The sequence below is a fragment of the Helianthus annuus genome, chromosome 12 (assembly GCF_002127325.2).
Source record: "Helianthus annuus cultivar XRQ/B chromosome 12, HanXRQr2.0-SUNRISE, whole genome shotgun sequence".
NCBI classification, from domain to species: Eukaryota; Viridiplantae; Streptophyta; class Magnoliopsida; order Asterales; family Asteraceae; genus Helianthus; species Helianthus annuus.
Genome location: NC_035444.2, coordinates 91,724,726 through 91,796,814, shown reverse-complemented (window position 1 = coordinate 91,796,814; position 72,089 = coordinate 91,724,726). Strand labels below are relative to the sequence as shown.

At 36.6% G+C, this 72,089-nt stretch overlaps 1 protein-coding gene and 1 long non-coding RNA gene across 2 annotated transcripts; one reads left to right on the top strand and one right to left on the bottom strand.

The window, feature by feature from the left end:
* The first annotated feature begins 5,598 nt into the window (after nucleotides 1-5,598).
* Nucleotides 5,599-6,084, top strand: LOC110893173. The gene has a single exon (XM_022140292.1). The coding sequence runs from the start codon at nucleotides 5,599-5,601 to the stop codon at nucleotides 6,082-6,084; it is 486 nt and encodes a 161-aa protein (XP_021995984.1).
* Nucleotides 6,085-33,746: 27,662 nt separating this feature from the next.
* On the bottom strand, nucleotides 33,747-38,479 carry LOC110896906. Its single transcript, XR_002568270.2, has 4 exons — nucleotides 38,273-38,479; nucleotides 37,682-37,707; nucleotides 33,958-34,010; nucleotides 33,747-33,760 (listed from the first exon to the last, which is right to left on the bottom strand). It is a non-coding gene; the product is annotated as an uncharacterized LOC110896906 (long non-coding RNA).
* Between the last annotated feature and the right edge of the window lie 33,610 nt (nucleotides 38,480-72,089).

Here is a 72,089-nt window from a genome sequence, read left to right as displayed (position 1 = left end):
TCTCCGTTGTTCCCTGGGGTGACCACTTGAGTGATGCGGGTGATGCTCCTGCGCGGGCCCCCAGTATTGGTTCCGTCGACTTCACCAATTTCTTCGATTTGCTGGGCTTGGAAGTTTTGGATTCCTTCACCCAACGCCGCGTTAGAGTTGGCTCCGAAGCCAAACTCTGGAATGGTTCCTTGACCAGCCATGGTCGAAGGAAGAAAAGATGTCAAAGGCTCAAATAAAAGAAGATGAAGGTGGTTATAGGAAAAAACCGGTGGGCGCCAATGAAGAAACACTGAACTGATTAAGGATATTAATCGGTTTGGTTTATGTTCCTATCATAGTGGTTAATCTTCTAACGAATATTTGAGCTCCGACTTGATGTATAATCCTGCAAAACAGAACACCGTTACTCGTTAAGAGGGGAATGTGGGGGTTTCCCTCTTAACCAGGCTCCGGCTTGAGAATAAGCGACTGCTTTGAGAGGATAATTAAGTGCTAAGAGTGAGAGTAGAGGGAATAGAATGTTTAACCTGTGGAATGAGGTCTCTATTTATAGCCGGAGAGGTGTAAGAGGATATGGGCCGATGGGCCTTGGGTCGGAAATGGACAACATAACGGATATGCTCTTTTCCTTGCTGGTGTCGACCGTTTAGTGGCTTCTAGACGTTCTTTGGTGCTGGCGCACCTTGATTGGAGCCACGTGTCATTGTTGTCGGCCTTGCTGTTCTTCTGCCATCAGCAGACAAGTGGAGATCGTGGGACAGTTGTCTCCGTCCTTTGATTGGTGCCACGTAGGCGTCCTTATGTACTTCTCGTCAGGCGATCGTGGCGCACGATTGACCAAAGCCTGCTGGACGCTCATTGGCTCCTTTCACTGCCACTTGTACCTTGTGTACCACCGGAGGTAGCCTTGCGCTCCCCTCCTGTGTGGTTCTTGTTGGGCATCTAACTAACCCGCGCGGGGGTTAGTATGTCCATGTGTTCCATTATTTTATGCTAAGTGCTAATATCTGAGCTTCTTGTGGGCTACGCCTCGCGCGGCGCAAATCGGAAAGTGGTGTAGGTCGCGCGAGGCTCTCAGTAAGAAGTTTATTAAAATAAGGAGTATGGTCTCACGCGCAACCTCAACTGAGGTTTGCGCGGCTTTTTGGGACCATACCCCTTCAGTATTTAAATGTAAAAAGTTGTTAAAAACATGATTCGCACCAGGTTTGTTTAAATAGATTAAGCCCAATACAATCAACTACACTACATAAAAGTCTTCATCATTATTAACAATGTCACATGACTTTTAACTTGTACCAGGTAAGCAACAAGAAAGTCGTCATCTTTGACAAAATTAGAAGAAAAAAAAACTTCGAAAATGACTACCTTAATGTTCGTACCTGGTTAATAGAAGTTATTTTTTAAAAGGTACAAATTTTCTTTTTCATTTTTATTATGGTATAACAATTATTTTCAAATTATACTATTAAAGTTAAAGGTTAATGACCATTCTATGGATAATACAACTAAAAGGTATGACTTGTCTAACACAAGATTTGTAATTATTACTTTCTTTAGTATTAGTATATAGAAGTGTGAGTAGATTCGATCTTGTTAGTAATTATTACTTTCTTTAGTATATATAGAAGTGTGAGTAGATTCGATCTTGTTAATTAGAACAGATTTTAAAACTATGTCTTAATTAAAAAAAGGGGGTATCTAGTAGCAATTCTAAAATGAAATGGGTGTTTTGGGAGGGGGTCTCTTGGCCTAAGACACAAGGGGGGTTGGGTATTAACAGACTCAAAGAGGTTAATGAGGCTCTTCTTATTAAATGGGGCTGGAGATACAGAGCCAAAAACCATAAGCTTTGGTGTAAAGTGGTGGATGCATGTCATGGTAAAAACAATCAAAGGAACTTCCTTCCGCTTAATGGTAACATAGTGGGGTGTTGGAAAAATATGGTAAAATTGATTTCCAAAATTAAATTAAATGGGAATGGGTTAAATCGGATTATCAAGGGTAAGGTTGGGAATGGGAATGTTATCCGTTTTTTGGATTGACACTTGGGTGGGTGATCTTCCTTTCTCGGAAAGTTGGCCTCATCTATTTGGCTTGGAGATGTTTAAAATGTGCAGGGTCGCAGAGAGAATAGTTGCAGGTCAAAGAAATAGTATTTTAACTTGGCAGTGGTCTAGACAGTCTGCGTCAGAGGAGGAGATTAAGGAATGGAAGGAATGTGACGGGACTCTTAGCTATGTGAGACTTTCCAACGACAAGGATGATTGGCTATGGATTATTGATAGTAAGAAGGGTTTTTCGGTGAAGTCGGTAAAAAAGGCTATGATTACAGATAGAGGTACTAGTCATCTTCCAAATTTTGCTTGGTGTAAATGGGTGCATATCAAATGCAACATTATGGCTTGGAGAGGCAATATGGATAGGCTCCCTACGAGAGTCAACTTAAGAAGAAGGAATGTGGACATTACCTCAGTCATGTGTCCGTTATGCAGCGATTCCGAGGAAACGGTGGAGCATTTGTTCACAGCTTGCCCGGTGGCTTTCCGAGTATGGTCGGCGTTCAGCGTATGGTGCAACGTCCCGCCTTTATTCTTTTTTTAGTTCAAAGAGATTCTAGACATTAACAAATGTATCAAGATCGGTAAGAAGGCGGAAATGGTGACTTATGGGTTGGCTACTATCGCCTGCTGGTGCATATGGAAAGAAAGGAACGAGGTGGTTTTTAACCAGAAAGTTGGTAGTCCGCATGATATCATCGGGGAGATAAAATCTAGAGGTTATGCTTGGTTTAAAAGTAGATATCCATGTAATTATATCATATGGACGGAATGGTGTAAATACCCTTTCTATATGTTGTAATTTTTGTTTGCCCTTTGCCCGTTTGGGTCGGGGGTGCTGTTGTTTGTTTGACCTTTTGCCCGGTTGGGTTGGAGGTGTTTTAATGAAGTTTTCTTTTAAAAAAAATTAAAAAAGGAGTAAACCGCTATTTTAGTCCCTGAGGTTTGATCACTTTTGTCATTTTAGTACAAAACTCAAACCTTTTAAATCTGAGTCCCAGTGGTTTCACTTTTATTGTCATTTTGGTCCAAAAAATAAAATCAGCTGATATTTGTCTAATAAAATCCTGTTATTTTGTTTTTTTCCTCAGGGGGCAAAATGGCCAAGTATCAGCTGATTTCATTAATTTAATTAATAATATGTTATAATAAAATTATGTTAACCGTTTTTCCCCTGAGTAAAAGGACAAAATAACATGATTTTATTAGCCAAATATCAGCTAATTTCATTTTTGGACAAAAATGGCAATAAAAATGAAATCTTAGGGACCCAGATTTAAAAGGTTTGAGTATTAGACTAAAGTGGCAAAAGTGACCAAACCTCAGAGAACAAAATAGTAGTTTACTCTAAAAAATGTGTCATTTGTGATTAAAAAAAAGAGAGTTAGCATATGTTTCTTGGATCTCGTAAAAACAATCTATGTTCATTGTTCAATCCATGATCCGATAGTGCGTTGACATGTCTAGAGCACATTTCTTTACAAAATTCTCGCCATTGTTAGTTAAAATATGTTTCTTGGATTTTGAAAAAAAAAGTTTAAACACCGAGCTAAACACTCTTTGAAAGATCCTCAAAATTAATCTTTTCATGAATATCGTTTAGTCTAGTTAAATTATGTGTAGTGGCACGTGGACTGGCGAGCCCATTGCCATGTAAGCCTATCAGAGTGCCAAGCACAACCTTGCATGAACGTTATGGGGTGTCAAGAGCGGGGAGCATCAGCATGGTAATGGTTGTGAATGAAAATGTGATCGTTAGGGATGAAATTCGATGCACTAGCCGTTCAAATAATAACAAAATTTTATTTTAAATATAAACACACACACTTATATATAGATATACACACACAACATAACTTTTCTGATTTTATCCATAGTTCTCTTATTCTTCTCCCCAAAACTCTTCTAGTTCTCTCCTTGTAAAAAAAATGGATTTCCACCCAACTATTTATCAGGTTCAAGACTTGGAAGATGAGTTGATCATTTCTGTGGTTCGAGCAGGGTCAAACTTTTAGTTGAGCATGCCGAAAGCTCACAACCACTTACACAACAGGCTCCACTTGAACTGGATCGTGAAACTACTCATAATCGTTTGGTAAATGATATTTTTTTTGTTAATCCGTTGTATGCTCTTAATTCTTTTTGGCGTCGTTTCCACATGAATTGCCAACTATTTACGAGTTCTTGGCGAATTAGAGTGCGAGTCACCAACTATGATTCACAGGTTAACAAAAGTGTACGACCATAATTCGTAGCGTACAACACTTTGCATGATTCGTGGGATGAGTCTTTGAAGTCGTCAGAAAAATCGTCGTGATATATGTTAGATATGAGATGTCCGATGATCGATTAGTTGACGTTGCTAATGAGGTACGATCCAAAGAGTTACACTTTGGATGACAAACGGGTATATAATGTTTAACTGTTTAATATTATGTTTACGAATTGCGGTATAACGAAATGCAGAATTAAATATTTGGTGAAATATCTAATATAAATTATTTAATTAATTATTCATTAAATAGTTGAGAAGTAATTAATGGAAAATGGTGGTATATTATTTAATAGTTGAATAATATTAACTATATTTATGAGATAAATATAAGTGGTTTAGTGTTTCTATATAACTACAACTAGAAGATTGACTCGCGTGCGTTGCGCCGCGGCCAACGAAATTGACATGTTGTTTATCAGATTCACATTTACAATGTGTTAAAGATGTTGTCGGTTAAGTCTGTATTACTATCTCATACAAATAAGTAATTCACCAAATAATCTCAATACAATTAATGGTATCATAATTACTATGTTACATGACTTGTATCCATATAAATAATCTATCGTATTAAGCTCCCCGTGTTGTGCCGGGGGTGTAAAATCGTGACAAATAGCACCAATGTCACACTATAGCCAACGACCACCAACATTGAAGTTGCGGCGTCTTAACATGGAAAAATTAGACCGACATATAAAAACAGAAAATAATAACTAACTCGATTTAGGACTCGCACGTTGTGACGAACTTATTAAACGGGAAAAAAATAGATGACGTAAACACACTAAACCACACACATACGTTGCCACATGTTAACTCGCAAAATTTAGAACAAAGCGTATAACAAAACTTAAAATCGTTGAACCACACACACATATTATGTTATGCTAAGTCACAAAACTTATATCTAAACATAAAACGAAAAATTTTGCAATATATGAAAAACATAGGGGATCAAAGTTGAAAGTAAAAAGGTTGTGAGGTTAAATTGGAAAAACTAAAAACTTTTGGGTTAAAACTAATAGTATCTGGTATATTTGGCAATTGATTTACTCATTATTGTAAAGATTATAGGAGATTTACTTTGTAATTATTTTGTATTATAAATCATCAAGAGATCAATGAGAAGGATCAACTTTGAGAAAACTTCTTACATGGTATCAGAGCCTTTTTCGATCCCCTTCCCCCTAAACCCTATTACTGCCGTCGGCGGCTTCTTGTCGACCATCGGCTTCTCCCCCCTTCTGCTATTACTTCCTCCCCTCCTCACCTATGGAGTCCAAACTTCATCCGGCTCTCACCGTCTCTAACATCAAAACACATGTTCCAATTCTTTTGGAGAAAGATTCAACACACTATACCACCTGGAAAACTCTATTCAAGGTGCACTGTCAGATTTACGAAGTGCTCGACCACTTGTCTCCCAAACAGCCCGCTCCAAAAACTGCAGCCGAACCTTCTGATGCAGCCGCTTCCGCCAAGGATGAAGTCGCCGCCCGTGCGGCTGAAACTTTATGGACACAGCTAGACGTTGTGGTTCTCCAGTGGATCTACGCCACCATCTCTGCGCCTCTTCTTCACATAATCTTACAACCAGGTCAGACCGCTCATGATGCTTGGTCAGCCGTTGAACACGAATTTAATGATAACAAAAATACTCGAGCCATCTTTCTCGGCCAAGAGTTTGCTAACCTGTCACTTGAAAATTTCTCCAACATGGCTGATTATTGTCAGCATGCGAAGCACCTTGCCGAATAACTCAAGAGTGTCGGGTCTCCGGTTGATGACCGGATGTTGGTAATCAAGGTCCTTACCGGTCTTACTAAGCAATACGATAGCATCTCCACTGTACTTCAAAACCATGACCCTTTACCGGACTTCAACGAAGTTCGGTCAAGATTGAACATGGAGGAACAAAAGAAGAAACGGCAGGCAACTCGGGGCTCTCAAGCCGCCGCCACTGCCCGGGCCGCAACCACCGCCAATACGTCTAACGGCTCCTCTCAGCAACAGCCTACATTTTTTCAGCCGTCCGATAGAGGGCGCGGTCGGAACCGCGGCGGACGTGGCCGCGGACGCGGTAGGTCCTTCTCGGGTCGTGGTGGCAACCGGTACTCCAATCAACATCAAAACCCGGCCCACCCCTACATCGTTTTTCAGAGTAATTGGACCGCCTCCCAGTGGGCCAGTCTGCTCAACTCCAACAACTCGGCCCAACCACCCTGTCCGTACCCGTCAAGGCCCAATCCTCCATCTTCTCAAGGCATCTTGGGCCCCAGACCGGATCAAGCTCATCAAACTAGCTACTCTCCCACTGACATCGAACAGGCCCTCCACTCATTGGCGCTTAATCAGTCTGACCATGGGGTAATGGATACTGGAGCTACTTCTCACTCGGCTAACGAGCATGGTATGTACTCCCCGTCTGATTTTAATAGGTGCACTAATAAAAATATAATTGTTGGTAATGGCATGACTATCCCTGTTTTGGCACAAGGCAACCAGGTCCTACCCCCTCCCTATCCACCCCTTAAACTTAACAATGTCTTATTTGCACCCAACTTAATCAAAAATCTTATTTCTGTTCGTCGCCTTACCACCGATAATTTAGTTTCTGTTGAATTTGATCCGTTTGGTTTTCTTGTGAAGGATCTCAAAACTCGGGCACCTATCCTACGATGCAATAGCACAGGCGATCTTTATCCTTTGACTGCACCTCTCCCACTTCAATCTACCTCACCTTCTGTTTTTGCTGCTGTGTCTCAAGATCGCTGGCATCAACGCTTGGGCCATCCTGGCAAACAATTGTTACAGTCCTTGAAACTATCTTCTTTTGTTGATTTTGGAAAATTTAATAACACACTTTGTCAATCTTGCGTTTTTGGTAAAAGTGTTAAATTGCCATTTTATGACTCTGTTAATTGTACTCATTCTACTTTTGACATTGTTCACAGTGACCTATGGACCTCACGTGTACTTAGCACGGGTGGTCACAAATATTACATCCTCTTCTTGGATGATTTTACCAACTTCTTGTGGACTTTTCCCATTGCAACTAAGTCCCAAGTGTTCCACACATTCACCACCCTCCACAATTTAATTAACACCCAATTTGAACGTAAAATCAAACAGTTCCAATGTGACAATGGCAAAGAATATGCAAACCAAAACTTTTACAATTTTTTCAATCATAATGGCATGCAGTTCCATTTTTCTTGCCCCTACACATCTTCACAAAACGGTAAAGCGGAACGCAAAATCCGCACCATTAATAACATGGTTCGTTCGCTTCTAGCCCAAGCTTCCCTTCCCCCTAATATGTGGCATCATGCTCTCGAAACTGCCACCTATCTTTTAAACATTCTACCAAGCAAAACTCACCATTTTAAATCCCCCACCACCTTGCTTTATAATTGCATACCGGAATACGATCATCTTCGTGTTTTCGGCTGCTTGTGTTACCCCCTAACCCCTTCCACATCCATACACAAACTTGATTACCGGTCACACCCTTGTGTTTTCCTTGGTTATCCTTCCAATCATCGTGGTTACAAGTGTCTCGACTTGACCTCTCACCAACTAATTATTTCTCGCCACGTTCACTTTGAAGAGTCTATCTTTCCTTACACTATACAATCCCCCTCTAAGCCGCCCTCTTACGACTTTCTAAACCCGGCCATTAACCCCTTAGTGTGGGAATATTTACAAAATGCCCACCAATCCATCAACCCTAGCCCAACCACTCTCCCACCCACTGATGTCTCGCTTATTTTACCCACTGGCCCACCCTCCACTTCTCACCCCTCCTCCCCAGCCCAACCATCGGCCCACTGTCCGCCTACTACCTCTACCCGAACCCACCCTATCGGCCCACCTACCTCAAATACCCAAGCCCACCCTACCGGCCCACCTACGTCACCCACCCAACACCAATCTTCAGCCACTTCCGCTGAACTCACCGCCTCATCCCCACACCTAAGCCCAACCCACCCCGTCTCCATCCAAGCCCACACAAACCCGCTAACCTCACCCGTCCAACAAACTCAACCCACTCAAGCCCAAACCGCTCCTGATCAGCCTATTTCCACCCCTCCTATCACTCGCACAATTCATACCCGCTCTATGAGTGGTATTATCAAACCCAAACAAATTTTCACTCTTCACACATCCAATATTGTACCCGTCCCCAAGAGTCCTCAGGTTGCCTTGTCCTCTCCAGAGTGGTATAATGCCATGTCCAATGAATTTAGTGCACTTCTTAAAAACAAGACCTGGGAGATTGTACCCAGAAAACCTGACATGAACATTATACGCAGCTTGTGGTTATTTAAACATAAATTTTGGTCTGAAGGTACTTTGGAACGGTACAAAGCTCGTTTGGTTTGTGATGGTCGTAAGCAGCAGATAGGGGTTGACTGTGGTGATACGTTTATCCCCGTAGTTAAACCCTCTACTATTCGGTTGGTCCTTTCACTTGCGTTGTCCAAGTCATGGAAAATACATCAGTTGGATGTCACTAATGCCTTTTTGCATGGCAATTTAGACGAAACAGTTTATATGCATCAACCCATGGGGTTTCGGCATCGTGATTTTCCTGACCATGTTTGTCTGCTACGGAAATCCTTATATGGTCTCAAACAGGCTCCACGAGCATGGTACCAGCGGTTCACCGATTTTGTCACTTTACAGGGGTTTCGTCAAAGCAAATATGACAACTCTCTTTTTATTTATCATCATGGGCATGAGATCGCTTATCTTCTCATTTATGTGGATGACATTATTCTTACCACGTCCTCCGAGGATCTTCGCATGCGGTTGCTTCACAAGTTGTCCGGTGAATTTGCTATGAAAGATTTGGGGCCACTTTCTTATTTCTTGGGTATACAGGTAACTCGGACAGGTGATACTATGTTTTTATCTCAGCAAGCTTATGTTCGTGACATTCTCCATCGGGCGTCTATGGACAACTGCAAACCAGTTGCTACTCCTGTTGATATGCAATCAAACCTGTCTGCTGACCACGACCCGCTTCATGATGATCCTTCAACATTTCGCAGTCTTGCTGGTGCGTTACAGTATCTGACTTTTACTCGACCAGACATATCTTATGTTGTTCAGCAGATTTGCATGCATATGCACGCACCTCAGATTGATCATTCGAACACCTTGAAACGCATCCTTCGATATCTTCAGGGCACGGCAGATTTTGGTCTTTATCTTGGACCCACTTCCACTATACGGTTGATTGCTTACACTGACGCGGACTGGGCTGGATGCCCTGATACTCGCCAGTCTACGTCCGGATACTGTGTTTATTTCGGTGATAATCTTATTTCCTGGTCTTCCAAGCGCCAGTCCACTATTTCTCGCTCAAGTGCGGAAGCGGAATATCGAGGTGTTGCTAATGTAGTCGCGGATATTTGTTGGTTGCGTAATCTTCTTCTCGAGCTTCATCATCCTCTTACACGTGCTACGTTGGTTTATTGTGATAATGTCAGTGCAGTCTATCTCTCCGGTAATCCGGTACAACATCAGCGCACTAAGCACATTGAGCTCGACATTCACTTTGTTCGTGAACAAGTTCAACGCGGTCACATTCGTGTCTTGCATGTTCCTTCTCGTCATCAGATTGCCGATATTTTTACCAAGGGGCTCCCGCGTCTTTTATTTGATGACTTTCGTTCCAGTCTCAACATCGGTCCTTCCGATGCTTCAACTGCGGGGGTGTAATAGTATCTTGTATATTTGGCAATTGATTTACTCAGTATTGTAAAGATTATAGGAGATTTAATTTGTAATTATTTTGTATTATAAATCATCAAGAGATCAATGAGAAGGATCAACTTTGAGAAAACTTCTTACAAAAACTACAAAATCAAATAGTTTTGGGTTTAAAGTGAAACATCAATTTTTTTTTTTTTTTTGAAAAACCCCCAAAACATGGGGTACAACACCACTAAGCATCATGTACAACACAACTATGCATAAAAAAACTCATTAAGCATCATGTATAAACCCACTATACACAACCATCTTTCAAATTAATAGTACATAAATAGTTGGAACCTATAGGGTAGTATAAATACAATGGTTTTGGGTGGAATTAAGTTTCACCAAAATTTGTGAGATAAATTAAAACCCACAACCACTGACATCACCACTGCCGGCTTGCCACATTTTCCAGTCGACTAGTCCTGGCCGAAAACGCCACATCGTCACCTCGCCAACTTCGACTGGCCACCGTCGCACCGCACCCCCATCCGACGCTCCCCGGTTCACGTGAAACGCATTTTTCTAACCACTGTTCCGATGGGACCATCACCGTGAGCTGGCGGCAGTTCGTCGACTTTCTTTTCGTGTCGTTTAGCCTCGGGTTTCATGGGGTTTGTTCAAGAGTTAATTCAAGTATTCCAGGTTTCGTGCAAGGGCGGACCTAATGTAGGTTTGGGTGTAGCACGTGCTACGGCTCAACTTTTTTCCCGTAGTGTAAAATTTTATTTTTTTTCAATTTTTATACTAAGGACACCCCTCAACAAGTACTAGGACACCCCTGAAAAAAAAATTTACAAACTGAAATCAAGCCCAAATAATACTGATTATATTAACCCAAAAAAACAAATGATAGCCCAATAGTAATTAGCCCAAATAACCAAATAATAACCCAATAGTGTATTAGATTGTTGTGCTAATTGTGATTGTGAGTTGTGAGTATTCTTTATTTCTTTTCTTCTTGAGTTCTTGTATCTAAAAACTAGCCCAATCTAATATCTAAAAACTTATTGTCAATATTAATTCATAAAGCCTAGCCCAAATGTGATATGCTCAATATTGATTCGTTAACCTAAATACTAATAACTTAAAAAAAACTACTTTATAAAATTTAATTCGGTAAGACCACCCGTAGTGGGGCATTATTTTTGAAAAAAAATCCAAAAAAAAACGCCCCCCTCCCCATTATATAGGGCGTTATGGGGCAGTTTTTTTGAAAAAAATTTGCTTGGCGCTTTTAAAACCACGCCTAAAAGAGATTGTGATGGGTTGACTGGCCAATGAGAAACTAGCTTGGTTTTTTTTTTATTTTTTTTTATAAAAAAACGCCTAAAAGGGATTATTAGGCATTATTCCCACTACGCCACTTTTGCAATAACGCCCCATGCTGACTGGACTGCCACGTGTCGGATAATGCCCCATGGTGGAGGCATTATTTTTCTTAACCACTACACATGGTCTAAGGCCTAAGGGGAGGGGGGGGGGTGGTTCACTAGTGATAGAATTTATCACTCACAAGCACCAATCAAGTTCCGCCATGTCATCGACCATTTTTCCATCACTCACAACCTTTTTAGTGGGGGTGGTCATCACTCATCACCACACCCAACAATTTCCCCCCAACCAACAAATACCCTCACAAATAAAACCATCACGGCGTGGAAAAATTCACGAAATCATGTTTTCGTTATACTATAACGCGTTATAGTTTCTTGTGGGGGTGGGAAAATGGAAGTTTAACGCGTGATGATTTGTTCCGGTGATAAAATAACGTGGGTGCCCCGTGTGCTCTAAGGGCCTTTTTTTTTCTCACCCAGGGCACTTGAATTTTCAGGATCGGCCCCGCCCCGTAATGCAGGTAAAAAAAATTCTGTTCTATAAATGTATCGTAAAAAAATTTGGGATACCCCTGAATATTTCTTCTAGTTCCGCCACTGGTTTCGTGTACGCCTCAACTAGGTTACTTCAGTTGAAGTTATCAATACGTTTCATAGGTTACTTCTGATTTCATTTCATACAGAGACAAAACTTAAAAATTTAACACAGTTCCTTCAAAATAAGATATGAGTCCCCTGTATAAAATTTGACATATGAAGACTGTAGAAAAAAAAAAGTGCGGAATATCTAAGATAACAAAAAAATCAGAATGAAGAAGAATAAACTCACATAATTAACACACATAGTTCAAATAACCATCAATAAAACCCTTAGCTGGAGACTTAGAAGTTGGAATCGTCGGATAGTCGCTCCGATAATCCGTTTTCAAGTTTGCAAATGCCTAAAAAGAGGCTCCACATAGCAGTCGTTATAAGCTATCACAAGATTCCAGTTGCGATCTAGGGTTTTGAAAGTCGATTGTCATTGAAATCGGTCAGAGGCGGTGGATTCAGTGGCGATTGGAGCTCTTCACGTCAACGATGATGATGATATCTTTAGATGATGATGAACTATTTAAAGAAGAGTGGATATCGGCTGCATTTCTCCATACACCGTTTGGATCTCCAAAGAAGGAGCGTGCAAAAAGAACCAGGGTTTAATTGGGGGAGAAGTTTGGTCCAATGAAAAAGTTGCAGGGATGTTAATTACTCTCGGTTATAGTTTTATAGCAGGAATTATTTTTTTTTTTATTTTTTTTTTCATTTATTTATTTTTTTTTAAATTTGAAAACATATGACATATGACATCAGCCTTAATCCTCATTTATTAGATAAAAAGATTAGAATGACATTGTGTTTGATAACGAAAATAAATACTACGATTGCCATTAATAAAATTGTGAGGTGAAGGAGAGGCATGGTGGTAAGCTATCTCCAATTTATCCAAGAGGTGAAAGGTTCGTTCAAATCCTGCACATTGTAGGTTGTAATGTATTTATACTATAAAATCTAGAGTCAGACATTGAATTAATACGTTGAATTTACATTTTATGACTAATTCAAAAAATAGCTACTAATGATTTGAATCAATGATTGCATATATTTGAACCATGTCATATCATCAATAACAAATACTAATCATAACAAAACAAAATTAACACGAAAGTTTACGTTTCATAAGAAGTATCAAGATGACCCAAGAAATAAAAGATTGTAAATTAAAATTCTATTTAACAATCATGACAAATGTAGAATCAACATAACTTTCCATTATTGTTTAAGAAATGCTGAAACGTGCACTTCAAGGGGAAACTAATATATTCGTTTAAATTTCATGTTGATTAGTTTTTTATTAAAAAGATGAAGATAGATAAATGTACATATTTATAAGATATTAAAATAATAGAATAAAATAAATAATGGAAAGCATGGTGCAAAAGTCGCTAGGTGGTTTCTAGTCGGATTTGAACGTACTCAGGAGGTACTCAGCTTAGGCGAAAAGTACTTGTGAAGTAGTTGTTCTTGACAAAGAGTATTCGTGTCTCGACAGCCTACCTTGTAGCGAGTACTCAGTTTTCGAAACATTATTTTACAACCATGATGGAAAGTATGTAATTCGAGTTTTCATTTATTTAATAGTTAATTCAAGTTTTCATCATGCTTGGTAATTAATTTGATTGTTTCAGATATAATTTGTACATTACAAATTTGCAACATATTTGTGTTTCTTCTGGTTGTACATCACACAATAGAGCTTTAGTGTGCTTCTTAGGTCTGTACTATTAGCTTTGCAAGTTGTTTTTATTTAGAGGTACTTAAGGGTTATTTACTACGTTATGTGGCTTCACTTCGAAGCATCCTCTCCCTCTCTCTCTCTCTTTACCACCGACTAGGCTCCGCCGTCTGGGCTTCCATCCGCAGTCTCTGTGTTTTTTCATGATAGATTCTTAGTTCTGATGTGTTGGATTCTTTTTTCTTTTAGCGTAACGCCATCATTAAAGACGATGGCTTAGGCGCCGACCTTTCTGTTTGGATTTTTAACTTGGGTTTCTGTGTTCACATGAAGGATTTATTGGTGCATATGTTTTTTATGTTAATCGGGGTCTCATTATCATACGTCTGATGTTATTGTTCATCTTAGGTTTTGATTTACATTTGTTATCGGATATTTGGATGAGACCTTTCGTGTAAGACCCTGACTAATAATATATATATATATAATTTCCAACTATTTATGCTAATAACATTTTCCAGGATATGAGTATTAAAAACTTGGATTATCAAAAGACGACATATTTTTTTACAAATCAAAAGTGATCATAATTGTTGCTAAAGTTAAAAAAACAAAAGCATTTTATCCTTGAGAGGTGTTCGGTTCTTCTTGTAACTTGACCATCATCTGTCACTTACATTGAACATTACCAATAACACGTTAATCATTCAAAGTATTAGTAAATACAATGATTAAACGTATTCACAAAAAACGTGTAACGAAACAACTAAAACAAAAATATTTTTTGCTTGTTTTACACACTGTCGCGCGACAAGTAACGCTGCACCCGTCGCATGTCGCGAGGGGTGCAGTTTGACCAGACAATTTGACAAAGCTCCCTCGCGTCGTGCGAAGGGGGCCTAATGATTCTGTCACGTGACGCGACAAGGGCAGTTTTATAGAAAGTTTGCCAGGGGCATTTTTCTTAGCCATGACCAATTTCGCCATTTTCATCAAATTTTCACCCAGATCAGTTCCAAACCCAGTTTAATCACTTGGAATTCATTTCTTATCATATTTAAACTATGACCCACCACCCGGACTCATTAATCTTGACTTCATAACATCCGGTTTGGGTTTATGTTCGTTTGACCCGTTATGAGATTTAAGCACCTAGGCTTAGATCATCCGCATTTCCTTATTTACCCAACCATGATCAAGATCATAGTCATTAGCTTGGACAACACCTCAGCTTCTACAACCCCATTGGATGTTTATACCTCGATTTTATTTGTTCGTTTACTAGTTCATGGCCTCAATGGACCATGAACGACCCATTTGGTTTGCTCTTGTGATTACTATCACTTATGAGCGACGGTTATCACTTATAATCATTTTCACCATGGTCCTTGACCATGTTTATTCGTGTTGGGCATCACTTCCGTCTATGTGACTCCAATGGTCATTTATACGGTAGTTTTACATGCCCTCTATGTATTCGTTTTAAAACTTATTTTCTTTCCTTTGTCACCTGCATAAAGTACGACTCTCCATTCAATTTGTTAAATGACTTTCTTACCAACAACACAATTGACTAATTAAAATAAGTAATGTAACGTCTAGCTACGTACCTTAAAGCTTTGAGTCGCGTGTCACTTCTAGCTTGGTCACCCGAATCATCCCTCAAGTTGCCTATAATATACAACCCGGCTAATCATTAGAACACCATTGTGTTAACCGGTCCATCATACTTGTTATCAACCATTCAAAGGGTTTCTTTTGATAATCCTTATTATGACATATGGCAATTAGTTTTCATTTAGGCATTTAATCAAACACCTTAAGGGCATGGTTTCTAAGCTACCCTATTAGCTCAAATTATCAACCTCCTACCAATCCATTTCAACCCAATACAACCATAACTTCTCTAATAATCAATTTACATGCAAAAGTTAGTTTATCAAATCTTATACATCAAACTATTTCACATGTGGTCAAACCTTCTCCTTTTTAACTATAAACCGCAGTAAATATCAAGAGGACTTTGGAAAGGGTTAGGCTTGGGCTATAGGTATGTGGTTTTTGGGTTAGTAGTTAGCGAAATGACGAAAAGCGTAAAAACGTCGGTTGTCGTAAAATTTTTTTTTGTTTTTGTGACATTTATTCAAACTAAGCATATTCAAACAACATTTTTGAGGAACTTGTTTGGTAATTGCAAAATTCTATTTTTTTTGTGTCACAAGATGACCGAGCTTTTTACTAAAACAAATGGGTTTGAAAGGAAAAAGGTTTTGGTGGGTAATGGGTGTTTGTTTTACGAGTTTTTGAAATGAAAAGGTTTAGGCTTAAAGGGATTAACTAGGGGATTTTTTTTGTAGGGGAGAAAAAAGAAGGAAAATAATGGTTTTAAAAAATAGTTTTAATGTCTTTATCATTTACTTACTTGGGTTCAAGTTGGTAAGGACCGGAAATGTATCGTCTTGGCAAGTTCTAGAGTCGTAAGAACCAAGTGGCTATTCACACAAGAAATGAAAATGAGCATTTAGTTTAAAAATGTATGCATGTATGCTCAATAAAGGCTCAAAACTCACTTATTGTGGGAATGGGTTTATAGTGTGAACAAGTATATATAATCAAATTTTATGAAGATTTGTCATGCCTTTTTATAATTTTCTTATTTGGTTCTTTTTATCATGACGCTATCGGTTGTAAATTTGTAAAAACATAACCTTTTTAGAACTTGTTATTTCCAGATTAAACTAAGACAAGTAAAAAATGAAAAATTTTGAAAAGATTTGGGGTGATTAGCGGTTCCAATACGAGTTTTGTGTAAGGCTTGTTATTAGGACTTGCAAGATTCAAGGTTTTAGCTCCCCCCCCCCCCCACACACACTTATATTACACATTGTCCTCAGTGTGTCCAAAAATAAGTTTTTAGGTTGATTCGAATGTGTAAAAGCGTGCTAAAAACAAGTTTTTATGTTACTGGGCACCTGGCCACGGGCCCGTGTGGTCCGGGCACGACCCCGTGGTCAGAATGCCAGTAACAAAAAATGAACAGAAGGCTGACCACGGGGCGTGTCCACTGGGCAAGACACGTGGTCAATTACCTGACCAAAAGTTTTTCTGCGAAGCTCCGGGCACGGGGCGTGTTGGGCTGGGCACGACCCCGTGCTGCACATGCTGGAAAGTTGGAAAAGTTGTCGGAAGGCACTATTTACGTGCATAGGGTGTGCGGTTTTAACGTCCCTTTGGCAGTTTTCATCTTTTCTCGTTTGTTCAGCCATTATATAAGATCCAAACACCACACAATAACTTAAACCATCATATATTAGAGTGCGAGATACAAACGGTCCTAAAAATTAAAAATTACAAAAGTCCTAGAATTAGATAGATAAGTCCTAATATGCAAGAAATTTTAAACCATAATGAAGTTCTACCCTAGATGTTTACATGTTAAAAACAACAAAAACCCGAAAATGATTTTCTGGTGAATAAGGGCTCTTAGAACTTCAATCCGGAGGGTGTACCCCTCAAAAGTCATTGAGCATTTCCTCGATCTCCCTAAGGAGGAAGAGGAAGGGCTCATCTTCCGTATTTTCATACGGGGGAGGTGCGACGACCACCGAAACCTCGAGCAATGTGTTTAGACCAGGTTCCAAAGGAAGGTCATCCCATCTGGTTGGGATAATGATTTCTTGCGCGAGGTTCCAATCTTCTTGAGGGAAGATCGGTTCCATGGGAGGCATCGCAAGAATGTTCAACCTTTGGTGCAAAAGGTTGACTTCTTGGAGCCAATTCTCCAATCCCACGGTTAAATAATTGATATGGTCGATGAGGGCCTCCTCCACTGATGTCATTTCATCGATAGCTTCCTTTAAAGCATACTGATGTGCGTAGTGCGTGATATGTTTTTATGTATATTTTTAGCCCTTTTTAACACTTTAGTCAAGTTTTAAATTTATAAAACACGATATTCTACTAACACAAAACACACATATGGGCAAGTGCACCCATCGTGAGCGTAGTATAGTGTTGGTAAGATATCGAGGTCGTCCAAGGACACAAGAGCTTTTAGTACCGGTTTATCCTCAACGTCTAATCAAATCAAAATTTAGAAAAAAAGGTTTTAAACATGAAAATAAAAACTAAAAATGCTGAAAATAAAAATAAAATAAAAACAGAAAGACAAGATGAATCACTTGGATCCGACTCGCCTTTAGTGTAACCTTTGATGTTTTCCTCACTTTTGCACTTTTTAAGAGATTATCTTAGTTATAGTAGTCGGCCCCTCTTTTGAAGGTGACGTTACCCTCAACCCAGTAGTTTGAGTCAGCAAAGATACAATCCTAAAGGGTTGGATTATTGAAAGATAATTAATTAAGTTATTAATGCGTAATGTGGTAGGCCCCTCTTTTGAAGGTGACGTTACCCTCGGCTAAGTGGTTTAAGTCAGCAGGGATACAATCCCAAGTAGCCAGGTTAATGTATTAATGGTAGTTTACATATGAGGGGATCAAGCCATTCGCACCCCCGCCATCCAATACCAGTGGGTATTGAAGGAGGTCCTAATAAGCTTGACCCAGGTCCTTGCATGATCTATACACTGAACAAGGCAAGAACCTTACCAAACCATTCCCTTAACCCCCGACCAGGTAGCCAACATATCTCTATATAGACCGTAGAGATATGAATGGTGTAAATATTTTATTTTATATAGACAGTAAAATAACGCCAAGACACCACGGACAAATGATAAGGAAGTTTCACTTTCAACATAAGAAACTAGTTATTAAAGTCATTAATACAAAACCAAATAAAAAATGCAAAAAGATTAAAAAACAAAAGTATTACACTAAATGCTTGTCTTCACCAAGTGATGTAAGAGACTTAGGTAAACATGGCCTTTGATTGTCAAGAACTCTTACTATCAATCTTGGATCCCGAGACTACTACACACACTCTATGATGGATGATGGTGGTGGATGTGGGTGTTCTGCTGGTGGTGGAGTGTGGGTGAAGTGGGTGAGAGGTGGTTTGCCAATGGACGCCTTTGAAGTGAACCAATCACCTCTATTTATAGCCTGCACAGAAGCCCGGACACGGCCCCGTGTCCATTGAGCACGGACCCGTGTCCATCCACTTTCTCTTTCTTCATTAATTGCAGTTTGTCTACATTAGTTGACCACGCCCCCGTGTCCGCTGGGCTTGGCCCCGTGTGCAGAAGCGTATCTATACTATCAAGATTTGCTTGGATTCTGCGAATCTTAGCATTGACCACGGCCATGTGGAGTTGGGCACGCCCCCGTGTCCACTGGGCACGGGGCGTGTTCAGCCTTCTGATGTCTTGTTTTTGCTTGGGAAGATGCTGTCGAGGGGTCGGGCATGCCACGTTTATTCCTTTTCTTGTATTTGTGTTAGATTTAGTTGCATTTTTGCTTCTTTTGTTCATTTACGCTCATTTAATCCTGAAAATACAAAAGGAAGACAAAAGCACACTTTTTCCAACATCAGTACAAAAAAGGGTTAGTTTTATGCCTCATTTGATGTAATTTATATGTTGCATTTTACACACATCACATACACATAACAGACTAGGGTGGCTTTAATCGATGGTCTTCTTCCTCTCCGGTTGTTTCTTGAGCCTATCGATGACGTTCTACTGTTTTGGCTCGACATACTAAGAAAACAAGAGCGAAATTTCAAGAGAAAGAAACTTAAAATTTCACCACGGCCCCGTGTCCATTGAACACGAGCCGTGCCCATTCCTCTGCAATATTTTTTAACTCAAGAACTTATAGCTTTAACTTATTTTTTCTTTGATTTTGAACATTTTTGAACATAAATAACTTATAGCAATTTAATAAAACATTTGTTTATTGATAGTTTTTGGTTAAAAACATTTATTTGCATGAATAAAGCTTGAAGTTATGGAGCTTCAAGCTGTAATGGAGGTTTTGAGTTCTTTGGAGAAAAAGGGAAAGTGATAAAAGTGGCAAAGACAAGATGGTTTGTGGGAACCTTTTCAAGAACATACCTTTTAAGGTATATGTGAAAAAACCCAGGAGATCCCTGTCTTTGGAATGGGTCCAAACATGCAGCACCAAGGCTAACTTTATAGAAAACGACAGCACACTGACCACGGCCCCGTGCTAGTTGAGCACGGCCACGTGGTCAGACAAGGTTCTAATACATTTGTCCGTATTAGAGACACGGGGTGTCGTGGCCTGAACAGGACCCCGTGGTGAGTTTTTCGGTGGGCACAGGACGTGTCAACTTGGCACGGCCCTGGGTTGGAGTTTTTATGAAGTGTTGTCCTGCTTATCTCAAGGATTTCCCGTGATCGGGTGGTTCCTTACAGGAGGGAACAACACCGAAGTGCCGAATGTACCTTAGTTGCCTCCGTTTTATGCAACAATGCAAGAGGTTATCGGAAAGGGTAAAACCTACACTACTTACCGGTGGGCGAAACCAACCTTTATTCCCCTTATCCGGGCTCTTATAAAAGAAGGTATATGTCGAATCGTTCAGTTCTATGAGCGCATCGGTGGGGGCCGATGGAGAGTCCTTCACGGCACAATCGACACAGGGACGACTATCGTTATTGCTTTCACAAGAGGTTGAGGTACTTGTGATGGCATCGATGTTGGTTATATCCAAATGTGATCCCAACATTTCTCCTTGATTTTTGTCTTGTGATGAATACCTCATTTTCACCATAAGCTCTATTTCCTTTAATTTTCGGAGAATCCTTTCTTCCATTTGACATAATTCATTGGAGGTTATGTCAGTTGGCGGAGATAGTTGAGAGTATTCGGACGGGTAATAGCGATCTGTCACACCCCAACCGATGGCGGAAACATCGGGGCGTGGCACTGAGCGAAATAGATTGTCCGGAAGTTTCTATAACAACTATAATTACCAATTATTTAAAGCATCACGTCCCATACCATGACATAAAAAGTAATATAATTATTACAGACAAAATCTAGTCAAATTGTTCTGTTCCGACAACTCAGATTTCAAATACAGACAATTCGTTTATTTGTTTCTAGACCTTTCCTAGCCTCGATTTCACAGCAAGCCAAGCATTTAAACATCTTAAGCACCTGCCACATACGTTGAAGTAAAAGTCAATACACATAGTGTAAAGGTGAGCATACAAGTTTAGTAGATATAATCCGATCGGGTGGCAATCCGATCGGGTGGCCGGTCGATCGGGTGACAATCCGTTCGGATGGTCATCCGATCGGGTGACCATTCGATTGGATGGTTACCTCGTTTGGAATGGATGTGTTTGTGTATGATGGCTTGTCTTTTGGAGTTTTCGTTGTAGCATTTTGAAAACAGAGAAGTATCTCTACCTTTCAGGTCGGTTGATCGAACGGCTGTTCGATCGGACAGCAATCCGATTGGCGAAGCTTCTCAGGTTGAGAACAAGTTCACCACAGGACGGTCACTCGATCAGATTGCAATCCGATCGGGTGGCAATCCGTATGCATTGAACATGTTGAAAATTGTTTAAGTCCCAAACGTCACATGGTCGGACGGTCACTCGATCGGATTGCAATCCGATCGGGTGGTAGTCCGTTTCAATGTTCAGATCCTTTGAACATTTTAAGTATAGAACCAAGTGCAGCCCGATCGGACGGCCGGTCAATCGGGTGGCAATCCGATCGGGTGGTAACCCGATCGGACGTCAATCCGTTCCGATGGTCTGATCGTTCTAACACTTATTTCTGTTTGAAGTGTTGTAGCTTTGAATGAGACGTCTTGATATCTGGTTTGTACAACAGAACCCTTATCTCGTCCCAGGTGACCTGGCCGAACAGGAATCACCCTAGTCCGAATAGTTCACGGTTCGAGTCGGTTGTTCATGTTCAAACCCGAAATCAATATCTTTCCCGGATAGAATTCAGATCTGGAACTAATGCATCACTAAGAATGAGTAGAAGATTAGAACAAGCTCCGATTCCATCGGGTTTAAGTGCATTGAGTGTAAAAGAGTTGAAAGAAAGTTAGAAACCATCTTTCAATCCTTTCTCACCATGAATATGTTCAGATCTATGCAAGGTCTTTGTTTATTTGTGTGGAAATCGTTCGGATCTAAGTTGTTCTTGGTGGATTGAAGCCAAAACATGAAGTTCTCAAGAACACCATGATGACATCATCCTAGAACACCTCAAATCTAGTGATTTCATGGTTAAAAGTTAAGATTCAAAAGATAGAAAGGTGTAGGAGTGTGTGTAGATCAAGAAAGTACAAGATTTATGATGCGTGTGTAGTGTAATATATTTTTAATGTATAATTAAGCCCTTTTTTACACCTTTAGCCAAGTTTTAAATTTATAAAACACGATATTCACTAACACTAAACACACATATGGGCAAGTGCACCCATCGTGGACGTAGTATAGTGTTGGTAAGATACCGAGGTCGTCCAAGGACACAAGAGCTTTTAATACCGGTTTATCCTCAACGTCTAATCAAATCAAAAAGTTAGAAAAATGTTTTTAAACTAAGAAAATAAAAACTAACTAAATGCTGAAAAATAAAAATAAAATAAAAACAGATAGACAAGATGAATCACTTGGATCCGACTCGTGTATTAGTATAACCTTTGATTATTTTCGCACTTTTGCACTTGTTTAAGAGATTATCTTAGTTATTGTAGTAGGCCCCTCTTTTGAAGGCGACGTTACCCTCAACCCAGTAGTTTGAGTCAGCAAGGATACAATCCTAAAGGGCTGGATTATTGGAAGATAATGAATTAAGTTATTAATGCAAATTATGGTAGGCCCCGCTTTTGGCGGTGACGTTACCCTCGACTAAGTAGTCTGAGCCAGCAGGGATACAGTCCTAAATAGCCGGGTTATAGTATTAATAGTAGTTAACTTATGAGGGGGTCAAAGAGTTTGGATCCCCGCCATCCAATACCTATGGGCATTGAAGGAGATCCTACTAAATTTGACCCAGGTCCCTTGCAGGACCTCTAAACGCTGAACAAGGGCAAGACCCTTACCAAACCGTTCCCTTAACCCCCGACCAGGTAGCCAACATACCTCCATATAGACCGTGGAGATATGAATGGTGAAAATCTTTTATTTTATACAGACAGTAAAATAACGCCAAGACACCACGGACAAACGATAAGGAAAGATCACCTTCAACATAAGCAACTAGTTATTAAAGTCATTAATACAAAACCAAATAAAAAGTGCAAAAGATTAAAAATAAAAAGTATTATACTAAACACTTGTCTTCACCAAGTGATGTAAGAGACTTAGGCAAACATGGCCTTGATTGTCAAGAACTCTTACCATCAATCTTGGATCCCGAGACGACTCACACACTCTACGATGGACAATGGATGATGGTGGTGGATGATGGTGTTATGGTGGTGGTAGGTGGTGGATGAAGTGTGAGAGAGGTGGTGTGCCAAGGGATAGATTGGAATGAAGCCAAGCACTCCTATTTATAGGCTGAACAGAAGGCTGGGCACGGCCCCGTGTCCGCTGGACACGCCCCCGTGCCCGTCTGACACTATCTCTCTTCATTAATTGTAATTCGCAATTACAATTAATGCGCCTGCCGTACTTTCGCCACGCCCCCGTGCTCACTAGACACGGCCCCGTGGTGGGCAATAGAAGCTTCTACAGGTTTGTCTTTTCTGCTGCTTCTTGGGCACGGCCCCGTGCTGGCTGAGCACGGGGCGTGTTCAGGCTCCTGTTTTCTCTTCTTTGCTTGGGGAGGTGCCGTTGAGGGTTCGGGCAGTCTACTTTTATTCCTTTTCTTGTATTTGTGTTAGAATTGGCTGTCTTTTTGCTTCTTCTGTGACTTTGAGCTCATTTTATCCTGAAAATACAAAAGGAAGACAAAAACACTCTTTTTCCAACATTAGTACTTAAAAAGGGTTAGTTTTATGCCTTATTTGATGTAATTTATATGTTGCATTTTACACACATCAATTTAGGTTGAAAACTTACAAGAATCACGAGAAATCTGAAGAAATGGCGGCTGGAGCGAGTTGAGAGAGAGAGGGCTGTCAACATCAAGTGATGTTGACATATGGGGGTATTTATAGGGTTTCCATAAATGGAAAGGGGGAAAGTGGCTGGTCGATCGGGTGGCAACCCGATCAAGTGGCAGCTCGATTGGCTGACCACTCGATTAGAGAGTTTGGTGCGACGAGTTTTGCGGTTTCGATTCGTGTGTTGAGCGTTGTGATGCGACAGAGTTTTCTATTCAAATTACTTTTAATCCCAACTACTATATCTAACATACAATCATCATAATTAACTTGCGTTTAGCGTTTCGATTCGATTGCGATTACGTTTCGATTAATCACCACAACATAAACATAAATATCATGCACAAATAACACATAAGTAGTATACACACGTAAAACAATATCCAGAACGTGTAATTCGAGTTGCGAGGGCGAATGCGATAAGTGATAAAGCGAATCAACATGCGATAAACATCGATTAAACCTCTATTAGTAATGAATACTCCACATAATACAACTAACGTAAAAACATAAAAAGACTATCTTCAAGTCAAAGAAGTCAAAACAGGAATTGAGCAATGAGTGACAGATCGCATTTACCAATCTTGTCTCCCTTTGACTTCAATCTTGACTTTGACTTTGACTTTCGAAACACGGGGTGTTACATGATCGTTTTTACTTTCGCCCATCTTACGGTGATTGTTACAGGAAAACAATGGGTCTACTAGGTAATGGGGATCAAATTTTAGAATGTAACATTCTAAATCTTGATGAAATCCACCACATAGTTGACACCACTCACCGTAAGAGTGGCGAAAGTAAAAATAATCAATATCATCCATGCTTTTGTCAGAATTTACCAACCGTCGGGATCTTACGGTCCTGTTTTAAGTACTGGTGATTGGACACGGGGGCGTGCTGGATGGACACGGCCCCGTGCTGCAGCCTGCAGAAAGCGTAGAATTTGCTAAAAATTGAGAAAATCCTAAAAAGAAAAAATGCAAAAAATAATTAGGCCGTTGATTTTAAACTTTCTTAAAATCCTCGTGTCCCCAACAACGGCACCAAAAACTTGGTGTGCGTGAAGCGTGATATGATTTTATTAATATTTTAAGTTCGTTTTACGCATTAGTCAAATTTTAAATTTATAAAACACGATATTGTACTAACACTAAACACACACTAGGGCAAGTGCACCCATCGCGAGCGTATTATAGTGTTGGTAAGATACCAAGGTCGTCCACGGATACAAGAGCTTTTAGTACCGGTTTATTGTCAACGTCTAATCGATCTAAATTTTTGATAAAAGTTTTTTTAAACATGAAAGTAAATCTAATTAAAAAGATAAATAAAATGAAAAACAAATAGACAAGATAAAATCACTTGGATCCAACTCCTCTTTAATGTACATGTGATGATTTTCGCACTTTCGGACTTTTTAAGAGGTTATCTTAGTTATTGTAGTAGGCCCCTATTTTGAAGGTGACATTACCCTCAACCAAGTGGTTTGAGTCAGCAGGGATACAATCCCAAAGGGACGGAATATTGAAAGATAATTAAATAAGTTATTAATGCGAAAAGTGGTAGGCCCCTCTTTTGAAGGTGACGTTACCCTCGGCTAAGTGGTTTGAGTCAGCAAGGATACAATCCCAAAAAGCCGGTTTAATGTTTTAATAGTAGTTTACATATGAGGGGTTCAAGCTATTCGCATCCCCGCGATCCAATATCTTTGGGGCATTGAAGGAAGTCCTAGTAAGCTTGAACCAAGTCCTCGCAGGATCTATACACTGAACGAGACAAGAACTTTACCAAACCACCCTTCTAACCCCCTTCCAAGTAGTTAACGCGCTTTATATAGGCCGTAAAGACACGAATGAGCAAATCAATGACATCACGAAGAAATAGTAAAGAAAATTCACTTTCAACATAAGAAACTAGTTATTAAAGTCATTAATACATACCCAATTAAAAAGTGCCGAAAGATTAAAAATCAAAAGTAATACATTAAAGACTTGTCTTCACCAAGTGGTGTAAGAGATTAGCCAAGCATGGCCTTTGATTGACAAGAACTCTTACTATTAATCTTGGATCCCGAGACTACTACACACTCTAAAGATGAAAGATGGATGATGGTGGTGGGTGTTGGTGTTGTAGTGGTGGCAAAGTGAGAGAGAAGTGGTTTGCCAAGGAATGCCTTTGAAGTGAACCAAGCACCCCTATTTATAGTCAGAACAGTACCCCGGCCACGGCCCCGTGTCCATTAGGCACGGCCCGTGGCCAGCTCCTTCTCCTCCTTCATTAATTGCAGTTGTCAGCAGAGGGCCCCACACGACCCCGTGGCTTCTGGACACGGCCCCGTGGTCAACTCTTCGCTGTACTATCAAGATTCTGCAAATCTGAGAGTTGACCACGCCCCATGGTGAGTTGGACACGGCCCCGTGGTGGGCGTAGAAGCTTCTACAGTCTTTGTCTTGATGTGTGAGGTCTGACCATGGCCCATGCCTGGCTGGGCATGGCCCCGTGGTCAGCTTCTGTTTTCTTGTTTTTGTCTTGGGAGATGTTGTCGAGGGGTCGGGCATGTCACGTTATTCCTTCTTCTTGTATTTATGTAGGTTTTTCACTGCTTATTTGTTCCTTTTGTTCTTTTAAGCTCATTTGGTCCTGTAAATTCAAAAGAAAGAAAGAAACGCACTTTTTCCAACATTAGTATTAAAAAAGGGTTGGTTTTATGCCTCTATTGATGTAATTTATATGTTGCATTTTGTACACACGAACATGGAACTGGGGTTCTTCACACTTAGGCTAAAACCCATATCATTAGTTACTTGAATAATTATCTATGCATATCATATATCAAATGTTTCATGAAATCAACAACTATGATAGTCAAGAACACTTATATTATCATCAGTACACATAAAAATTTCATGATTAAATTACTAGATCATCTCTTTAAGAATTCCTCTTAACTATAGAGTTCTACCAAGGAACAAGTTGCAACATACCTTATGTTAGGGTAATGTAGTTGACTCTAGATCATCAAACATGCATGGAAAACACCTTTGTCAACCCCAATTTCTAAGATTTTATGTTTTCAGGGTTTTGGGAGTTCTTCCCCCTTTTTTCTCTCTAGATGTCGACACACACACATATATCACACTAAGGCTAAAACCCATATAATTAGTTACTTGAGGTATTATGTATGCATATCATATATCAAATCTTTCATGAAATCAACAACTATGATAGTCAAGAACATTTCTACTATCATCAATACACAAACATTTCATAATTAAATTACTAGATCATCTCTTTAAGAATTCCTTTTAACTAGAGAGTACCACCAAGGAACAAGTTGCAACATACCTTATGTTAGGGTGATGTAGTTGACTCTAGATCATCAAACATGCAACTTTGATTCCACCCCAATTTCTCATATTTTATGTTTTAGGGTTTTGGGAGTTCTTCCTCTTTTTTTCTCTCTAGATGTCGACACACACATATGGTTTTTTAGTAGCCTATTTATATTTTTTATTTAGTTACTAATCATTTCCAGTCCCTATACTTTGGTTTCATAATTAAAAGACCCCATTTACTAATAAACACACTATTTTAACTAGGTTAATTTATCCAAGTTATTATGCTCATGTTATTTACCACCAAGGTAAATATTAACTATTAAATGTTTTTGGCGTGTTACATTTTGATGATTTTTTTTGTGTTTTTCTTTGGTTTCAATTTTACCGTATGTTCGGTTGTCAATTTTAAGTGTGTGAATGTTTTACATCTTTTGTGGGTTTATTGCTTATAAGCTTTGTTTTTAAGGCTGCTTTGATGTTCATTATGGCTATTTGGGTATGCAAAGTAATTTGCATGCTGTAAAGTGGTCCTCTTTTGTGTGTTGTTAAGTGATGCACAATTTAGTTACCATAATTGTTTAAAAAATAATTTGTCACGTGGGACTGCTCAATTGTTGAACGTTTGGCTTGATGAAGCTGAGCTATTGGTCTTGCGAGAGCCATAACTATATTGTTGGTTAGGATTTAGCTTGGGGTTATATGTTGTCGATCGCCATCCTAAACCTCTGAGCTTTGTTGTTTAAGTGTTTTGTTAAGAGTTATGTCTGTGTGTGCATACAACCTTACATTGTTGTTTTGTGCATGTGTGTTAGCCGTCATCTTAAATGACAAAACTTTGGCTTTTTGGAACAGTTTTCTATTTCTATATTTGTTTATTTATGGATTATCTATTTGCAACATACTTGTGCTTCTTCTCGTTGCACCTCACATATTAATGCTTTATTGTGCTTCTCATATGTTTGGCTTTGCAATTTGTTTTCTTTTGTGGGTATTTAAGGTTTGCTTTTAATGGGTTTTTTCCTTCCCTTTGAATCTTTCGGCTTCTCTGTCTAAAACACCCAACGAAGACCATTGGTTTAGTGTGTATGTTGTTTTTGTTCATTTGGTTGTGCGAGTAGTTTTCCTAGGTCGGTATTCCAAGGTTTGTTTTGTTTGGTTTTGGCTTCATTTTGAAGTCTCATTTATGTATAATGTATAGTGGACAATTGGCGTGGCGATGTGTCTCATTGTCGTGTTTAGTTACCGAGTGTTGATTGTAGCAAATTGATAATATAAACATATGTATACTTAATGACATAGTTATTGTGGGTTGCCATGTTCCTTGGTTGTGATGCTAAAAGTATGGTGTTGCAAAACTGTGAATGCTTATAAAAGCAACCGGTTAATACCAATTTTCTGAGGCTATAAAAGAAAAATTTTCAATATATTTTAACTATTATATCCTTGTTTTTTTTATTCTAAAGTGTACACTAATTTGTTCCTTAATTGATAGGCTTAAAAAATGTTGAACTCCAATGACCAGATACGTGTGCTTATGCGTCTTGCCGCTGTTCTTAAACAATTGGTCAAGTCTGATCGGTTGGTGACGGAAAAGTTAAATGCACCGGTTAGGAGGCTATGAGAACGACAGGCTGAACTTCAAGCCGCAGTTAACACGCTTTTTGTAATACTATTGATAACGATCAATGTTATAATGTACATTTTATGTAATTTTAGTAATTATAAATGTACACCTTCCGCCCCATTACGGCGGGGCTTAAGTCTATAGTTATAATTAATTTTTCATAACCTTGTATGAGATTTTCAAAGATAAAGAATATAAAGTCCAAAAATATATAAAATAATTGTCAAGCTAAAATAACAAATTTAAAAAGATTAATAGAAGGTTGAAGTCGGGTCCAACCACTTGATTAGGTCTGTTAGTTCAACTGATGAGACGATACATGGTTGTATGTGATCATGCATCAATCGTGTCTTATACTCTTAGGTTTTCACAATTGAGTTTTACTCGGGCTAACTAGTCATATCACCGACGGTTTCGACTGTGATGATTGTGTCTAATAAATTTTTACGCAATTCACTATTTTAAACGTTATATTATTTTTCATGGTTATTTTGCGAGTTCGTGTTATGAACATATATAAATTATATTTGTAATTTTTGTTACATATTTCTATTTTTATTATCATCAATATGCCAAATAAATTTGACATGTAAATCATACATATAACTAATAGACTAATGGGTGGTAGTCCATTGGCAGCCTTTAAATACATGAGTTTAGGAGAAGATTTTAGGTTCAAGTCACGTAGACGACAAAGATCGAAAGAAATTTGCTGTTAAAAAAAGAAATGTAGATGCACTAATAGTATTAATATGTAAAAAGGTTTACCACTGTTTTATTTGATATGACTTATCAGATATCGAAAGAAGTTACATATTATATTTCAAATAAATTAAATTAAAAACGAATTATATATTCTCAAACTTTATGTAACCAATAGTCAGGACCCATGTTTTGTGACGGGATCATTAACTCAAACAAAAAAATACATGTAAAAACGTTGAATCACATACACACGTTTAGACGAAACGTAAAACAGAGAAAAAATAACTATGTCGATTTAGTATGTGCACATTGTGATGAGGCCGCTAAACCGCAAAAATATACGTTAAACCATAGACACACGTTGCATCTTATACCAAGTCTAAGGGGGTGTTTGTTTTTTGTGAAAAGTACTTCTGGACCTTTTATGTCTGCCCCACGCGTAGACGTATGAGTCTGCAGGGTGTTTGTTTTTTAGAAGTGATTTCATTAAAAAAAAGTCTTCTAGACCTCTTCTCCAAGAAGATGTGGACTCCCCTCTTCTCACCTCTTCTCATCTATTCTCATCTCATTCTTCCGCTCTTTCAAGAGCTCTCAAAACCCTAGCATCCTCCTCCCAGCCGACACCACCACCTCCTCCGACACCACCTCTAGTTCCTCCGCCACCACCACATCTCCGTCACCTCCACCTCCTCCACCACCACCCCCTACCCATTTCGCAGTTCCACTATAATGGTAGTTCCTAATCTTCCAATTGCAGCAAGTTTACAGAAAAAACGGGTTCTTGATCATCTTTTCACGGCTTAAATCGACAATGTGAGGTGAGTTTGTTGTAAATTTCATTTGGGTTTCAGTTAAATGTTTGTTCATCGATGATGGTGGTGAACTGGTCGGTTTCGGTCGACCAGAGGCGACCCAATTAACCGATTGGGAACTACAATCAGATTAGTACTCTCCAACTCGCCTACACAACAGCCCGGTCGAATACGATTTTCTGGTGATTATCCACTCTTCACTCACTCGTTTCCATTGTTTCTTGATGATCTGTGTATTTAAATGATCATCAAAGTGTATTTAACTGTGCACCCTGTTGACCAGCAGAACCAATTATCCCAATAAATGCAATTAGTTTTTTTAATTAAGATTTCATCTTCTTGTTTCTGCTTCTCTATGTTTTTGGATTATTATTTCAAATTAATGCGATTTGGATATTTTAGGGGGTGTTAAATTTCTATTTGCTGATTTTTGGTGTTAACTTTCAAAATTTGTTGGTATTTTGCTGATTTTAGGTGTTAAATATCATAAATTTGGTGGTATTTTGCTGATTTTAGGTGTTAAATTTCATAAATTTATTAGCAGCTTGCAGAAGTTAAAAAACAAACAGTATTCTTCCTGCAAACTGCAGAGGTTTGGTCCACCTCTTCTGCTACAGATGTCTGCAGATGTGGTCCGCAGACTGCAGATGTTTTATCTCTGAAAAACCAAACAACACCTAAGTAAAGAAAGGAAAAAATTATACAAAACACATGACCAACAAAGTACAATCTACAATATTGTCAAAAACACCTAACATCTATATAGGAAAAACAAAGGATAAGGGTAGAACTAAAACTTAAAAATCTAATAGTTAAATATATATTATAAAAGTTAAATATTAAAATCGAGAAAAAAAGAAAACCACATTTTAAGTCAACGTATTTAAAAAAACAGAAAAGAAAAAAGAAACGCCCCTTTGACTCAAGGCCTACCAAATTAAAGAGTAAACATAAGACATAACCTAAATTTGTAAACAGGAAACTAGTCTAAGTACCTGTGTGTTACACGGGTGGCTAAGAAGAAAAATAACTACTTTAACATTGTTGACGTAAATATTTTAATTATATGTACGTTGAAATATTAAGGGAAATGATAGAGAGTACACCAAATAATTGAGATTCTTTGTTGTAGTTCCGGTACTTGCTCGAAAAATAAAAAAAACGCAAAAGATTTAATTTTTATGCATTGGCCCAATGGGCCTAAATGGGTCAGATTGTCTATTGATCTGTCTTGGGTCACATAAATGGAACTGTAACATCCGATTTAATGCACACATACATACATACATAATTACATACATAATGTAGATATGCCTCGTATCTTACATACATATACATACATAGGAAATTATTGTAATAGGCTTGGACTAAAACAAACAATCAATCAAAACTGATATGAACACTTTTCTCAGAATCCCATATGTAATTTAAAAAAAAAAAACCCTTACTTTTTTTTGTTTAATAAATGTAAAAAATAGAACCAAAGATGTATGCTAGAAATTTTTCTAAACAGAAAAGGTAAAGATCCTATAACTTCAATTTTCTACCACTTGCTGCTCATTTCTATAATAAGAAACCAAAAGAACTAAGACTAAAAAGTCAAAAGTCAACCTTATGTTCTTGTCTAAAAAAGTCAGCAGCATCTCTAATCTCTATTATTCGGGTTGCCTTTGCTGCTCCAGTACTCCAAACATCTGTGCTCTGGATCGAGAGCCTTAATAGCCTGAAACAAACAACATTATTGAACAACAATATTAGTGAAATAACACAATTTTTGTTATCATTTTTCAAAACTAATTATTCATTTAAAGCTTCCAAAATGTGGACATATAAGTGTTTCAGAAAACCATATACCTTCATAATGGGGGGAGAAGATAACCCAAACATTTCAAGCCCATTAATGCTACGTAGAGGCTTTAAGGCCCGAAAGTAAGCAACATAAACTCGCTGAGAACTTATCATCCTTTCTCAATTCTTGTTTAGATAGCTCCTTAGAAGCATGTTCTTTTACAATTTTTAAGATACTTGTCACTTTGATGATCACGAATAGAGGTGTAACCCTAATCGGGTTAGAAACCAAACTCGACAACTCTATCCAACCCGAACTCGGGTTGTACCCGATTTATAGCCAACGCGGCTCGGACCCTTTTCAACCCGTAGAGTAGTACTCGGTTTGGATGTTTTTCAGCCACACCGGTTTCAACCCGACAGTTTGTAACCCGCATGAAACAGTCCAGTTTGTCAAATCCGCTTAAACCCTATTTAATGAACTTGCTCGATAAATAAGTAAACAACTATTTTACACATGTGCATCAATAGTGATGAAGAAGAACAAATGCTAAACAACAAAAAAAAAAGATCAAATGCTAAACTACAACTACGTAAGGTGCAGTTAAAAATGTAAGGTGCACCCAGTTATGAGTATATTGCAACAAAAAGAACTTTTAAGAACAGAGTTTTGATATGTAATGAGCTGTTTCTAATTGAAGTATGTTGAGAAAAATATTAGGTTGTTTTTTGATGTGAATCTTTAAGTTATAAATATATCTGCAAATGCAAGACTTTTTTAATGTTTTATGTGAAAAAAGAATAGAAACTGACACTCACAAATGCAGCAACTGAACCTGTAGGGTTCAACTAATCAAATTATGGTTACCTTCTAAACAATCTTCCTTGTAATGGAATCCAATTCAAGACATAAAAAGCTTTTTCATGAGTATATCAAAGCGTTGTTTTGTCATCCTCGTCAGCGTTTAGATCCAGCTCGGGATGCGAACCGTTGATCCGATCTTGTAGGCTGCCTCCTCGTGGCTAATGTCATCACAGAGTTACAGCCTTAGTCACTTATGATAAATCAACATAGCGAAAAACTTGTAAAAATTAACTACATTACCTTGATATCCGTTTGCGCCTGTTTATGTGGACCCATTGCAGATCTCCGTTGTTCATTGTAACGGTGTCGTCCCAACGAAGCATTATGCGCGGATGCGGCAGCAGATGCATCTGGCATAAACTTTGTGAATTCATCGAGAAGGTCGGGTTGATCGTCAAAAAGTGCAGCAACTTCATGGTAAACTTCATTGATGCCCTTTTGTTCTTTCCAATACATGTTCAACATGTCCAAAAACGACTTGTATACATGATCATCGTTTTGGAGTCTCCAAAAACGACTTGTGAAATTTAAAAGCAAAACCTAACAAAATATACGAATGGTATATAAAACTGATAACATAAAACTGAGATAAATCTGAACAAAAAGGAAATTCATGGTTACATACCGGTCAAATGTTGATTTTTATTTTTTGCCTAACAAATTTGAAACTCTTGATTCCTAAAACATGCAGGTTCTATTAATCATTTAAACCATCTACATATCAAGCCAATTTCACATTCAAAAGCGTAAATATTAATTGCTCTACACTTTTATATGACAATATGTAGTACAAAACTGCATTAAATAGTACGAAACCTTATACCTTATACGTGTATAAGAGCATGACCCTTTCACTATTTCACGTCCGAATGATATAAGTCATAATTACATAACTCTATAAATGAAGCCGTGATCGCTACTCCAACAAAGTGGCGTTCAAACAATTAAAATGATATAAGTCATAATTACATAACTCTATAAATGAGTGTTTAAAGACTTGAAACGCAAATAACCTAGACGAAATAAGTAAACCTAAGTTATATAAACTATAAACATGTCATATTAAGAAGCTTTAAAGTTCTGTCTAAGCATAAATGGCGACATAAAACTTACTCGTTCAATAGCTTCAAGCTCCTCTAGTGTGACTATTACCACCTACCGCATCCCTGCTGTAACACCTCGAAAATTCATGTCCAATATTATATCGACACGTGTCATGGACTTTAAACGTGTAAAGGACTGAATTAGAAGGGCTAAAGTTGACAAACAAGGAAACTGTGTGAATATAAGGATTCAGAATGTCAACAATGGATAAATATATTTTAAAATAGCCCTACAAGATGTTTATACCTTCAAACGAATAAGTCATGGATCATACGAAGCTAATTGTGAAAGAAAGTGAGGAATTACAAACTACAGGGGCTAAATGTGTCAACATGTTTAAGCTATACCTCTGAGTGATCTTTTAGCGGACCCAAAGCTTTGTAATGATAAATTATACTCACAAGAATGTGTGATAAAAATTTCACGAGGTTTCGATAAAGTATGAGAAAGTTATGACAACATTCGTATACGAAGGGTTAAAAGCGTCAACGTTGAAATTTAAGACTTTTTGATGAACGTATGAGTAACCGGGGACTAAATAAAGTTGGTTTATAACTTGGAGTCCTTAAAAGTCAAGTTTGGGAGTTTATAATGCAAGAAATGAACCAAAAATCAAGTTTGGAAGGACCAGGGACCATTTGTGCAATTATTGAAACTTTGCAACCGGATCAGAGTACCCATGCAGGGCGCGTAAGATCCTTATGGATCCTTACGTGGGCCGCCTAAGGTCCCCAGATGCAGAAAATGTTCACAGCTGCCTGTACAGCCGGTTTAACCGACTTAGAAGCGTGGTTTTTCATACCTAGAGCTTGTTTAATGGTTTTAAAGAGTCTAGGGACACTTGGAATGATCCCATAACATTCCTAGACTTGTTTGGCATGATCTTAAATGATCCAAGAAACCTATATAAAGCCATGAACTTTGGGTTTTCATTTACTCATTCACTTGCAACTTCACAACTTGGTTTATGGAGCTACTTGGCTTTAGGAGAAGACTTGGAAGTGTAGAAAAGATAGCAAGGACCCTAAGTAAGAGCCTTAATCCCTGCTTAGTCATTTTAATTAGCTTATATTCCTAATAGTCAAACCGTCGTAATTAAGATTTAACTTCGTCATTAATCTTAATTGCTCCAGTCATTTTTCATTATGAAAGTATCTATGAGTTGGTAATTATGTGGGCATTAAACCCTTAAAAGGGCACCCTGTGATTCCTATTCTAACTAGGTCAATTATCGAGTCAAACTTAGTTACAAAAAGTCAACAGGAAGCTATTTTGTAAATAAACACATAATTATTAATGTGTAAGCTATGAAACCTGTTTTGACACTCATATAACTTGGTAATTAATATAAGAACATGTCTAAACATGTTCAACTCGACAATTTTCAGTTTAAGTTCGGTTCGGGGCCGAAAGTCGCATAGTTTGACTTATGCTTTGACTTTCAGTTCTGACCCGTTTGAGCATGAGTTAGGAATGCCTTAGAGCTTTAATAGGACCAAGTTACCTATAAGTATAACCCTCTGAGATTATACAACTTGGTTCATTGGTTATCCAATTCATATGCATGATTCCGTTAAATGCTTAAATGTTGACTATTATGCCCTTATCACCTTAAAATGTGATTTTTGAAAAAGTGAAAGGATAGAAACCTTCACTACTGATTTATAAACTTGTCCCTAGAATTTGACATCAGTTTGAGGTCTAGATTAAGAGTTATGCTCATTAGCGTAATTAAGAAGCTTTTAAGTAAATAAACCGCATAATTAGCATATAACCTATCTAAACCCAATTTTTGATACCAAACTTTTTACCCACTATTGTTATATAATATTTTGGGATTTTTGAAGATTTTTATTTATTTTTAGGCTGAGCATAACATAGAGTTCTAAGCTTGATTAGGTAATTGCCGATTTTGCCCTTTTGGGCTATAAAATGAGTTTTACAAATCCTTTTGACCCCAAACCTTTTTCTACTGATCTAATATGATAAATAAATATTTTGAGCCTTCTGGAATAATAAAATTATCAGATTTCCTTTGAAAACTCGGAAATGGCTCCAAATCGCCTTTTTTAAGCGTTTTTAACGCGTAGTATGTATTAAAACCATTTTATAAATATAAGGTTTGATGCTTACTGATATTTTTAGTAAATATTTACATTCTAACAGTAAGCAAAGGTCTTAAGCTCAGATTTCTGATTTTGACCTTTTAGGCTTATGTGAAATTACCAAAATGCCCTTAAGATGCATAGTTTGATTATAAAGGATAGATTTCACATATAAGTTATACCCTACTGATATAACTTAGTAAATTAAGTATTTTTACTGATTATATCAGACCCAAAACTCAGAATTATGTTTAAACTCTTTTATAACCTTTTAAATGACCAAAATACCCTTACGGGGCATAAATTGGTTTTAATTTCGTTATGGGCATAATAGAAGACATCCTACTGATGTCACAACATATTTAAGGCATATTAACTTGTGGAACATGTTCATGACTCTTATGGTTACCCGTTACGCAAGATTCGCGTTCGGATCGGTCTATGTAACTAGTTTACATATATTAGCCGAAACGGGTCAAACCATATCGTTTTTGTCTCAAAATCCAGAATGTGATTAAGTTACCCATATTAAACAAGTATTCAAGCTTGTCGGGTCAAAACCACATTCTAAACCGGTCTTCGCTTTATCATGCGTTTGAACCGTGTCTTCCTTTTGAAAACTAACCGTTCTAAGTCTAAGCTTAATTAAAGACCCGTTAGGATTCTAATAGGTTATTAAAAACCTTCGTTCCAGATTAGGAGCCCAGTAAAAGCTATCTGTACTTTCTGATTTGATATACGGCTGGGATTGAATTTATATTCAGCTCAGGTAAATACCCTTAACTTATTTTCCCTATACGGGCTTGGGATACGGTATATAAAATACCGCTTGGTCGGGTTTGTGTAGTCATTTAAATCAAATTGTGATTAATGTATTTACATGACCCGTTTGATATGTATTATTTGGTGTATGGCCTTTGGGGGTTAAATGACCATGTCCCGGATATCCTTGGCATCATTCATGAAATGGCCACGACCTAAGCACGGGGTGTAGGCGTACACCTGACAGCTTGAAATGGCCACGACCTAAGCACGGGGTGTAGGCGTACACCTGACAGCTGCCTTATGTAAAAACTGGTATCCCACTATAAGGAATCAACCTTGTGGGCATTATACCTGTGGCGTGTCAGTTAACTTAAGTCCGGCCCTACAAACCAGCCCTAATGGACGACAAATGAGTAAAACTGTATACAAGATTATTTTTAAATAATTGTTCCAAGTTGTAAAAGATATTTTGCCAAAGTGCACTCAAATAAATTTTCAAACTCTTTTCAAAATGAGTCAGTTAAGTTGTATTTACCAGTGTAAACTGACGTATTTTCCAAAAAGGCTAAGTGCAGGTACTATACGAAATAGGCTGGCTACTAAAGGCATCATTACTCAAGTCTCGCAAGCTTTAGATGCCAAAGTCTGTTGAACAATTTTCCTTTTTATTCGATCCGCCTGTGGATCTGTTTCGACTGTTTGTGATACTTAAACATTACAATCTATTCAGTTGAAATAAATCTATATCTTTTGCTTCCGCTGTGCATTTATATATTGTGTTGTTTGACTATGATGATATCAATTACGTCACGATACTCCCCACCGGGCCCACCGGTGACACGTGCAAAATAGGGGTGTGACACCTGCTGTCAGCTGTCCAAATGCATTCCTGATATTTGAAGGCCATAGCATATAATATGATCAGATGTTATAAGATAAACAACAAACCACATGGAAAGTAATTCGGGTATAGACTATAGAGTTTCTTAAGATCTAACACTGATTGGATAAGGGTTTTGACGTAGTTGAATCATACAAAAGTTTAGCCATATATCATTCAAATTTAGCATTAACCATACTAATTTAATACGGTCAACAACATATGAAAGACAATCAACAAAGTAGAGTTGAGCAATTGTTTTTCACCTGCTTAAGTTGAGGTTTTTTTTTATATTTGATTTGGCAAAGACAATTGTTGCATTGTCCCCTGTTATCTTACCATCACCATCTACCCCAAAATAACATAAGCAAATAATTAAAATTCGATGAAATCTTCAACCAAATCTATACATCCACATGAATACATGAGTGTAAAATGATGAGATTGAGAGGATTTGTATAAAAATAGAACCTGAATCAACGTAGTTGAACCACTGCTGATAGATTGTGTTTTAATACCCTTTTTATATGTAAAATTAGGTATCAGAAACAAAAGGAATTGAGCCACAACACACCTGAACCATAAACCTTGTTCAGATTTTCGCTTCTTCCTCAACCGAGAGTCCGAGACCGAGGAAGCCGCTGCCGAACGCCACTGCCGCAAACTCCGTCTCTTCATCGAGCCACAACTCCACTGCCGCAAACTCCGTTTAAGCTTGGCTTAATTCATGCTTTTAATTAGCTGATGTCGAGTGACTCACGTATCATTTGACTTGTTTACACCCATGGTTTATCATCCGAAACTTGGCTTAATTCATGCTTTTAATTAGCTGATGTCGAGTGACTCCGTTTAAGCTTGTCTTAATTCATGCTTTTAATTAGCTGATGTCGAGTGACTCACGTATTATTTGCCAGCCGCATCATAACCTAACATACATTTTTCATCAGAAACTTCAGTAACAACTTTTATTTGATTATTTTGAACTACTGAATGTAAGCTATTTAAAATAAAAAACATAGAAAAAAGTACATACCTGAATAAGTTTAAAATAAAAACAGACAGAAAAAGGACATACCTGAATAAGAGCAGCAGGCAACCACCTTCAAATCAAACTAACACCACCGAAACCTATCAAAGATATATACTTGAATAAGAGCAGCTACTGGCTTGCAAATTTAGGCCTTTTATATCAATAAAGGACTGTCTTTCAAAAAAATCATTGATTTCAATTGGTTTTTTTCTTCCAAATTTCGCTATTGTGCCATGCTATTCTAACTATATAATATTAAATTAATTTCATAAACCTAATATAATGTTCAATTACAAAATGATATAAAGAGACTCAAGAGATATTCTAATATAAATTCATTATACGACCCTCTATTTAGGGTCACAGAATATGTAATTACAGTTGACATCTATTAGAACATGAAGTAGCTGAGCCTAAAAAAAATTATAACCACAAGATCTTCTAAATGATATACAACATTTACGGTCGGCTTAGATCCCCCCCCCCCCCCTATTAAAAAGCGTGATAAGCTCTAACAATATTAGGTCCCTAAAGCCAAGGTGAGAGCTCCACATGCACGATACATTTTATAGTAAAAGATACTGATAAAATTATATATAGATAATATTATAACTTGATGATTTTTAAACACTAAAGAAAATAAGATAATACACACCAAAGAAGCTCTCTGTACAACCAAAAGAAGCTCAATACGTAGCTCCTACCACCAAAGAAACTATAGAGAAAGAAAAAAACATCAGAAAAGTGGTAGCAGCTTGTTAATCTACGATTGATGTGAAAAAGTGAAAATTATACCATAAAAAAACAAATATATCCAAAATCAAAGATCAGTAAGTTGTAAGGGAGACAGCCGGCCTCTAAGCTACAATCTTGGAAAATATGATCATGTAATCTTTTAGATACACAATATGCCAATAATTAAGTTAATGCGTTATTTACTTCATAACATATTTTCTTAAAGTATTCTTGTAATTTATGTAACTAAAAAAACAAATAGTAACAATTAGCTAGTCGAACTAAAAGCCATTTTTAGCAAGATAAAATTAGTCCATTCCTTGTCGTATTGTCTATCATCCTTACATAAGTTTATTACATATCGCTTTTAGAACTTTACAATGCCTTGAGTGCAAGTGTAAAAATCAAACACAACAACTAAAGTTATGCCTGACATATTATTTGCGTGTTAGCCAAAGCAATGTTACAATAACTTAATCATAGATTGTACAAACCGTGCCATCTGTCCGCTGCCAAGTGAGCATAGCAGATCGAAGCAACTGCAGAACTATAGTGATTTTGATCGATAATAAGTTTGTGTATTTCAATACCTTCTTTTTTTTTCCTAGTAGTGACTGTTGCAATGTCTCAATAGCATTCTCTTTGGGCAAAAAAATAACATTGCAACTCTTCGAGATTGTCCCAGAATCGAAAAGAAAGTGAGATAAAGAAGTCAAAATTCAAAAAAAAAAGCACATTAAAACTAAGGATACTTGCAAAAGACTGAATTCCAAATATAGTTACAAATAAAAGATCCTCTTAATGTTTGCTGAACCGTAACAAATCTGAAATTTTAGCAACTCACCAGCAATAGTGGCGTTATCCTATCATTGAAGCAGATTACCAACAGCAACAACAGCCACAAGCACTGCTCCACTCATCTTCACAACTTAATTTCAAACTACAACATGAAATCCAGTTCATTAGATCCATAATCCAAACTTCCACACAGAGTAACACATACACAATACAATACAAAACAGATCAAACAATTAAATTGAAATAATCTCACCAAACATAACCCTAGAACTAACTCCTATTCAGATTCACATAAAAAACAATCAACAATTCATGCTAATTTAACAGATAAACTTAAAAAAAAACCTAATCTAAGAAGAAATGGCGAAAGATATAAACGGGAAAAAGATGAAATCGCCTGAGCTAGAGCTAGGGTTTCTGACTGAGAATTGTGGGAAGATAAAAGAGAAAGATCTGACCTGAATGGAGATCATACGAATAAATTAGAATACAGAAAAACATTATTATACAAAATCCCTCCACGATTGAGAGAAGCGCTAAACATACCTAATCCAGATCCTCTGGTTATGATTTGGGGTTGAATAATCCCTTCCATGATTTAGGCTTGAATAATCGTAGATAGATATATGGAAAGAAAACACCTATCACCACCACCAACAACATGATTTTCAGATCTGAAAACGTTTTTCCGGCCAGATCTGCACTACCACAGCCCCACGTTTTCCTTCATCGATTTTGATTGCCAGTGTTGAATCGAAGATGGTGATGGATTGGAGGATAATATGAATGATACGTAACATTTAGGGTTTTTCTATTAGAAATACATTTGAGAAAGGAAACTAGTGCATAATTTTGGGAGAATTGATCGGAGAGAGAAGCTGTATAGCCATTGCCGCTCGTGAAAGTGAAGGAGGATTGAGGAAAAAGAAATTGCCGCCCAAAATCCCAATTCTCTGGCCAAAGAGAATAGCCACATCAAAGTCAAAAAGTCAACCATTATTTTGCTTTAGTATAAGAGATAGATAATAGACATGAAGGTAGAAATGTAGAACACTAGTTGATATATCGGAACATAGCCGAATAATTCCTAACTAGTTAAAAAAACACAATTATAATTTTGCTAAAAGAAAAACTATAATGATGATAAGATCGTAATTTTGAGCTCATGGCAAAACTGTTATTTGTCAGGACTAATGAGCGAGTGTTAGACAGCTCCTTGACACGAAAAAAAGTTATATCGAGTCAACTAATTAAAACAAAACACTTTTATAGTTTTGCTAAAAAACTAAAATTGTGGCAATAGTGTAATTTTGAACTCAGGGCAAACTTGTATTTTTTTACTGGGGTAAAATCGTAATTTGCCAAAAACTAAACAGATGGCAATATTGTAAAATTGAACAAGGGGCAACATCGTAAATTTGCACAGGGCAAATTCGTAAATTTAAGCTGGGGGAAAAACCATAATTTTATTTTGAATGGGGCAAAATCAAAATTTTGAACTGAGGGCAAAAGCGTCATTTTGATTTGGGGTAAAAGCGTAATTTTATTTTGAACTATGGCAAAAACGTAATTTTGAGCTGAGTGCGAAATCATATTTTTTTTAAACGGGGGCAAAATCATATTTTTGAACTAAGGGCAAAATCGTAATTTTAAGCTGGGGGCATATCCATAATTTTATTTTGAACTGGGGGCAAAACTATAATTATGAACCGAGGGCAAAATAGTAATTTTTAGTTGGGGGCAAAACCATAATTTTATTCTGAACTGGGGGCAAAATTGTAATTTTAAACTGGGGATAAAGTCATTATTTTGAACCGAGTGCAAAATCGTAATTTTTAACTGCGGGCAAAAGCATAATTTTATTTTGAACTGGGGGTAAAACATAATTTGTACTGAGGACGAAATCGTAATTTTAAATCAGGGATAAAATCGTAAATTGATTGGAGTAATGGGGGAGTGCTAGTAGGGCTGTTCATTTTTATCCAAAGCCCGAAACCTGACCCGAATTCAAAGCCACCCGAACCCGAATTAGTGAAAATCCGAAAAACCCGAACCCCAGAAACGTGAACCAGACCAACCCGAACTTTAAATGGTTCGGTTATCGGGTCACTTTTTCCCTATCAAAAACCCGAACAACCCGACCCGAAAAACCCAAAACACGAATCCCAAAAAAAACCCCACATTTATTGTTTTTTTCTTATAGAAGTGTTTTGGTTTGGAGTCTTTAATATATGAAACATTAAGTTTTGAGACTTTTAAATTTTATAATAGCATATTGTTAAATAATGTTTGAACTTTGATGATATTTTTAAAGTAGCAATATGAATTTTGATGATATCTTGTTAAAAAACAATAAATTTTCATTTTTATCTAAACCCGAAAACCGAACAACCCGACCTGAACTAACCCGAACCCAAATAACCCAAAACCGACCACCCAAATTTTAAGTAAGTCGGTTATCGGGTCAATTTTCCTAAACAAACACCCGAATAACCCGACCCAAAAAACCCAAAACCCGAAGAATAAACCTGATAAACACCCCTAATGCCTGGCACTATTGCCCTGTAATGGTTTTTGTATGTATAGTAATAATAATTATAATCTGCTTGACACTATTGCCCTAATGGTTTTTGTATTTATAGTAAATAAATAAATTTCCTACATATACAAAAACAAGTTAGGGGAATAGTGGCACGCAGCTACGTGGCACTTCAATGTTAGACGAACCATTTTAGTATTTTATATTCGTTTTAAAATTACAGTTTCGTTCTTAATTTAAAATAAAATTACGTTTTTGCCCCCACTTCAAAATAAATTATGTTTTTGTCCCTCGCTCCAAATTACGTTTTTGCGCTCGGTTCAAATTTATGATTTTATCCCCAGATTACAATTACAATTTTGGCCCAAGTTCAAAATAAATTTTTGCTTTTGCCCAAACTAAAAATGACGATTTTGCGTTTTCTCCCCGTTTCAAAAATTATGATTTCGCCTTAAGTTTAAAATTATGTTTTTGCTAGGTTCAAAACAAAAGTATGCTTTTGCCCCCAAATTCAAAAGTACGATTTTGCCCTCAGTTCAAAATTTTGATTTTGTCCCAGTTCAGATTAAAAATATAGTTTTGTTCACAGCTTAAAAATACGACTTTGTCCTTAGTGCAAAGTTATATTACGATTTTGTCTCTGGTTCAAATTTATAGTATTGTCATCACTTTAACTTTTCGCAAATTACGATTTTACCCAAGTCAACAAATACAACTTTGCCCTCAGTTCAAATTACAGTATTGCTATCGTTTTAGTTTTTTTAGCAAAACTATAAAAGTGTTCTTTTTAATTGGTTGACTGGATTTAATTTTTTTTCATGTCAAGGAGCTGCCTAACACTCGCTCATTAATCCTGACAAACTATGGTTTTGCCTTGAGCTCAGAACTACGGTCTTGTCATCGTTTTAGTTTTTTTTTCCTAACAAAACTATAATAGTATTTTTTTAATTGATTGAGAATTATTCGGCCATTGTCCCGCAACGTGGATGGATCAACTACTTACTTACATGTCACAAGCTAACTTAAATTAAAATCTACTGAAAGTGACACCTATTTATTTAAATATGATGATATCGATATGTTATATAAGGGTGTAAGGAGTGGTTAAACACTTTGGAGTGGTAAACTAAAAAACCGGTCAATCAGAGCGCGCCATGTCAATCAGTGAAAAGTGTTTAAACTTTGGTGAAAAGTGTTGGCAATGGTTTAGACATTTGATAAAGTGGTAAACTTTTTTTTTAAAAAAAAAAGGAAAAAGTGTGATTGGTTGAGAGATGGAATGGACCCCACCCACACACCCCTTATCTCTTTCCTTCCTCCCTTACCGATTGGCATGCCACCACCGATTTGGCAAAGTTTGGTGATTAAACACATGTTGGCGGTGGTGTTTACCGATCGGTAAAGGGGTTTGCCACCCTTTACCGATCACCACACCGTACACCCTAAATTAGTCATTATGGATATCAATTTTTTTTTTTTTTTTGCAATATCATCTTTCTATTAAAAAATACATTAATGAATGATAGACATGAATGATTCACATGATTATGTTATGGTGGTGCATGCTTAAATATTACTGAAACAGATGTATTGAAAACCTTTACGCAATACCTTCAACTCATCACACTTTGGCTTTTTGGCTATTAAATTCAGTGTAATCATGCTTCTCCATTACATAGTTACGTTATGTTTTTTTTTCTTCTACTCATCAATTTTGATAGCCGTTAAAACATCATCACATTTCACCCATACGCTCTTACCTAATAAAACAGATAAAACAAGAATAAGAATATAGTGGCGAAAAGCAAAACAACACACAAATGAAGAGTAAACTGCTAAAATGATCTCTGAGGTTTGGTCACTTTTATCACTTTAATCCAAAACTTAAATCTTTTGAATCTGGTCCCTGTTGTTTCAATTTTATTGTCATTTTCATCCAAAAGCAAAATCTAGTCAGAATTTTCAGTTAACATTCAGTTTTTTTGTACTTTTCCTCTCTTTTAATAAAGGGCAAAAAGGTCAGATTTTTTAATTTGTTACAATAAAACATTAAAAGACCATTTTGCCTTTTGTGAAAAGGGAGGAAAAAGACAAAAAAAAAAAAAAAAAAAAAAAAAAAAACCGGATGTTAACTGAAAAATCTGACCAATTTTTGATTTTGGATGAAAATACAACAAAATTGAAACCACATGGACCCAGATTCAAAAGATTTGAGTTTTTCACTAAAATGGCAAAAGTGACCGAACCTTATAGACCATTTTAATAGTTTACTCCACAAATAAATTGCATGCAAAAAACAAAAAATATTTGAACATGACAATTTTAAGATGGTTCGGTTTTGAAGTGAAACCAGTAAAATCAAGGGTTGAGCATAAATACCTTGGTTGGAGAATATCACTCGTTTATCACCTAATATTTATATTTCGTTCTTTAATTATTTAATTAAAAAAATAGACCATCCGTAATGGAATATATTGATTAAGGGAGCGTTTGGTTCGCGGAATGATTTAGAATTGGAATTGGAATTTGTATAGAAATTAGAATTTGAAGGAATTGGATTTGGAATTTAAACATTCCAATTGGAATTGGAAATTGTTAGAATTGGAATCTCAATTCCTTTTTTTGTGTGTTTGGTTGTCAAATGAATTGGAATCCATTACCCGGCACCCACAACCCCCGATTCGGGTCGAAACGGTACGGGTGGAAACAGTACGGGTTAAAACGGTCCGCGTCTAAAATGTTCGGATCAAAACGGTTCGGGTCGAAACGGTACGTGTTGAAACGGTACGCGTCGAAACGGTTCGATTCGAAAGGGTACGGGTTGAAACGGTTCGCGTCGAAACGGTACGGGTCAAAACGGTCCGCGTCTAAAATGTTCGGATCGAAACGGTTCGCGTCGAAACGGTTCAATTCGAAAGGGTACGGGTTGAAACGGTTCGCGTCGAAACGGTACGGGTCGAGACTGTTTGCGTCGAAATGGTATGGGTCGAAACCGTTCGCGTCGAAACGGTACGGGTCAAAACGGTGCGGGTCGAAACGGTACGGGTCGAAATGGACGAAGATTACAATGAATTTACTTTAATTCCTTCACATATAGGAAGGATTTTGAATTTCTGTAGTTAAAGGAATTTGAAGGAATTCATGCCTAATTCCAATTCCATCAAATTCTGTGAACCAAACATCTTAAGAGACGGAATTCAAATTCCAATTCTCTTAAATTCCATTGAATTCCTGCGAACCAAACACTCTAAGGGTATTTTCCGCCACCATTATAATGCCCTTTTAAAACATATGTAATAGTTAACGTTAGGGCTGTAAATGAACCGAACGTTCAGCAAACAGTTCGTGAACTGTTCGGCGGGAAGTTTGTTTATGTTCGTTCGATTAGCTTAATGAACGAACACGAGCAAAAATTTTCGTTCGGTTAGCTTAACGAACGAACACGAACACATGTCCCGTTCGTTCGGCTGCGTTCGTGAACGTTCGGTAATATGATCGGTTACGTTCGATCATGTTCGTTAGTTCGTGGTCGTTTGATTATATTAAAAAAATAATAAACAATAAACCTTTTATCTAAACATATTAAAAACTTAAAACCCTATTTTTTCTAAGTTGCTAAAATTTGGAAATTCTAAGATATTTTTAGGGATAATTATGTCTAACTTAGTTAAACTTGATTCATCGTTTGGTTGTGTAGTAGACTTCTTGTGTTTTAATTTATCATTTCATGGTTATATTTAACTACTTATATCCAATGTTTAAGAATGTCAATATTTTTATTTTTCGGTTTCAAGTTAAATGTTCATTTGAGTTCGTTTTTTTGTTTGCGTCCGTTTGTGTTCGAGTCCAGTGTTCACAAACTGTTCGTGAACAACTGAATTTCCTTAACGAACGAACACGAACATGAACTTATGTTCGGTATGCGTTCGTGAACAGTTCACGAACATGTTAATTTCCTTAACGAACGAACACGAACATGACCTTGTTCGTGTTCGTTCGGTTCGTTTACAGCCCTAGTTAACGTCCCTTAATGTTTTTAATCATTACTGTCAATTTTTTTCCTCTTCATTTGACATTATACTAGAAACACCCCTCTCTCTTCATGCCCCTATAATACTTAGGAGACGACATCAGAAGCATTATCAAGTTTCTTCATACCCCTGTATTACCCATAACGCATGACCATAAAATAAAACATTTGATCGATTTAATGGTTTATGGACTGGTCAAACCATATTTTAAGACAAAGATTTTTTTGTTCATAATTTATATCTATAAAACTCAATTATATAAAATATTAGCAATTAAATAGTTTTATCATTAAGAGCCATATAGTGGCGCTCCCATCCCAAAGCGGAGAGAAAAAGAAAAGAAAAGCAGATGCCCGAAACGACGTGGCTTTACCCCACCGAAACAGAGATTGGTTCGATGGTAGAATACATATCGACTACGACTTTCTAAAGTTGGTAAATAAGTTGTGATTATTTATACAACCTATTTCGGGTTTCTTTTAAGTATATATCATTTTATAAATATCAATATTATGAACGATATAACGGTTTATAAATTTAGCAAATTAGATTTAAATAATCTCAGCTTTTTCAATTTGGTCGATAATAATCGTAATTCAGTTATTGACCGATAATAATTCGAACTAGTCCACTTTTGGCCGATAATAGTCTGCGTTAAATATAGCTTAACGGAGTTAAGTTTATTTTTTCCGAATTACAAACTGATGTTTTAGGGCTTTTAACTATTACAAACTGATTTATGTAAAATTTACCACGAAATACTGGCTCAAACGACGAAAACGGTGCTTCAATTCGGGTGTTTAAACTTCCAATGGCAAATTGGAAATAAATAATCCTAACTCACTGTTATTGGCCAATAATAATCCCAACTCATTTAATCACCAATAATAATCCGAACTATTCACTTTTGTTTGTAAAATACTCCCACGTTAAAAAAACACTAACTAGGTTAAAATATTGCTGATGTGGCTTAACATGTGTGGACTGACGTAGCTGGTTAACATCTTACATGTGTATAAAATGATTATCAGCCTCATTTGTACACACAATCGACTGAATTTGCCCAATTTGTAGAATTAGGGTTTTGAAGGAGAGTGCGATTGTGTGTGCAAATGAGGCTGATAATCATTTTATACACAGGTAAGATGTTAACCAGCCACGTCAGTCCAAATATGTTAAGCCACATCAGCAATATTTTAACTTAGTCAGTTTTTTTTTAACGTGGGAGTATTTTACAAACAAAAGTGAATAGTTCGGATTATTATTGGTGATTAAATGAGTTGGGATTATTATTGGCGAATAACAGTGAGTTGAGATTATTTATTTCCAATTTGCCACTTCCAATTAACAAAAATCGAGCCGTTTGAAGCATCGTTTCGAGGTAAGTTTTACATAAATCGACTCGTATTCTCATTCTGATCAAATCCATAAAACATCAATTTGTAATTCGGAAAAAAGTTCAACTCCGTTAAGCTATTTTTAACGGCGGACTATTATCGGCCAAAAGTGGACCAGTTTGGATTAGTATCAGCCAATAACTGAGTTGAGATTATTATCGACCAAATTAAAAAAGTTGAGATTATTTAAAAATCAATTTGCCTATAAATTTCTGCTATCATAAAAAAGTTGTTTGTGCTCTCTTTTTATTATGACCGATGATTCATAATTTTTCACGAGTTTGTTTTCAAGAAAGCTACATGATAACTAAACAACGACTTTACAACATAGTCCATGATTGGTCACTATACAATGGCATTAATTACATTTGTTACATGATATAACATCTTCAAGACATATTAGGACATTTATACAAATTATTAATTATTACTGTAGGAGAAATATTAGTTGATATGAAATGTCCCCCGTTAAATATTATCCATGTGTTTAATTAGGTATTTTGGCAGCAGATGAGATGTGGATTGATACTCAGTCTTCTACCTCGTTTATAAAATTGTCTTTCATACCTGATCGATATCAATAGGGTATGTGAGCATTGATTACCCACCGGATATCGGATATATCCGGTTGTTACTTTAGTTTGTTAAAATTTATCTGTTAGGATTCCCAAGTATATTTCATACAATTGATTAAAAGTTTGTTGCACTATGATTTAACAACAAATTCTCTTGCTTCATATACACTTTCATGACGAATCTCATGCTAACTACATGTTGGTTCACGATACTTCATGGCGTTACATTACATGATATCTTTACCCATTCCCTTTTATAAAGAATTCAAATCGTTTTAACAAATTATGCATTGATAAGCATTATATTGCTAAGATCTTTGAGGTACACCCCTTCATTCTTAGTTTTCTCTTATAGTCTTATGCCAATAAATGAAGACGTTTGCTTGAATCCAAAGTTGAAAACTACGTAATGCTGAAAGTCTCCACATGTAAAGGTTTGTTCTGTTTCAAAAAGTGTAGCAAAGTAAGCCATAATTTATTGGTCCATTCAAAATCATGGCGCGTGTAGGGAAAGTGGTTTATCAGTTGGAATTATCCGATGAGCTCCCCTGAATTCATAAAATATTTCATGTTTCATACTTATGCAAACGTTTAGTAGAAACCGCTTACATGCCTTTGGATGGTATTTTAGTTGATGATAACTTGGATTATGTAGAAGATACCGTTGTAGACTTGTAGTCCTTGACCGAAATATCTAACAACCTAATCAAATTAAGGTTCAATGGAAATATGGAAAGAGATTTGATGTCACATGAGGACTAGAAATCATATGTTGTCTAGTGGCATCTTGGGAGTGGGATTAGAATTAGGAACCATTCGGTCCTAGGTTCAATTCCGACAAGGGGTTTTCCCAGATTTATTGGATTTTCTCCTGAATTGGTGTATAGACATTATTGCCTAGTGGAGATGGATATGATCAGGTGGTTCGTGGTTCTACTGGTGGCACGATGATACTCCAATGGTCCGTTAGTGATCCAAATTTGTTTATATCTCTTTTCCACCAACACTCTCTCCCTCAGTTTCTCTCTCAAACCTAACTTCTCTTCCTTGATCCGCTACTTGATTTCTCGAACAACATTCAATGTAAATCTTGATCTTTGTTTATGTTTGTATATGTGATAAATTATATGTAGATTTTCTATTTATATATATTATTTTATTCGAATTCGATTAACAATGTTTCTTCTTCTTTTTTTTTAGATCCGACCAAGAAGATTACATGTATGCATTATAGTTGTGATGTTTATGTATCATGCGATGTTAATCGAAGTTATTGACGTTTAATTTTTATTTTATTTTGTTTTGTAATATGTAAACCCTAACCAACTTATTCTCCATCATCTTCTTGATTTGGCTAACAAAATCAGAGGTATGTGGTTTGTGTTTGATGTTTATGTATTCTTCTTTGTTAATCGAAGTTAATAATGTTATTTTTATACTGAAAGCCTAAATCCGACATAACAATTGACAAATATTCTTCAATCGAGCTAACAGGTTGGTTGTATGTTCTCCATGTTTATTGTTAATGTATTATCTTTATTAATCCAAGTTAATAATGGCCTTTTGTTTTGTTTAGTATTCAAACCCTAATTGGTGCGACTCCTCACAGATACAACTATTATTCGATCAGTTTAAAAGTGTGTTGTTGTTTATTTTTTTATCTTGATCAGTTTATGTTTATAGTGCATGTTTCATGATAATATGATTTTAACATAATAAAAGATTTTGTAGTATGAATTGTTCAATTGTTTACATTTTTTATAGATGATGGTATTTATTATCAATATATTTTTTTTATTCTCCACCTTTTTAGTTTGGCAGACTCTAAAAGAAGTAAAAAAAACTGATCTTATGTATTCATTATTGGATTTTACTAATGATACTAATATTTATGTCTTAGATTGTTCAAATTTTCGTTCATGTTTCTTAAAGATTGTTGTATGTTTTAAATATATTTTTGTGTTGGAATGTCTGTTTATCATTTTTGGACAGATTTAAAAAATAATAACAACATTATTATTTGTCTATATATATGTTTGGTGAGTAGTATTAGTATTTATTGTGGTTATTGTGAGGTTGTGGAATTATTTAATATCTATAGGTACATTTATGAAGAAAGTTTAATAATATAATTTTAAACAGATTAAATAAAAAAAATGCATCCAAAGAAGCAGAAGGAGATGAATGCTGAATTAAATGTCAAAGGAAACGATGGAGAAGATACTAATAACAACAAAGTAAAAAGTAACACGCCAATCGCGAGTTTGAGTTCTTGCATTTCTAAAAAGATTTGAATAAAGGTACTACAATAAACTCCAGGTATTGATACGTGGTCGAAAACCGGTGCTTGTAATTGTTTAATTTGATGTTTTTACACAAGTTTTAGTTTCGAATTGCCTACTTTTGATTAGATATGTATTTTGCAGGTCTAACGGAGTTTAAGGAGCTTTTCCGGAGCTTTACGGGTCATCGGGATGAAAAACAAACCACCGGGAAGCGAAATGGGTCAACCGGGAGCAAGGAACGCGAAAAATGAAGAAACAGGATTCGGAGCACCGTCGCCGACGCCCATATGGGCCGTCGCCCACGACCTGTGTAAATTGCCGTCGCCAGAATTCACCGTAGACAGCGTGTTAGGCCGTCGGGTGAAAGTGAATAAGCACACACCGTCGCCGACGGGGCTTCAGGCCGTCGGCGACGGTCCCTCTGTGTTGCAGCCGCGTTTGGTTGAAGTTTTAGCTTGTTTTGACGAATTAAAGGGGATAGTCATCAATCAATACGGGGGTTACACAATATTTGGAGTTGGAAACTTCATCTTGGAGCCATCTACCATCCATCTTTCACCTACCATTCAATCATTCCATCCAACATCATCTCTAGAACCCGAATTGTGAAGATCATCATCATTCATACTCACCATCTAAAACCCTAATTCTCCATCCTTCATTCACACTCACCATCACCATCCACAAACTCCAATCATCCATCATTCCTTCAATTATCAAGCTTCAAGATGACTTCATACCCGTTCCAATCATCCGGTGATCAAGCTTCTTCAACTATGAGCGGCTAATCATCTCGGTTTCACCCCGGTGTAGGTAGTTGTTAAATTGAGGGTTTTGAATTGTTCTTGTTTTAACTTAGTGACAATTTGTATTTGGTTTTTGAAACTTTTGACAATAGTATTACATTTGTTGCGAATTCGTGAATTGTCGAACGATGTTAAAAGTTATGACTTTGCGAAAGGGTGATATGTAATTGTACATTGTCGTTGTTAGGATTTACTTGTGTTGATTACAAAGTGTCTTTTTGTCCGTTCTTCGGGACATTGATAGCTAGTAGCACCTAAGTCACGGTACACTAAATCCGTTAATCGAATGCATTTGAGTTGAAACTAAAACTTGTAGAAATCCTAGGTTAACAATTACCGAAACCGGGCGTGATTCCTTTTTATTATTATTGTTCTAGTAACCACTTTCTTGCAATTGTTAATTAGTAGTTATTAATCATTTTCATCAATTCATCCAGTTTAAAATCATATCTTTCAATTAAACAAAAACACAAAATTATTCTAGTAAGCTTCATAATCGTGACACTTTTAATAATTCAATCAAATCCACACACAAACCACGTACTCTTCGTGGTTCGACCCCTTGCTACCACTAACACATTGTTAAGGGTAATTTGGGCTTATAAATTTTATCTTTGACCGGAGCGCGACACTCCGATCAGGTATAAAACTAAAGCTGGTAAAGGGGTAGCAACTGATCCTCGAAGCCTCTATGCAAGGGTGGGTGTGGATGATCACTTTATAAATTTTCATTGTTTTCGCAAGTAAATTTTTCGCGGTTACCTTAAGAAATGATGATGAATTTAACATATGTTTTGTTCGATTTACAGAAAAGAAGAGGTAGGATAAATGGGAGACTGAAAGTCCTTTAGAACCTAGTACCAAATGGAACCAAGGTTGACATAAGTACAATGCTTAAAGAAAGTGTAAGATATTTGAAATTCTTGCAGGTCAAATTAAGGTATATATGATTAATCAAGCTTTCATCTTCAATGTACAATAGATTTTGATGTAAAAAAGATTGATCAAATGGATCTGAATTTCTTATATGTTCTATTTATCAAGATTAAAGGAAACAATTAGGATAAAATTGTTTTTTTTTAAGGTTGTTGTTTGTGTTTTAACTTTGGTACCTCATGCATTTTTAAGCTTGGTGTTTGTGTAGTATTATGAGACAAATTTCATGTAATACGTTTTGATGATGTATGAATTTAGGATCTTCCTAACGCATGGAAAATCCAATATTCAAAAGATGCTAAAATGGGCAGGTCAAAGAAGTTTGGTTTTAAATTAAAACATGTGATTTTTTATTGTGTTGGGTTAAGCGGTTTGCTATTAAACACATTAGTTACATTGTAAATGATATTAAATACGATTACAAAATTTATGTTGTCAAAATACCTCTAAGTTCACATCTCAAAATATGATTACAAAATAATGCAATATTAAACTTTCAATAATTAGTATTTCTTTGATCAATAATATATTTATTTCCTCACACAACGTACATTTTAAATAAATGTGACATTTGTTTGTGTTCATTTTTTATTCTTTCAATGGTTGCAATGTTGATTAAACATAGCTTGAAAATGTTTTTAAACAACTTCAATTTTTATACAAGTTTTATTGTCATTTTAGCTTTTGGTAGCCCCCAAAGTGCGTTATCCACAAAGAATTACTATATTATTAGGAAACCATGAAAGTCGTCAACTACAATTTATTGTTGTGAATCACTATTATATATTTTTCTTTACGTGTTTTCAACTCAAATTATAGCATTTTTAGTTGTCACGTGATACCTTTTCTTAATAGTTCGTCTAAAAAAAATCGTCGATGTGGTTTCTACTAGTTTGGTGGACACTCTGCAAATGTTGTTTTTGTACTATGTTTGGGTAACTATATTTCTTCTTTTTTTTTTTACATTTGTTGTGTACATAAATTAAATGGTCTAACCATGTGAGTATTTACGGAGGATAACCTAGTTATTAATTTACGAAATAGGAAAAACAAAGAAAATAGAATTGCTTAATGCGTGTTTAGTTGTTACAAACTGTGAGTATTTACGGAGGATAACCTAGTGATTAATTTCTTATCAATTCATTCATTTTCTAAATAAGAGTAAATTTAAAATTCATATATACTAGGTTGTTCTCACCTGCGCGTTGCGGCGGGGAACCAACCTTTTTTGGAAAGTAAAAATAATCATAATAATTAAAAATCTAGTTATTGATAACGATTTATGTTTCGGCTACAAATTTCCAGTACAATAACATAAATTAATATTATTTGAAACTATATATAAAAAGATCAAACATGTAAAAAAATTCATGACGTGACAACGAAAATTCGTTTAAAATTTAAAGCGGTAACTTTTCTAAAATTTGGGGGTTGTAGTGTAATTAAAAGAGTAAAAATAACTTTATTAAAGTTCATGGGACGTGTGATAAATTTATTAAAACTCACGGGGTAAAAATGTAAACTGGTCTAAAAAACTTAACAAAATTTGAAGGGGTCAAAGTGTAAGAATCAAAACCTTTATGTTAAAAACATGAAAAAATAAAATAAAGTGTCTTGTATGATGGTTACAAATGCCACAAAAATGAGTAAATTACATAAATGCCATATAAAAGAAAAGTTAAATATACGAGCGTAGATGACATCATTGTACCTAAAAACAAAATTGAGAACAAAACAAACATGTTAGTTTAGTGGTAAAACAAAAATGTATAAAAAAGTGTGGCTAAAAAAACATAAAAAGTTTCTTGCACCTAATAATGTGTTTTAATATATTATATAATATATGTATTAATTCATCACATCTTAATATTTTGTGGTTTTGTGTGTTTTTATTTTTGCTTTATAAGTTTGCTTTTTTATTTTTATAATTTTTTTTAGAAACTTAAACAAGATTAGTTTTTATTAATTTTTGTTGTACGCTTTTTCCAGGATTTGGTCGTCGTTCCGTTAATTTTTGTTGTACGCTTTTTTCAGGATTTGGTCGTCGTTCCGTTGCTACTTAGCACAATGTTTATGATCATATTTGGTTTACTTTTTTTGTTTGGATGCTATTTAGCACGGTATTTGGTAGTTTTTAAGTCACGTGTGTCATTTGGTGTGTAAAAATTCATGTTTTTCTTTTACTTTTTTCCCACTTTTGGTCGTAGTTCGGTTATCACTTAGCACGGTTTACGCTTCCGACCCGCAACACTGGTAACACGAATTTACGTCCCCGCCCACAACACGGGGTGCAGTTACAATAATGTTGTAAGATATCATTTCTCCATCAACAAAATAAAAAAATGACAAGTTATATTATTTAATGTTTTCCAACACGTACCCTTAGGCCCTTCGGGGCGTCTTCGGTAAACCGAATCAGGGAGGAGAGATGGAAGGCGGTAAGACACCGCCAACACTTCGGTAAAGGAAATCGGGGAGGAGAGAAGGAGGGAAGCCGGTGGCGGCTCACCGAAGAGAGAGAGAGGAGAGAGAGAGGGAGTGACCAATCACAGCTTTTTTTTTTTTAAAAAAAAAAACCAATTCACCTAAGAGGGGAGTGGCGCCATCAAATTGGGGTGTTAGGGGAGTTTAAGAGGGGAGTTGACGTGGCACACGGGGATTGGTTTGGCGTAAGAGAGGGGACTCACCTATTAGGTGAGCACCCCCTTCACCCTTAGGCCTTATCTCATTATTAAAACAAATCCTAAACTAGGTCTTGAGACCTGTCTAGGTCTGGAAGATGCTCGAATAATAAATAAAGAGGACGTTTTATCCCGTAGTAGTGTACGACTTCATGGTACTAGAAGCTACACAAGTACTAGAAGGCATTCCAATGTTGATAAAGGGGCCCGGAAAAACTTATGACCATAATATATAATTTTAATTTCTTAAATTAAAGACACATACATACATATATGTCTATATGGAGTATAGGAAAAAAAAACTTAATTTAGTTGATAAAACTCAAGATAATTCTATGTAACATTTTTTTTTCTTAAAAAAATAGGGAATGTAATAAAAAAATGTAAAAAGAGCCGACTAATTTTTTTTAAATGTAAAAAATCTGTATATTACATTTTTTGACATGTATATTATGTAACATGAAATTTTTAACATTTAAAAAAAAAAAACTAGTCGGCGCTTTTTTTGTTTTTTTTTTTTTTTAATGTTCAAATATATGTATGTTACATTCCCTATTTTTTTAGAAAAAAAAATGTTACATAGAGTCTTTATAAGAGTTTTTGAGTTTTTTCAACTCAAATGAGTTTTCATTTTATCCTTCCCCGGTCTATATATATTCATTTACCAATTTCAAACGATTAGAATTGCATTACATCTCGAGTTAATACCAATTTTATAAAAAATAAATAAATTATGCAAGTTTATATATACATGATAATGCATTTATAATTAACTAGCAATAAGACTCGCGCGACGTTGCGGCGCGAGAACATCGCAAACATCGAAAAGATTAGTCCAAACGTCGTGTGATGCTTTAACCATATGAAAACGCACGTTTTGACGTATCCGATTGAACTCGAAATAACCTATATAAGAATTGCGATTTGATCAAAACGTAAAGTAAATCGAATCAATATGAGATCCGACTCATATATAGAAAAGAAACTACAGTTTGACTCCACATGGTTCGAAACAAAATTTACGAAACATACATAAAATACGCACGAATACATATTACATTTGTCCTGACTCATCCCCCAAATTGAAATGTAGACCAACTCAAATTTATAGTACATAAAAATATGCACCTAAAAATGATTTTTAATATTTGACCTGACTTGTTTCCAAAAAAAGTTTACGTTGAAACGTAGAGCGAATCATATGTATACCGACACGTGAATAAAAATATGCACGTAAAAAAAGTTTTTTAAGTAAATGAAGTATAGGGATAAACTCGAAACAAATGATTAGTAAAAAACTTAATATGTTAAAAACGTTCGTAAAACCATGCCAAGTAGCACCAATGCCACATCATTGCCAGCGATCCCAACATTGGAAAAGTTCGTAGAAATAAAATAAATAAAAAAGGAAAAAATAACACTGAACGAAAAGAAAACGTAAAATCGTTAAACCAGGCACGCCTGTTGCGGTGCGTTAACGCGAAGAATTAGACCGAAACGTATAATGTAGAAACAAATAACTAAGTTGAACGGGAAAAATAAACGTGTTGCGACGGACTTTTCAAATGGGAAAAAATATAACAAAAAACAAGGAACACCACACGCACGTTGCGGCATGTCTTGCAAAATTTAAAACGAAAGGTAAAACAAATAACTTGTGAAAGATGAAAATTATGAGGGGCCAAAGATGAAAATAAAAGTATATTAGGGCTAAATTCTAAAAGATGAAAAACATTGGGTTATAAATGAAAAATTAATTATTTTTTTTTTTTTTAAAACTTACAATGCATGAAGTCCAACTTCATAAAGCAACATTTTGTAGAAGATATATGTGGAAAGCTTTATACAAATAACTTTACACAAAGTACAACAATAATTGCAACAACTTGTTGCAAATTGATAGTATACTAGTAGGGTGCCTGCGCGATGCGGCGGGGGCGACACTTTGTATCGCGACACTCGTTTATGGTAGTTTTCTTATTCTTTTAATATTTTATAATAATATTATTGTGATAGATATATGTCATAAGTGTTACAGATATGTAAAGTTTTGTTTTTTATAAAAATTAATAATCAAAAGACAAAAAATATTGTTTTTTTTATAAAAATTAATAATCAAAAGACAAAAAATAAAAGATAAGTTGTTATAATTATTAAGTATGTTTATTTTATTGGTTAAATTATAAAGTATAATTTTATTCTTTAAAGTTCATAACTTTTTTTTTAAATATACACATAGTACTCATTCAATAAACTTTAAGTTTAAAATTTTTGTTTTTATAAAAATAAAAAATAGTATTTGGCTCGTAAGTATGTTTTAGACCTTTAACTTAAATTGTTAAATTTTTTTTTACAGATATAAAAAAATTATATTTTTATAAAATTTCAAGAGTTGTATTTATAAAAAAAAAGATGTTAAGGGTTTATATCTTTATTAATATTATATCATACTAAGTTCAGATTTTTAGTTTCTAACTAATTTTATCTATATGAGTCTAATTTTAACTTATAATACCTAAAAATATGCAACACAATCTACTATGTATCTGGTCAAGTTGGTAAATAATTCTTTTGAAACTGACTAATATTATCTATAACAATATAGTTGAACTTATAATTTCTCAAAATTTGCAACATAATTTAGTATTTATCTAGTAATGATTGTAAATTTATGAAGTATTTTATTTATATTACTTGATACATAAATGTTTATAAAATAATTATTTTTGTTATAAAAACAAAATGTTTTGTTTATAAATAAAGTAAAAAAACTGTTTTACACATGTAAGGTTTCATTTTTTAATTAAAAATAATAATCAAATGACAAAAAATAAAAGATAAGTTGCTCTAGTTGTAAAGTAAGTTTATTTTGTTGGTTAAATGATAAAGTTTATAATTTTATTCTTTAAAGTTCATAACTTTTATTAGATATTCACATGGTACTCATCCAATAAACTTAAAGTTTAAAATTTTTGTTTTTGTTAAAAAAAATAGTAGTTGACTCGTAAGTACGTTTTACACCTTTAACTTTAATTGTTAAATTTCGTTTTTATATATATAAAAATTTATATTTTTATAAAATTTTAAAAGTAGTTTTTTTAATAGGATGTTAAGAGTTTATATCTTGATTAACTTTATATCATACTAAGTTCAGTTTTTTAGTTTAGTTTTAAAGTTTATTACTTTATTATTTTTTAATTAAGAAATACAAATTATTAGATTAATATCCAAGAATAACTGCAATATTTTATAATTTCAGGTTGACTATATCTAATTGAAATATCTATTTATTGCAACTTTAGGATATTAACTTATATAAGTTCAGTTGACTTGTAAATTTAGGATACAACTTTATTTTGAACTTTATTAATATGGTCCTGCATTATATTAACACAAAAAATAAAGTTTAAATATAAAATAAACTTTATTCATACGTCTAGATCAAAAATAACAACTGAAAATGAAAAAAAAAACATAAAAACACTTGATAGATTTCATATTAGACTGCATGAAATCCGTTTCGCTTCTGAATTGACACTCGAGGTATTTTTAATCGGATTTTCTGGTTTGTGCTTGAATCGACAGTATATTCTAATTCATCTTCTTTGTTATTGTCCTCATAATCGTCTAAATTAATAACCTCACTCCATTTCCATTGAGAGAGTCTCTTGGATCTCTTCCTTTGAGTCTCAAACTTCCGATCCTTAAAAAGGACAAAAATTGAACACAAAAGTTAAAAAAGATTAAATAAACATTAAAATTACCTCTTCACTAAATTCAGGTTGAAGATTAGACTTGTATGGACTAAACATTACACCGTAAGAAATAATATTAACACTTTTATCAACATCATCCTGCAATAAAACACACATATAATAACACAACGAACATGTTAATATGAAAGATATACACAAAAATAATACTTAAAAACCAGCAAAATCAATACCTTAGAAGCTGGTTCGACAACTAGGTTGTTTAAATTGGCATGTTCATCATGCAACTGAATCTAAAAAATCAAATAAGTTAACATTCACTGCTGCTATATTATAGAACTGACCTTAGAATTTTTAATCTCGCATGCTTGGTTTTTCGCAACAATTGAATTCAGAACTGAATCTATTTTTTAACTTTGTTTAGCGATAGATACAAGGGTGTCATGTTATGTATTTATAGTAGTAACTATAGAAGTGCATTAGGGTTTAATTTTAAATTTGCCACCCCTTTATTTAGGAAGTTTGTTGTGGTTATGTTAGGATCTGAGTTTGGATTGATTGTGTTTTATGTTTGAATTAAGATAAAAGATGAATGAGAAATGCAGCGGAATAAAAATGATAACAAACTTTGCACACAATCAAACATGAGAATTTCTTTCAACATACAAGTTTAACATTGAACCGAATGCTTGAATTTATTACAAGATTCAATTACAATTGCAAGTATGTAACAAACTCCCCCTCAGCCAGAGCTCACAGTGAATTGTTTGTACAGGAATGAAAGTGGTGAAAGAGCTAATAGAACAGTACAGGGTACTGTTCTATTTATAGGCACAGACAAACCACTGTGGCTCTTTGCTGACGTCACCATGAAAGTGACATCTAACCTCCTAACAAACTCTAAGCACTTATCTAATACAAACACTGCTATGCTAACAACTGATTACATTTCATTACATAAACATAAACAAACTAAACTACTGCTTTATCCTTCCACTGTTGTGACTCCAGCAGTACTTGATATATCCGGCAGTGCTTGAACCATAGCAGTAGATTGATCAGCAGAGCTTTAGTCTTCATCGGTCTTTGACTTGATCAGCAGTTGTAGGTCAGCAGTTGTAACGATAAGTGGATTGGAGGTTATCAGATGTTGAAACCACTTTCAAGGGGAGAGAATGAAAACATAACTTCTGCTTATTCTGGATCCACTGCTCTGATCCCGTTTTGGCTTTTATTATCTATTCCTCTAATAGGGTTCAATCCCAACAATCTCCCCCTGGAACAGATAATGCCAAAACATTTCATTATTTGTAGATCTTTATTGCCTCATCAACAGTTCCCTTATTTTCCCTTTGAGTTGTAACTCAAAGTCTAAGGCTTCTGTGTCATCTTCATCCCCGCAAAGTGGAAGATCAAGGAGATCCCGCAAATCTTCAATACTTAGGCCAAGTGATTGTTCCCTTGTTATTTTCTTCACTTCTCCACTAGACTTGATCACTGTCAGTACATGGGACTGTTTATCAGTTTTCCACTTTAGTACTTTTGAGTCTGGTGGGTTTCTTGGGAGATTTTTATTGAATGAGGAGTTTAGTGATGCTGGCCTAGTGATGACTGGCTGAGCAGTGCTTGCAGGTTGATCCAATCCAAGAGTTTCTACTATCATCCTCTTAATGCCCTCTTTTACAAGGTCATCTCCTTCCATTAACTCTTTCACTGTTTCAACATCCAACTGTTTTTGTTGTCTTCTTTTATAGATGGCAGCACTAGCTGGAGCAGTGGCTCACTTAATTTGCAGCTTTGGTGGTCTTGTTGAAACCTCTGCTTTAGAATAGTCAGGTTTTGTGGAACCCTTGGATCTTTCTTCCTTAGTTCCTCCAATCTTTTGTAAGTGGCCCTGACTTTATCTTCTTTCCATCTCATCACCTGATTTTTAGACCCATAATCAGCATCAATTAATTCCTCTTTCATTCTCTTCAGCTCCAGTGTTTTTTCAGGTACATTCTTTTTATATTTTGCCCAGTTTGGAGGAGTGTGTTTGACCTTGTTTTTAATCATTTCATGAATCCTGGCTAATTCACTTTCAAGCTCAGGAATGGTCCATTCTTTGTACATGTATTTTCCCCCTTATACTTCTTGTATGCCATAATGTTGTCAAGATAGTCTTTTCTTAATGACTCATCTGCTCTTTCTAATATTTGTTGGCAAACATTCTTTGCAAACTGCTCCAAGGATCTGACTTTAGTGAGTAGAAATTGATAGTGCCTTTGAATTTCTTTGTCAGTTTTTCCTTGTGAGTTCTTTTTGGAAATATCCTCTGCCTGTTGAACCTTGACTTTCAAGTATTCTTCAATGTTGTTAGGCCTAGGATATCCTTCAACTGATGGCAAACTCCTTTTAGCAGGGTCATCCTCAAAGTAGAAGGATTTGATCTCTTCTCTGACTGCTATAAGTTCTAGAGGAAATTGAAATCCTGCAGGAGCAATGGCAAAGATTGGCTGTTGAACTTGGGCTGAAGAGAGAGGAGCAGGGTTTGGAATATTAACAAGTGCATGAGATTGTGATGATGTAGGTGGTGGTGATGGAGACTCATCATCAGGCAAAATTATCCTTCTCTTTTTTTTTTGTTTAGGAGAGGCTGATGGTGTGTTGGATGGTTGTGAGGTATTGATTTGAGTGGTGGAATGTGGCTGACTAACAGTTGTTGAAACAACTGGTGTTTCAACCACTGTTGCCATTACAGCAGATGTTGTAACATCTGATGTCTTCTGCTTTTTAGCAGGAGGTGATGATGGTGGTGGAGTTGTTTTAGGTGGTGAGGTGATTTTTGGTGGTGGTGGTGGTAAGGCAGTGGTTGTGGTGTGTGTTGAAGTGGTGTGTGTTGAAGTGATGGCAGGTGTTTGGTTAGCAGTTGTTGAAACCACTGAAGTATCAGCAGTTATTGATACAACAGGAGTTACAACAGCTGTTTGGGTGGAAGTTTGAGGTTTGGAGCCTTTAGAAGGTGGTTTGGAGGCATGCTTTGTGAGTCTGATTGTTGTGTGTTTGGGTTGCCTCACTTGTCTAATGGGCTTTTTCTTCTTCTTTTCATCCTTAGGATTTTCATCATCCTTAGGTTCAAAAGAACCCTGCACATTCAGCTCCATAAAAGCTCTTTTCTCCTGTTCCCACCTGGCATTATCCTTAGCCTTCTTATCCCTTTTCACCTCAGCTAATGCTTCAGCAATAGCATTTGTGGTAACATCAATCTTTTTACTACCATCTGGCAAGGGAATGTTTTTAGTCATGCAATCTTTTTCTGGTTCAATATAAAGACCATCTTCAATTCTCTTCTTCTTCCACTGCTTGATTTTCTCCCCCTTTTTGGCATTATCTGGAGGTGGATTATCAATAAAGAGAACAGTGGGAGGAGCAATGCCAGTGGTGTTCAGTATGTGGGCCTTGATAGCCTTGATGTCAGCTTGGGTATCTTTAAACCTAGACTCCATCATGTTTCTCAGCTTTTGAACATGGATCTCATGCTGCTGATCAGCCAATTGTCTTTGATGTTGGAGCAGTGGTTGAAATAAATTCCATAACTCATTTGCAGCAGGTGTAGGTTGTGCAGATGCTTGAGCTGGAACAGCAGTGGTTGGTACCTTTTGAACCTTCAACAACTGTTGCAGCATATCTTTAATTTCTGCAACAGAAGTATCCAGTTTGTCAATTTTGTCCGTTAATTCCCGGTACATTAAACCATCACCCAACTTAATGGGATCATCTGATTTCCCACTAACAGTGGTTGATTCAGGGAGTGTACTCCAGAAATCATCCATTGATGCCCCTTTGTCTTGGAACTGGGGACTTCTTCCTTCAAATTGAGAGATCCTTTTTAGTGAACCAGTAAGTACTGGATACACAGGAGTTCCCAGAGAAGAAATTGCCTTAAGGAAGTCTTATAGATGTAACCACTGTCCAAATGTAAACCAGTGGGTTCAACACTTGTAGTGGCTGCTTCACTTAAACTACCACCAAGAGTTACTTGTAACTCAAAGGGTGTAACGTCCTCAGGTTGTGTTGGTGGGTTAGCAATGATTGATACATCAGACCCAGTCATTTGTTGAGGTATGTGCTCATTGACAGGTGATTGAGAAGGACTGGTTTGTGCCTGGTTCAAATCAAGAGCATCAAACAATATTTTTGTTTGTGGGGGAATTGTGGAGGTGAGGTTGGGTGAAGAAAGAGAATTGGCCTCGGGCATTGGGCTGTGGATGATGGAAGCAAGTGATTCCAGAGCATCATATTCTGGTGTCCCTATTTGTACAACCTGTTTTTTTTAGAAGAAGCAGGAGGAGTTTCAAGCAAGGGTTGAGATATTTCTACCAACTGCTGTGAGGAAGTAGCAGCAGTGGTTTCTTGTGACTTTTGTGTTGTCACTGGTAGTTGCTCTGGGATCTCATCTTCCAGAGTTGCCTGTTTTGTAGGTTGGGGGGGGGGGTTGTGTTTTCTTTTGTCTTGGCTTTTTGGTGATTTAGGTGTTGGCTTCACAGCAGTTGTTTTGCTGCTGTGATCACCTGGAGCAGTAGGCTCAGCAGCAGATACCTGAGGAGCAGTGGTAGCTGCTAAATTATGCTCAGGCACCTCTGCTTGTGTTTTGCAAGGTGTTGATAATCTTGTAAAAGTTTCAGATTGAAGACCATTTATTTGAAAAGAGTCACCTTGTTGGTATACATGAGCATCATCCTTACCAAATTTCTTTGTAAAATAATAACTTAGAAATCTTGGAAAAAGTAAGAATGGCTTTTTATCAGCATTTTTAACAAAATCATTAAAGATTTCCTGGGAGTAATTATAATTTTCATTTTGTAAAATGGCATATCCCAGGTTTTGAATCTTTAATGGTATCTCACTAAAAGCAGTTGTTTTATTTGAAACACACATTAACAGGGTATGGAATAAAAATCTTGTTGCAGGAGGGAAGTAACCTTTTTGTAAGGTATCCCTCTTTGTTTGTTCTGCATACCCCCTTTCAAGGAAATCAGTTTTTAACTCGTGTTTAGGAAAGAAAGTTTTACCTTGTTGATCATCGAGTTCAAAGACTTTCGAGATGGATTGTGGTGTGACTTTGACTGTTTTGCCAATTAGAGATGAGTTAATGGCTATGACGTTTTCACCTTGTTTGTCAAGAGTAACATTTTTCCAGAACTCTCTCAGGGTTTTCAAATAAACTGGAGCATCTGCTGTTAGCAAAGTTTTGTACTTTGATGCAGACATAGTGTCAATGATTGAATCGTAGATGTCAATGGTACCGGGTTTTGTAAGAAGACCCAGATAGTTGTGAGGAGCTTTGTATGGAATTTCAATGGGTGTTGAAGCCATTTGAGTGGTTTCTTTAGAAGATGATTTTGAGGCGGATTTCGCAGATGACTTTGATTTTGTCATTTTGGAAAGAAGATCGATGAAGGATTTGAAAGACGAAGATGGAAACTGCTTTTAGAAAGGAATTTTTGTGAATTCAATTCGACAGTAAAACCCTGTTTGGGGGTTTTGAAGGGGGTTTTATAGAGAAAAATGAATGCTGACGTGGCAGCGGTTACAAAAGGTCTGACCCCTATGTACTGTCCACGTGCCAACCCCTGATGAAATGAAGGACAAGTACTTTATGAAAACCACTGAAGTGGACACTAAGCAATTGCCTAGGAATTGGCACCCTCCTGAAGTGGACTTCCTTGTCTTGTCACATCCAACAAAGTCACTATCTGAGAAACCTGAAAGCTCAATTTTACCATCAGCTGGATACCAGATACCAAGTGTGGGAGCACCTTTTAGGTATCTGAATATCCTTTTTACAGCAATAAGGTTTGACTTTCTAGGGGCTGATTGGGATCTTGCACAGACACATGTTGCAAACATGATGTCTGGCCTAGATGCAGTTAGGTACAATAAAGACCCAATCATGCTTCTATATAAAGTTTGATCAACCAACTCATCCTTCTCATCATACATGACTATTTTATTGGTTGTAATGGGTATACTGCATGGCTTACAATCATCCATCTCAAATTTCTTCAACAGTTCTTTGGCATATTTGCCTTGATGGATAAAAGTGCCATTTTGCAGTTGCCTTACTTGGAGACCAAGAAAGCACTGGAGTTCACCCATTGCACTCATTTCAAACTCAGCTGTCATGAGTTTCCTAAACTCTTCACACATTTTGTTACATGTGCTTCCAAAAATGATGTCATCCACATAAATCTAGACAATCATCAAATCCTTTCTTCTCCATTTTAAAAACAATGATTTATCTATTTTACCTCTTGTGAAACCAATGGATAGTAGGAAAGTGGAAAGAGTTTCATACCAAGCCCTTGGTGCTTGTTTCAGGCCATACAAAGCTTTATTCGGCTTGTAGACATGATTTGGATTAAATGGATCCTCAAAGCCTGGAGGTTGACAAACATAAACCTCTTCTTGAATCTTACCATAGAGGAATGCACATTTAATGTCCATTTGATACACCTTGATGTTTTGGTTGACAACAAAGGCCAGGAATAGTCTGATAGCTTCAAGTCTTGCTATAGGGGCAAATGTTTCATCATAGTCAATGCCCTCTTCCTGTCTGAACCCTTGAACCACAAGCCTGGCTTTATTCTTGACAACAATACCCCTTTCATCAGTTTTATTTTTGAAGACCCATTTTGTGCCGATAGGACTTACACCTTCTGGCAATGGAACAAGCTCCCAAACTTATTGTCTTCTAAACTGTTGGAGCTCCTCTTGCATGGCTTCTACCCAGCTGTTGTCTTTTAGTGCCTCTTGGTACTTGACTGCCTGATGGAGAGATAGGAAACCAACAAAAAGACAAATGTTTTGGGATTGACTTCTTGTAAGCACCCCGTCATTGATGTTGCCAATGATTTGGTCTGGTGGATGAGATTTCAAGAAGATTAACTCTCCTTGGTATGGAACAATGGCATTAAATGGGGAGGGCTGCAGATGTGAATCATCTGAGCTAACCACTGTTGGTGACTTTGATGATCCAACAGTGTCTTCAAATGGAGGTGGATGAATTGGTGGAACTGGTGTGAAAACATGTTGACTTTTATCCACTGATGGAGGACTATCAACAGTGTTTGATGATGTTGAAGCAGGGGTTAAAGGACTACTTTGATCAACAACTGTTGAAGTAGCAGTGGTTGAGCTTTGACAGCTGTTTTGAACATCTGCTGCTCTTCCCACTGAGACAAACTTTTGTTGAGGAATGATGACTTCATACCCATAGTCTGATGGTGAATCTTTTGATGGACCTGCATTGTTAGTCTTGACAACAATATTTTCAAAAGTAAATTTATCAAGATTAAACAACTCTGCAGGGTTTGCTGGGATTTTCATTGATGAAAGTTCATTGAACTTTACATTCAAAGTCTCTTCCACTGTTTTGGTCCTTGTGTTAAACACTTTGTAGGCCTTAGCAGTGGTTGAGTATCCCAGATGAAAACCACAATCAATTTTGGCTGCAAACTTTGAGATAGAGTCTTTTAAGTTTAAAATGAAGCATGGGCAGCCAAAAACCTTGAAATATGAAATCAATGGCTTTATTTTATACAACAGTTCATAGGCAGTCTTTTGATGTCTGGGGTTGATTAAAACTCTGTTTTGGACATAGCAAGCAGTGTTTATTGCCTCTGCCCAAAAAGTTAATGGCAAACCTGAATCAGCAAGCATGGTTCTGGCAGCCTCAATCAAGGTCCTGTTCTTTCTTTCAACAACCCCATTTTGTTCTGGTGTTCTTGGAATGCTGTATTGCCTCACAATTCCTTTTGACACACAGAAATCATCTAACTCCTTATTCCTGAACTCTGTGCCATTATCACTTCTGAATATTTTTACTGGCAAGTCAAACTGCTTTTCAACCTGTTTCACAAAGTCTTGCAGAATGCCTGCAGTCTCATCTTTTGAGTGTAAAAAGTAAGTCCATGTAAACCTAGAAAAGTCATCAACAATAACCAAGCAATATCACTTTTTCTTAAGACTCATGACTTTAACTGGGCCAAACAAATCCATATGGAGCATTTGCAAACATTTGGTTGTTTTGGACTCATCAATTGATTTGTATGAGCTTTTATGTTGTTTTCCTTTTAGGCAGGAAACACAATGCTCAGGACAGGTGAACAGTTTTTGAGGTAAACCTTTTACTAACCCCTGTTTTGAAATGGCAGTGATTGTCTTGAGATTTGTGTGCCCCAATCTTCTGTGCCATAATTCTGTCTCTTTGTTAGAGGCAGCTGAGAACAGACAAGCATCAGTTCTGGGGCTCTCTTTTGACATATCAAATACATAAACATTGCCACTTCTTTGAGCAACAAGTTTGGTTTTTCCATTTTTAATTATTGCTTCAATCTTTTTAACCATTTCTGGTCCAACAATCCTACAACAATCCTTTGTGAAGAATGAGCCATACCCATTATCACTCATTTGTGAGACACTTAGGAGGTTGAATTTTAGATTGTCTATCAGATTGACATTTTCAAATTTTACATTACCAGACTATACTGTACCAGACCCCAGAACTTTCCCTTTACTATTATTACCAAAGGATATATCACCCCCTCTATGGATTTTGAAATCTTTGAGTAGGCTTTACATCCTGTCATGTGCCTGGAGCCTCCACTATCTACATACCAAAGGCTGTCTAAGCATGCAGAAGCTCCCCGCACATGAAGTAAAAGGATTAGTTCATTAAGGTCTCCAAAGCCAATAAGGCCTTGGATGGGGTCTCAACAGTGTCTGGGATGAGTTCAGGTGCATGGATAGTGGTTAACTCAGGGATTTGAACATTTTTGGGAATGTTTTTCTCTAACCACTGTTGGGGATCTTGACCAATCACCTGCTGATAACCAAAAGGATGCCTGTTCACTTTTGGTTTAGAAGGTTTTTTTGTAAACCTCATAAACATGTGGGATCCTTTGGTATGATGGTTGTCCCTTACCTCTTCTGTATTGATTGGTAGGGGGTGCATCAGTCACCTGAACATCTCTTTTGACAGATGTTTGGTTAAGCTGTTTTGTGACAGCTGTTTGGACTGGCACAAACAGTGGTTGTTTCTTGGTGAACTTGACAGATGATGCTGATGAACTTAAGGATGTTTTTACAGTGTACTCATTCCTTTTTTCATCAAACGATTTAAGATACACACATTCTTGAGTTTTGTGGTTTGTTTTACCACAGATGGTGCAGCTTTCAGCAGGTAAAATAACACTTGTTTTGTTTAGATCATATGCTTTTAGATGAAAACAGTCTTTTGTTAGATGATTCTTCTTTTCACAAAAATCACAAAACATGTTTTTGATCTTTTCTCTTTTCTTCCTTTTCTCAGACTCCTTAGCCACAGAGTTTTGAACCACTGTTGGGATGTCTTTGAGAGGAATGACTTTTGCCTTTGGAGCTTTTACACCATCAGTGGTTGTGAAATCCATTGGTTTGAAGTTTTCAAGGATGTCACACTCATCAGACCATGTGGGTTTAAATTGGTATTTCTCAATTTCCTCAAAAGTTGAGGACCCCACAGATCTTTCCAGAGTTATTTTGTTACCGAGTTTGTCAGTTATTTTAACCTCTTGGCCATCCTTGTTTGTGGGAATAACTTCAACAATGGATTGAACAGATTCTTTTGAAGCATTGTTTTCAATTTCATCATGTTTTCTAAATCCAATACCAAATTTCCATTGCTTTTAATCTGTTTTTCAAGCATGATCTCATAACCTTTGCAAGACTCCACCCATTTCTCACAAGTGATTTGGTTGGATTCCAACTCCTTTTTGCAAACCTGATATTTTTCTATCATAGTTTGGAGTTGGTTCTTGGTTATGCTTTGCTCTTCTTTTAAGCTGCAGATTTCTTTGTCCTTTTCAGCCAATTTGTTTTTAAGTTCTTTTAAAGACTTTTCAAATTTGACCTCATCATTCAACACTTTATCCCTAAGGTTTTCATTCACCTCTTTAATGTTAGCAAATGCTATAATGCATTTGTCTGAACACAGATTTTCAAGAACCTGAGATGATACCTTAGCTGCAGCCATCATGGCACAATCACAAACATACTCTTCCTCATCAATCACCTTCTCTTCCTTTTCACCATGCTTTTCTTTTTCTTTATCTTCAGACCAAGGGTCAGACAGTGGTTCCAACAGAGGTTCTGAATTTTATTCCAACAGTATTTCATCAACCACAACATTAACCACTGCTTCAGCAACTTCATCCACTGTTTCAGCACTTGACTGTCCATCTTCAGTTTCCAGCTCTTCCTGCATTGACTCTAATGCCATGAAACAAAATTCATCATTAAAAGAATCATCAGCAGCATAGAGTGCAAAATTTTCATCACCTTATTCCTCAGGTAAGCTGCTCCAGTCAACAAAGCCTTGTGTAAAGAAGCTTTGCTGATCTGGTTGAACCACTGTTGGTGGTGCAGCTTGTTGTGGTGCAACTGGTTGCACTTGAACCTGAAGGACAGGAGCTTGAACATACTGAATTTGTGGGACAGTGGTTTGAACATAATGCACATGAACATGATTTGCATAATGAGCAGTGTTTACATTGGCAGCAGGGGTATAATGGGAATAGTGCACAGTGCTTTGGTTTTGTGGTCTAGGGTTTGAGCTACTAGGATGAGTAACTATTGGACCAGTGGTTTGACTCCTACATTTCCTAGCAAAGTGACCTAGCCTGTTGCACTTATAACACTTGATCTTTGATTTATCCAACCCTACTTTTAAATTCCCATGTAACCCTGGGAATTTTCTCCCTGTCCTTTTGTTAAATTTGCTTGTTCTCACACTAAGCAAGGCCAATTGATGCAATATGTCCATTTCTTCTAGATCAGTTGGATCAAAGTGCTGTAAATCATTGAGTTCAAAGCATAGATTATCTGAGCTCTGGCTTTCTCCATTTGCTGTGAAAACAAAGTTGGATGAGTGAGGATCAGAGTTAAAGTTATCACCAGCAGTTATGTCAATAAAATGATCATAACTCTGATCCTTACTGCTACTAGACTCTTCTTGACCCAACAGAGCTGTGTTACCAAATAAATAATCATCTGCAACTTTACCAGACTCTTGCAGCTTCTTTTTCTGGTTCAACTCCCTTTCATAGGCCATGAGTCTACCATGAAGCTGGGTCAGTGTCAGATCTTTGAACTCAACAGAATTTCTGGTCACAAAGGCTACTGTATCCCATTTTTCAGGTAGTGATATAAGAAATCTGCTATTTTGTGCTGATTTAGTGAATTCAACATTAACAAGTTTTAGCTCACTCATGAGACAACTAAATCTCTCAAACTGTTGGGTTAATGATTCACCCTTAATGTGAAAAAATGTTTCATACTGTTGATTCAGAATTTCCCTGTTGTTTTCAAGCACTTCTTCAGTTCCCCAAAATTGTTCCTTAAGTGCATCCCATAACTCTTTGGCACTATTACAATGTAACAGTCCAACATATATTTCATTTGGTAAAGCAGATGCAACAATGCTAAATGCCTTGGCATCCAGTTCAAACTTTTGAAAATCAGTTTCAGTATAGTTTTCAGGTTTTTTAGGTTCGAACTTCTTTGTATCCTCAGCACTTGGCACCATTGGAACATGAGGTTCAAAGATAACTGACTTCCAACATCCAGTGTTCTGTTGAGCAAGGATGTGACCCATCCTTCTCTGCCAGATGTTGTACTCATTGCGCTTCAACATGGGTGGTTTGAAGAGTGATCCGATGCTGTTATTAGCATCTTGTGATTGTGACGTCATCCTGGTTGTTTTACATGCACTGATTAAACAACTTTAATTGTGATTAAACCTTACTCTGTTTTTCAACAAAACGAACAACTATCAGTATCAACAATTCTGAGCTGAACTATTTATGTCAAAATGATTGTTAGATCAAATTTGACTTTCCGAGCTCTGATACCAATTGTTAGGATCTGAGTTGGATTGATTGTGTTTTACGTTTGAAATAAGATGAAAGGTGAATGAGAAATGCAGCGGAATATAAATGATAACAAACTTTGCACACAATCAAACAGGAGAATTGCTTTCAACATACAAGTTTAACATTGAACCGAATGCTTGAATTTATTACAAGATTCAATTACAATTGCAAGTATGTAATAAACTCCCCCTCAGCCTGAGCTCACAGTGAATTGTTCGTACAGGAATGAAAGTGGTGAAAGAGCTAATAGAACAGTACAGGGTACTGTTCTATTTATAGGCACGGACAAACCACTGTGGCATCTTTCCTGACGTCACCATGAAAGTGACATCTAACCTCCTAACAAACTCTAAGCATTGATCTAATACAAACACTGCTATGTTAACAACTGATTACATTTCATTACATAAACAAACTAAACTACTGCTTTATCCTTCCACCGTTGTGACTCCAGCAGTACTTGATATATCCGGCAGTGCTTGAACCATAGCAGTAGATTGATCAGCAGAGCTTTAGTCTTCATCAGTCTTTGACTTGATCAGCAGTTGTAGGTCAGCAGTTGTAACGATTAGTGGATTGGAGGTCATCAGATGTTGAAACCACTTTCAAGGGGAGAGAATGAAAACATATTTCTGCTTATTCTGGATCCACTGCTCTGATCCAGTTTTGGCTTTTATTATCTGTTCCTCTGATAGGGTTCAATCCCAACAGGTTAGTTTTAAGTTTTTATAAGATATATCTAAGTATAGATATTAGGCAGTTTTAATAAACTAAAATGGGACACATAATATCTTCATTTAATGTTACGGTACTTTTAATTCTTTTTGTTTTTGTTTGCATATATGGAGCCAATCTTTGTAGATTAGGTGCATTAGAGACAAGTATTAATTACTTGTATTAAAGCATTGTCGACT

Excerpts from the sequence above, each read along its gene's own strand:
- LOC110893173 (XM_022140292.1), top strand. The coding sequence starts at position 5,599 with ATGGAGTCCAAACTTCATCCGGCTCTCACCGTCTCTAACATCAAAACA.